Below are 72,012 nucleotides of genomic sequence, written 5' to 3'. Positions count from 1 at the left end.
GGCTCATTATCACCCCTAGATGGGACAATTAAGCTCTAGAAGGAGATTTCGTAACCAACACGACTCAGAAACCACATTGGCCACCCCCTATACTCCGGTTTGGCACTAGACCGAGATAGGGTAGTTTGTCGTTTTGACGACCATGATATCAAATTATCGCCCAAAAATACACAATTATCGATATGGAGCGTCGAGTATTAGGACAACCACCCCAATCTACGTCAGTATAGGAGATGAGGGTAGATGTGGACGATGGGTACAAATGGAGACCATGGGCAAGCGTACCTTTAACATAACGAATGATACGCTTGAGAGCATGCATATGTTCCTCCCTAGGATTATGCATAAAGAGACACACTTGTTGCACTGCCTAAGAGATATCACGTCTGGAGAAAGTGAGATATTGTAAGGCCCCAACAAGACTCCGATAATGAGATGGATCACTGCAAGGTTGCTCAGATGTGGCACTGAGCTTGGATTTAGTATCATAAACTGGAAGGTTTGGAAGTAGAGACATACAAGCTCGCTCAATAATTTCCTCCGTATACTTACGTTGAGATAAAAAAAATCCACCTGCATGACGGGTCACAGCAATACCCAAAAAATAATGATCCCAAGTCTTTCATAGAAAATTCGAAACCAAGGAGGGTCATAATGGACTTTCGAAGGGAAGTGGATGATGTAGTGAGAAGAAGATAAGCCACATCAGTACCACACTTGTAGATGAATAGAGAATTATCATATTGCTATTATGGAACCCAATCTTGGCAACATAGTCAGGAAACCGGCAATACCAGGCCCTTGGAGCTTGTTTGAGACCATATAAATACTTTTTCAGGAGACAGACATGATCAGGATAGCGAGAATCACGATAACCCATAGGCTGATGCATGTAAACACTATCATCTAAATCCCCATGCAAGAAAGCATTCTTCACATCCAATTGATGCAAAGGCCACCCCTTTGAAAGAGCCAAACTAAGCATTGTGCGTATCGTATTGGACTTAACCATTATCGGGCTATATGTTTCTCCACAATCAATGCCAACCTGTTGAGTTTTTCCATCACCGGCAAGAGGAGCTTTATACCTCTCAAATGAACCATTAGATTTTTCTTTATGAGCAAATATCCACCTAAAACGAATAATATTAGCATTAGGAGGACGAGGTTCTAATTCCCAAGTCTCATTTTTAATTAGAGCGTTAAATTCATCATCCATAGCAAATTTTCAATTTGGGTCACGGAGGGCTGACACGGGATTTTTGGGAAGACGGGAGCGGTCAACATGGGTAAGAAGGGAAAAAATTAGTTTGGGTTTTTCAATTCCATGTTGACTCCTAGTGACGGGCCAAGAACCAAAAGTGGAAGAAGGAGGAGGAGGAGGAGGAGGAGGAGGAGGAGGAGGAATAAATGTGGATGGCTGATGGGCTAGAGGAGGGGAGGATGGGCTGGGGATGTATGGTGGGCCAGAGGGCGTTGTGCCAGTGGGCTGGGCCAAACTAGGCAAGCCTGCAAAGGCGTCTGGGTGGGACGCATTGGACGAGGAAGAAATGGGCTGAGGGGAGGCCATGGGCCTGCGAACCGTATCTGAGTTAGTAGTGGGAGTAGTGCTGCGCAGGTTGTGATGGGTTTGTGTTTGGGCTCGAGTAATGGATGGCAAGTCAAAAACAGAAGAGGGGTGAAGAAAATCATAAGAAGTAGGATGAAGGGTATGAAGAGAAGAAAAGGAAAATTTGTTCTCATCAAATATGACATGTCTACTAATTAATAATGATTTTTCGGGAAGAAAGTTCATAACACTTGTACCCCCGTTGATTTTGCGGATAAGCCAAGAAAACACATGGTGTGGAGCGGGCTTGGAGTTTATGAATCGTAGTGGAAGAATAAAGGGGAAAACATAAACACCTATATACACGAAGATAAGAGTATGATGGCTCTTAATTGTACATAATTTGGAGAGGCGAATGATAGGCATACATCTTATGTGGTAGGATATTAAGGAGATAGGTGGCCATGTGAAGTGCATGATCCCAAAAGGTGTAGGGAAGAGAGGAATGAACAAGAAGAGTACGAACAACATTGTTAATCGTACGGATTTTTCGTTCTGCTTTACCATTTTGAGAAGATGTATAAGTACATGATAGGCGAAAAGATAAGCCATTCGTTTTACAAAATTCCCAAAAAAGTGCATTATCAAACTCCCTACCATTATCACATTGTATATTTTTAATGTTGCGTTCAAATTGTGTGCGGATATGAGCTCTAAATTTCAAAAAAAAATAGAGTAAACTTATGACTTTTGAGACATAGGAAAAGTCCATAAATAATTGGTATAATCATCCAACACAACAAGATAATAATGATGACCCATAACGGGAGATGTCCAAATATCACAATGTATATATCAAATGGCATCAAAGTACTAAAAGTAGAACTAGAAAACGGTAATTTCACATGTTTGTCAAGAGGACACACGAAGAACACATGTCTAAAGTGTCAAGTTTATTACATTGAATAAGATTTTTATGTCTAAGAGAAGCCAATATGGAAGACCCCGAATGACCTAACCGAGCATGCCATAAGGAGGGAGCAAGAGCGATAAAAGTTGAAGGAATAGTGGCATGGTGGTGAGGAGTGGTGATACGATAGAGGGTATGTAACAGCTGGTTCATGACGCAAAATTATTTTTGGTGATTAGATAATTTAGGTGATAAGTTGAAAATTTATTTTACTAAGTAAGAATGTGATGTGAATATTATGTGCTTATGTCTAGATGATTTCACTAATTAATAACAAATAAAAGCAACATTCCAACTAATTATAAGTAACCAACCAGATTTGGTAATTGAAAGTTAGAGTCCAAGGCGTTTAATTAAGGATTTGGAATTGTGGAAATTTTGGGAAAATGGAATATTGAAAAGTCATTATGGAATTCTAAAAATAAACACTAAAGTTTGGGATTCTTTTATATTCATGGGAATTTGAGTTAATTGATGGAAGATATGTTTTAAAGGTTAAGAGTGGAATAATTATTTTGTGGGGAATTCAGGCCACTAGCATGTAATATAATATAAAATTAAGGATTATGTTAGGACAAAAGAAGATCAGAAAATTTCTGTGTAGGATCAAGTGTGAAGGAAGACCCCATTCAACTTGTTGAGGGTAAATCACGTGAAATAAATACCTCCAAACCTTGTTCACATGTACCCAAAGTCATCATAAAAATTTCATCACAAAACTCCAAAGAAAAGTTGTTGTCCAGAAGTGATCTTCCGTCCCCTGTCTTCCTCACCAGACCTGCAATAATGCAGGGGTCTGGGTTTCTCTTCGTTTTCTTCAATTTTTCATTCTACAATCTTGCATGAAAAGCCTAATTCTTATTCCATATATATAGGTGCAAAATGGGAAGGAAAGAATTCAAATTTTAAGTGCCAAAAAGTTCACGAAGCAAGGTCATCTTCTTCAATCAAGGAAACAGTAAGTGTATTGAATGTTTTGGGTTAATTAAGGTACTTCCTTTAGGTAATTTCTTATGAAATTTTGTGTGAATGTCATCTTGTGTTTTAGGAGCAAAAAGAAGTAAGAATCACACCTTGAGGAGGAAGATAAGTCGAGTTACCACCTTTGAAAGTGAAGGTACACAAAAATCAATCTCTTTTGGAGCACTAGTTAAGTGTAAATCTTGGAAAAATCATTAAGAACGATTTTAAGGATGAATTTCTTTGGTTTAGCTTATCATTAGCTACTGTATATTGGTATCAAATAAGGATGTTCATTTCATGTTCATAAACCAAGTGAAATTTGTGTTCTTTTTCTATGCTAGAAACTAGTAACATGTTTACTCGATTCTATTCATAAGATTTTTGTGTGTTGGTATTTGAAGTATTTTGGAATGATGTTGGTTGATGGAGCAGTAGATTAATTGATGATTAAGAGGTTGTATGTATAGGTAATCCTGGTTAAAAAGAACTTCTTGTTTTGGTAATTGATTTTTACATTAAAAGGGTGACTAAACCACCTTGTTTTCATGTTTTTCTTATAACGATATGTTTATCAAATGATAAGTGGAAGTTTTGGAATTTATTACAAAGACTCGTATCATTAAGTTATTGTATTTGAGTATTAAACCTTGTTTGAATTGCTTCTTTATTCAATAACACACCGAAGGTGGAGGAAATACACTTAGAAATCAATTTTTAGAGACAAACTTTGTTTAAATTTTCTATGAAGATTCGAGGAATGGATTTCTTTACATTAGTTGGATATTTCAGTAGGTTAAGGATTTAAGAACTTATGTTATCAAAGGTTAGTTTCAGAGTAATGATTTATGCTAATTAAATCTTCGTTCGGAAGTCTAAAAATCTCCTTTTTTACTTATGATGCTTCAAGTTTCTTTACTAGTTGAATTGTATGGTCAAAATCTTGATTTTGATAAGTCATTATGCACCTCAATTGTCATTGAACTACTGTCCTAAGTTCCCCCAACCATTCCTATCAAAGTTTGAAAGAGTTTTTTTTTGTTAATAACGGGACATTTGTGAATTGTTTTAGAAATTGTGATAGATTGTTTTGAATTCTTTTTGCGGATAGAAGAGGAGTGTGTGTATAAAGTGTGAGGACATGTCCTATAAAAGTTTGCAAGCGAGTAAAGTAGTAGGAGCTTAGGCTCCGAATTGTGTGGAGGCCAGCACTTTGGTGCCCCTCAATGTGAAATCTCTTCTTCATGCACTCTATTAAAGATAACATGAGTTCATGATAAGAAATGTCTGTGAAGAGCTCATTTTCAAACTTTGTTTTATGTAACTAAGATAGTGATTTATTTCAAAACCAAAACTTGCTATTGAGAAACATTTGAGTGTTATTCTTTAACTCTAGTTTTCTAGCCATCAGTAATCATTTTGGGATTGATATGTGTACCAGCGTAAGCCGATTTTGTTCTGTGAACCTGTGCTGGTGGGGGCAAACTTTTGTGCAGGTGTTAGCAAATCAAGGTAGACAGCTGGGAAGCTGTAGATTATAATCTGGTCATCATCCATAGAGGCTAGAGCTTGAACATGATCATCCTTTACTTCTAAATGACTTTCGTAAAAGATACATGAATGTATTTTGGGTCCTAAGATTTATGTTGGTTCGTAATAACTAAACTATAACGCTGTGTTATGTATGGTTTTTATTTCTCGCACTTAGAGTTAGCTCAGGCATTTTAATGGGATGACTCCAGCAAGTATCAGCCTCCATATCGTTTTCTTCTATATTGCTTCCGCTAATGCTAGTATATGCAAAGTTAAAATAATATTTGTTGCATATATAAAGATGGAGGGTTGTTACATGTGGTATCCGAGCCAAGGTTTTAAGTTTTCCCTTTCTTTTGAAAAAAAATATATTTTTACTACTTATCCCCATATAGGTAGTATTACGTGTTAAAAGCAGGTATATTCTTGGGAAAAGTTTGATCGATCATGTTCAAGGGTATAGCTATGCGATGATTGTAGATATAGTATAACATTTATAAAGAATATGAATATGTGTAATTTGTATGTAATTTGAATAGATGTGTTATGTATGTGTAAATTAGATGTCTACGAGCAGTAATAGTAGTGGCAGTGGATCGAGAATCATCAGAAGAGGTAGCGTATATGGGGAAGTAAGTAGGGATGGTACCCGTAGGTACCAAGCGGAACCAGATATGCATAAAAATGAGGGACAAGACCCTCTTGAGTTTACAAGAACCAAAATGATCGAGATAGAGGAGTATAATCAGTTGTATGGAGTCGGAGATCATAACCCCTTCATACGTCTGGGAATCCAAGCGTATACTTTAATCAAGACGCTACCTCAGTATGAACCTTGGATAACCTTTCGTCTCACTTACTAAAAGTTGTTCGCACTATATGTAGCAACATCTTCCTTGCTGGACGATGATACCACAATGGAAACGATTGACAAGAACTTGATACGATGGGACGAGAAACCTGAAGACGTGCTGATGGAGATATAGAGAACTAAGAAAGCGGTCGGTACACGGGATATGAGTCGAGGGGCTGATTATTGGAATGACATGTTTAACCCAGTAGCTCTGTGTGAATACAACAAAACGACAGAAGGGAGAGGTTCCATCCATACTCCTCCTGGCTCTGCCTCTAGCATGGCTCCGTCCCGACCGCGGAGGTCGAATGATTCCGCTACTAGCATGGCTCCTCCTCGGTCAAGAGGGTCTAGGGGATCAAGCAGGGACTCCGTAGTACCAGGAATAGTGTTTCAAGGTAGTAATTCCCGAGCAAGCGATCCATATTATGCTCCACATACTCCCTCATCTAGTAGTGACGATAGTGGTTACGCTTACGATCCCTATAATGTACGCTAGGCTAGAATGGAAGGATGAGTTGATTAGTTAAGGAAGAAGTTGATCATTTGTTATTTCCTTTTAACAGACTCCCTCATCTAGTAGTGACGATGTATGGTTAGCTGATTTTATATGTTCTGTTAAAGGTCACAAGAGTTGTTGTATGAAGGATGTGTGTAGAACGTGTAAGAGGGAATTATTTCTTCAAAGTAGCTAATGATTAATGAAATGTGTGGGTTAAATTGCTTATGAACCATTCGTTTTCAATTAAGTCAGTACTATTTGATGGGAACTACTAAGAATTTACAAATGTTATCTTATAGGTTATGGCGCGTATCGAAGTGAGTAATGAGATTCAACAAGATGTGGAAGGCCCCGAACAAGATGGCTCGTCAAATAATTCCAGAGAGGAACAAATACGCCAGTTAAGGGAAATGAATACTCGGTTACTAACAATTTTAGAAAAGCAGGAGCAAAATAAAGATAACGAAGATGGGAAGTTTTACAAACGACTGGCGGGCCATAAACCGTGAGGGTATAATGGGGAGGGCGATCCAGTAAAATTTGAAGATTGGATAGCCTATATGGAAAAATTACTAGAAGTAGTAAACTGCCCAGATGATCTTAAGGTTAAGCTAGCGTCTTTCTATTTAGAAGGACCTGCAGATATGTAGAGGGGTACTATAAAGAAAACCTCAATTAGGATAACAACCCATGTTCATGATAAGAAATGTGTTCATGATAACAAATAATTGCGAAGAGCTCATTTTCATACTTTGTTTTATGTAACTAAGATATTGATGTATTTCAAAATCAAAACTTGCTATTGAGAAACATTTGAGTGCTATTCTTTAACTCTAGTTTTCTAGCCACCAGTAATCATTTTGGGATTGATCTGTGTACCAGCGTAAGCTGATTTTGTTCTGTGAACCTGTCCTGGTGGAGGCAGAATTTTGTGCAGGTGTTAGCAAATCAAGGTAGACAGCTAGGAAGTTGTAGATTATAATCTGGTCATCATCGTCCATAGAAGCTAGAGCTTGAACGTGATCATCCTTTACTTCTAAATAACTTTCGTAAAAGATACATGAATGTATTTTGGGTGTTAAGATTTATGTTGGTTTGTAATAACTAAACTATATTCTATGTTATGTATGGTTTTTATTTCTCGCTCGTAGAGTTAGCTCAGCCATATTAATGGGCTGACTCCAGCAGGTGACAACCTCCATATCGTTTTCTTCTAGATTACTTCCTGCTAATGCTAGTATATATGCAAACTTAAAATAATTTTTGTTGGATAGAGATGGAGGGATGTTATAGGGTACCCCAACTCTCACATCTCATGATTGGTCTCCCTGTCCGAAAATCCTTCACAGAAATCCAAATGGATCAAATTCAACAAAAACATAATAATCAGTAGTGAATTTGCGAACAAATATCAAATTTTTAATAAGTTTGAGGGCATGAAGGACATTTTTGAGAGCTAAAGGAGGGTGGGGGAGGATAAATACGAATCACCATAACCACAAATTGGAATACTTTGGCCATTTCCGACTACAATACCATTTAAAGTTCTCGAATTAAAATAAGACTTAAAGTTACCTTGGGAAGAAGTCATGTGAGAAGTGGCGCTGGTATCCATACACCAACTCGGATCTTGCGGATTGAGCCCAAGAGTATGCATGGCAGTTTCAATGTTCGTGGGAACCGGTTGAGCATCAGCGACATAAGCCTGAGGTCTGGGCCCAGACCCAAGTATGCCTGGAGGAGGCTACTGTCCACGGAAATTGGGCCTAGCCGAGGAAATAGTTGGGTAAGGACAAGGGGGATAGGCCCAGGGAGAGAATTGAGGCCACCCCCCCTACTGTGGCTACTGAGGCCACGACTACTGCTGCGATGGAGCGTGCGACGGACCACCAGAACGACCACCACCGCCAGAGTTCCGGCCACCACCGCTGGAGTGCTGCCAACCACCACCAGTCCCGCCACCTTTAGAAGGCTGCAAATTTTTTTTCTTATTATTTTGGTGGCCCTTTTTACCAACATGAGAGGCAGGATTTTGAGAGGTGGTATCGGTGTCATTGAGGGAGGCAATCATGGCAGTGGAGGACGATCCGAGAGCAGTTTTCTTTGCCAAACTCGCTTCCTCAAGAACGAGCATGGGCCGGGCTTGATAGAAAGGATGGAGAGGGTCACTTTGGCGAAGCAACGTCCCAATGCCATTTTACGCATCAATGAGACCCGCAACCATCTGTAAGACAAGACGGTTATTAGAAACCGGAGTACCAACATTTTTAGTTGGTCGGGCAACATCTTCAAACATTGACAATAAGCCGAGGCACTAGTAAAATCCTCCATAATAGTGTTGGAGAATTCTTGTTGAAGGGTGACGGCACGAGATGATTTATTATCTTGAAAAATATCCCGTAGCCTTTCCCACGCCGCTTGAGCCGTGGAATTTGGTTCTAAGATGGTATTAAGAAGGTCCTCAGAAATGGTGGTTTATATCCACTTTAATACCGTAGCATCAATGGTGGACCACTCTTCCTTTTCTTCATCTATAAAAGGGACTTTGGCGGTAGACGAGGGAGTAAAATGATGGATCACCCGACTTGAACGAGCATGGATTTTGAACAATTCCGCTCACATAGAATATTGAACATTTTCCATGTCTAAAATAATAGGCACGTTGTGTTTGATACTGGAACTAGTAAGAGGTGAAGGAGAAGAGAAAGAGGAAGAAGAAGAAGAGGAGGGAGGAGAAGAAGAGGAACCGGTCATGGTGGCCGGTTTAGAAAACAGCCGTGGACTTGGTGGTGACTAGGGAACGACGGAAGCAAGAGAGGAAAAGAACCCTAACAAAAATCTGATACCATGAAAGAGATTAATTCCTTGATTTGGCAAAGATTACACAACCTCAAGATATATACCAATTACAGAGCTAGAAATTAGGAACTAATTATGCACATTTCCTAAATAAGGATAATGAAAATATTCTGTATTTACATATATTCTATGGTTTTTTCACCAAGTACCCCCGAATTTTCAAAAAATCACCAGTTACCCTCCATGTTTTCAAAATTCACAAGGTACCCTCGAGTTTTGTATTAATACAGCAAAATGCCCTTAATGACTAACGGCGGTTAACTCTGTTAGTCATTAGTTCAATTAAATCCTAATTACCCTACCTAAACCCTAATTAACCTAACTAAAACCCTACTTCCTAACACTAATACCCTAACTCTAACCCCACCACCACCAAACCCCCACCACCTCCCCCACCCAGCAGCGCCACAACCCCACGCCCCTGGCAACCCTTTGGCAACGCCATCCATCCCCACCCCTGGAACCTAGATCCTCTCCCCCACACCCTCCATCTCTCACCCCCAATCCCTGCAAACTGGTAAGCGGCCCAGATCTGGAATCAAGGCAAGCGTCGACCACAATTGGAGATCGTCGACAAATGGTAGGGTGGTGAGGCTTTCCAATTCGAGGCAAGCAATTGGCGAGGAGGGTGTGTGGCGGGCCTGGTGGAGCGTGCATGGGGTCGAGGGATGTGGGGGGTTAGAGCTGCGAGGGTTAGAGGCGCTAGGGTGGCGGGGTTGGCGGAGGGTGCGTGGGGTCAAGGGATGTCGGGAGTTAGGGCTGCGAGGGTTAGAGGCGCTAGGCGGGGTCGAGTAATTTCTGCCAATCAACCACATGCACTAGGCCACCAAATGTGGTTGTGCCTAAATATTTCACAATTCATGACATGTGGCCGCAAACGGCACCTACACTAGGAGAAACAGAACCTATCTCCACATCGCTCAACAATTGTGATCCTAAGCCAACTTTGGATTGGACTATCATTTTTGCTCGTATGGCTAATCTAAGGCAGTATTGGCCTAGTCTTACCAACATGAATCAAAACCAAGACTACTTTTCTAGCTACATGAATGGAAAAAGCATGGCACTTGTGTCAAGCCCATGTTCACTCAAGAATACTACTTTCAACCCACAATTGAGCTCACTATAGGTATTGATGTCCTAGGTTCTACGTGCTATCATAGTATCATGATGTGATGTGGTAATAATTTAGAGTAGTTGGCATTACTTTAGATGGTAGGATTCATAGTTAGTATTGGAGTATGTTTGCATTGTAAAATTAGTTTTAGCTAGCAAAATTCTTAATAAGTAAAAATGTTTTTTATTACTTTTAAGAGAACGTATTGTGTCGGACTCGTCCGACACAACACTCTCGTCGGACAACAACATAACAAAAACTACGCGCGCAGTTAGACTAATTTATAACGGCCGAAAAAAAAACAAAAAGAAACAAAAACAACAGCTTCATCCGCCATTGTTCAACGAAAATTATCGTACACATCCGCTTTCTCCCTGCAAGTAAATCTCATTTCGACGTTCGACTTCTAAATCTAGTTAAAGCAAGAATGTCAACCGAAGATTCGAACTCACAAATCGAAAGTTCATTAAAAAATGAACTAACGAATGAAAAAGGTAACACAGATCTCACATTAATCAACAAGTTTCACACAGTAACTCAACTTATAAATTCATATCAAAAATTGTTTGATACAGATAGCAGATCAGGAAAAAAAAGAAAGAAATTAGAAGGAGAATCAGCTGGAAAAGACGACAAAGAAACAGGTGCAACAAAAATAATTTTCAATTGCATTTACTCATTTTCAGTTAGCATTTACATTGTCTCAGTTAGTATGTCTAAATTTTCATTTACAAAAGTCTATTTTTCAGTTAGTCTTCATATTAGCATTTACATTGTCTCAGTTACATCTTTTTTCCAGTTAACATTACTTCTCTTTTCAGTTAGACTTATTTATTTTTGAGTTAGCCATATTTATTTTTCAGTTAGACTTATTCTGTTTTCAGTTGGTCTTCATATGATTTGATTTAGTATAACCAATGAGACTAAAAATTTTCAGTTAGACTTCTATATTTGTCAGTTAGACTTATTTAGTTTTCAGTTAGACTTATTTATTATTCAGTTAGACTTATTTAGTTTTCGGTTCGTCTTCATATGATTTCATTTAGTACAACCAATGAGACTAAAAATTTTCAGTCAGACTTCTATATTTTTCAGTTAGACTTATTTATTATTCAGTTAGACTTATTTAGTTTTCAGTTCGTCTTCATATGATTTCATTTAGTACAACCAATGAGACTAAAAATTTTCAGTTAGACTTCTATATTTTTCAGTTAGATTTATTTAGTTTTCAGTTCGTCTTCATATGATTTCATTTAGTATAACCAATGATACTTTAAATTTTCAGTTAGACAACTATATTTTTCAGTTAGACTTATTTAGTTTTCAGTTCGTCTTCATATGATTTCATTTAGTATAACCAATGAGACTAAAAATTTTCAATTAGACTTCTTTATTTTTCAGTTGGTCTACTTACTATTTCATTTAGTCTGATGATTCTTTTACTTCATTCTATTCCAATTAGACTAAAAAGTTTCAGTTAGACTTCTTTATTTCTCAGTTAGACTTCTTCATTTTTCAGCTGATTTTCTTATTATTTCATTTAGTATAATGATTCTTTCATTTCATTCTATTCCAATAAGACTAAAAAATTTCAGTTAACATTTATATTGTTTCAGTTAGACTTCTATATTTTTCAGTTAGACTTCTTATTATTTCATTTAGTATAATGATTCTTTCATTTCATTGTATTCCAATTAGACTAAAAATGTTCAGTTAGAATTTACATTGTTTCAGTTACACTTCTTTATTTTTCAGTTACACATCTTTATTTTTTCAGTTGGTCTACTTATTATTTCATTTAGTATAATAATTCTTTCATTTCATTCTATTGCAATTAGACTAAAAATTATCAACTGAAAAAATACAACAATCAACTGAAAGAATACAAGAAATCAAAATAAAAATGTCAAAAAATCAAAGAATAACAAAATGAAAAATATGTAAATGAAAGGAATAAATGTCTAAATGAAAGGAAAACAACGTCAACTCAAAGAATACAACAATCAACTGAAAGAATACAAAGATCAACTGAAAACGACAAAAAAACAAAGAAAAAAAATCAAAAACACCAAATGAAAGGTAGAAATGTCTAAATGAAAGAAAAACAACATCAACTGAAAGAATACAAGAAGCAACTGAAAGTATACAAGAATCAACTGAAAGAATATAAATATCAACTGAAAACGTCAAAAATCATAGAATAACAAAATCAAAAAGACCAAATGAAAGAAATAAATGTCAATGAAAGAAAAACAACATCAACTGAAAACATATGTGAATAATACAAAACAACAATTAAAACACACCAAAAAAAGAACAAAATATGTAAATGAAACAAAAACAACATCAACTGAAACACAAACCCTAACAAAATGAAATAAATACAATAATCAACTGAAAATGTCCAAAAATAGAAAAAAAACAAAATCAAAAAACCAAATAAAAGGTAAAAATGTCTAAATGAAAGAAACACAACACCACCTGAAAACAATTACACTAAGAAATTGAAATATACCTTGGATCATAATCATCATCTTTCTCTTTCTTCTTCCCAGCAGTAGACACAACCAAATTTTTCCTAAAGATGCGACAGTCTTCACCTTCTTCGACTTAGGGCTACATTACAATTACAACAACAAAACACTAAGAATTTGAAAAAAAAATATTTGCAGCAAAAATCAAACCAAATTATACCTAGAATCATCATCTCTGATCCTCTTCACCATATTTGCGATGCAACAGTAATGAATTACGAACAAAAAAACAAGCTAAATTTCAACAGCAAAGAAGCAGAGAAGCAGAAAAATTCTAGAAATAATCAGTAATTAATATAGAAGAATCAGTTTTAAAACTAGCGATAATCAAGCACAAACTAAATAAAAAACAGTTTCAAAATCGTAAAAAGATATAACCTAATAACCGTTAAAATGTTTTTTTAAAAACAAACAAATATGAAAAAAAGCCCGCGCGCGTTTTGATGGGCTCAGCCCGTCCGACGGAAGGTATTGGGTCAGACGGTCTGACCCAATACTTTCACTACTTTTAATCAATGGAAAAAATTTATTGTGAGTCACAAATTACAATCATATTAATTACTAAAAGCACCTAAAATTTAGTATGACATCAGTTTTAATCAATCTAATGTAGTTTTACCACTATAAATTAGTTTCAATTGATAATTTTAAAATTAATACTAAAGATTAGTTTCAATCACAAAAACTAGGTATTGGTAAGTGAAAATCAACTCAACCTAGCTAAATATATTAAGGTGAAGAAAACTTGTCCTCGAACAGCAATATGTGGAAAGCTAAGCTTTGGAAGAAAGTCCAATTAACTTACTATATTAGCACATAACATGTCATAAATTTATATTATGGTTGTTTTTCAGGTATTACACCGGGAACTGCAGAAAAATTTGAAGCTAGTGATATAAGAGCCGCTTTTAGTGGATTTCAAGAGATAAAAGAACCATGTATTCATTGTGAAAAAACTAATCATGAAACTTTGCTAGTGGAGCTCTACTTCTGTCTAAGTCGTAACACCCAACTATTTATCAATTGTGAAATTATTTATAAAATTAATAATGATTGTAAAGAATCTTTCAGCTTTGTTTGATAAGCAAACGAAACGATTTTGATCTCCTTTAGGATTCATGTATCTATGTCATGGAGACTAGTCCTTTAAGATCTACAATTTAATTGTAACCTTTATTATATAAAGGGATATTTCATCAATCAAATAAAATATGATAACTGATCTATTTAATCTTCTATATTACATACTCCGTTCGTTCTTGTTATTAAGGCATCTTCGTGAAAATATATATATATATATATATAATACATTCTACAATACCATGCAATATTATATATAACTTTAAGATATCCCTATGCAATCACAGTGAAAAACGAAAACGGGTTTCATCTTATTAAGATTGAACTTTAAAAGTATTTGGGTTACCCCATTTGCAATAGCAACTCGGCAAGATCCCATTTGCATTACCGGCAGTCGGCAGCCAAAATTGGAATTTCGTAGAGCAAAACCCCAATATCACACTACCAAACAGGGAACCCAAATCCCAAAAAAACCCAAAATTTTGCAACCCAACCAGTTTTTATTCGAGCTATCCAAAGCCCAAGAGCAACATAAAGATGCACAAATTCAATTTATTCCGCATCACCCATGACCCATGACCCAGTTCCTCCTCTTCTTTTCGATTCCTCCATGATGCAAACATAATTTTTTTAGCAAGTTGTTAAACGGTGCATTCTAAAATCCTACAAAGTTCGATCATGGCATGTGAAAAAATCAAGAATGAGATCAAAACCCATGTGTATGTTAACAATCTGTGATCAAATGCATCATGCTTCCTAGAACATAAAAACAACATTTAGATTTTTAGGGTGATGACCTCATAAACCATATTCTCCTCTCAAGGCCCCCCTTAGCTACTGCCTCTACTGCCGTGACGGTTTTGGAGCCAAAGATGCTGCAAAAAATCTAGAATTTCAATACAAAGTTCTGGCAGACAACTCTCAGCACATATAACAGTAAAAATTTGACATAAATATCTACATCACGTAAACAGCGTCAAAGAATACTTTAACAAGCCTACCTATGACTTTTCTTATATGCACAACTATGTTCCCACTCTCTAGGCACCACAGTACTACTCAATATCAGCGTGTACATAATCAACAAAAACAAAGTTCTTCTGGAGCTCGTACAAAGCATAAGCAACAGCAGCACTAACAATCGCAAGTCCACTTAAAATTAGTCGTAAATGCAACGCTGAAGGGATACCAGCTGTTGTAGCAAAAATGACAGTGGCGGCTATCAGTATTTTCTGCCATAGTTTGAAGGCCTCGTAAGCTCCTTTACATGATGAACACTTCAGTGTATGCTGCTCAAACCTATCCAGCATCTACATAAATAGAAACAAGACATTAGAACATATGATGTATTAGCCTGATGAATTGCTTTAGACACGTAAAGAATATTGGGATCATTATTAATGGAAAATCTCCACAAGACAGCCAGAGACTACAGAAGTTCATTATAATCTACATCTCCTATGACTAAAATAATTGATAGAGTTTACTAAGTAGTGTTTTCATTTCAGTTATGGATTACAATGAACTCAGGGTGCATTCTCTTTACCTAATTTTGCTATAATTATATAACTGAACTCATCTGGTCTTATTGGAACTAATCTGAGCTCAAATTAACTTATTGAAACTAATATGGGTTTTACGGAACTCACTTTTCAAAGTATTAGAACTCATCTAAACTTACAGACTTGAAACTTGTTTTTTAAAGGTGAAATCCACACAACCTAAATCACATGTTCAACTCAAGTATCCTCATTTACTTGTGAAGGAGTAGTTCAATTGATAGGTTCACTCTTGGGTTTGGGAAATTGCCATTATGTAATTGCAGGACAATCATTTGAAGATCATGAACAACTGAAACTAGAGAATCCCCCTTTTCCACCCAAAAAAAGGAACAGAGCAAACATCAGCAAGAGCTTAAGTAGTTTCGGATGCTAGTGCAAGTGTGCAACTATGAGTCATCGTAAAGCATTTCAGTCCCCAACTTTGGTTAAAGCTAAATTTAAGACTACTTGGCTCAAGGAAAACTCGATGTTCTTTTCCATTTTAGTGTTCTTCATTGTATAGTTGGTTTCTTGTTCTCTCTATTTGCATGTACAGAGAATTTAGGGCGAAGGGAAGAGAAGTAAGTAAGCATCAAACAGTTTCTTTGATTACAATTCGGGAACGGAGATACAAGACATTACTATTTCTCACCTCACGTTTGGACAAAACTATTGACGGCAATGGCTGCTGGCTCACTACACCAAACCATTCAGGTTGCCCATTGCCATGTCGTCTCAGCCAGTTACGAAATGCTAGAACAAAACGATCTGACTGTGTTGGTGTGAAAGTAATTTTCGTGTATTGTTTATTAATATCTTCAGAATCCTCTGCCAACTTAGATTGAAAGAACTTTTCTTGACCCTGAAGCACAATCATATCTCCGTCATACACTTTGTTGGATGTCCAATGTTCATGCCATCTCGGAACAACCTAAACAATCAGAAGCATCAAATAAGTAAGTGGCTTGATAAATCACCATAAAAAAGTGTTCTTTCAACCCTAGTTATCTTTGCGATGCGTCAAACATAGAGTGTGATACGATTCACAATCACATAATCTTACTATCTATTTAACAGCAAATGCTACAATCAGTGGAAATTGTTTGATAAAAAAGCAAAAAAAGATTAATATTAAAAAGAGTGATCAAGTACTAATTAGTGGAACCTTGCCAGCAGTGCAAAAGCACATAAGCTTAAGTAGATTGAGCTACAGAGGCTGTTCTCTTTAGTTTTATAACAGCAAGTCCACAAGGGAGATCATAGTTCAAAATTGTGAACTTCAATTACTCACCTGCCACCAAGAAGGACCCGGCACCGTCAACTGGAAAAAGTTGCGAGCACTACAAACAATAGAACGTGTCTTGCCAGGTGCCATTGGTATGTTGAAGGAGCAAATCCATATTGTCCACTTCTGGTCACCAATTACAGGAAGCTTTGTGTCTATATCTATCCTGAACCACGACATAGAAAATTATATCATAAATAAAGCAAACTAGTTCTATGAAAGGATATGATAAATAATCATCTTAATGCCCATCAACTAAACTAATCACCCTGCAGAGAGAGAATTTAATGAAGCTCAGTGACTTTTTGATGCACGTCACCATTTTATCTCAATGGATCTAAAACTACGAATGCAAGTCATTGACCTAATAATTAAAAAAATAAAAGTCACCCTACCATTGAGAAAGAACCATCTTACTCGTCATAGATTATGATTATCATCAATACTATTTTTTAAGCAAAACCACGATCCATTTCTATCTTAACAGAAATATAAACAACCAAATTAGCAATGGAAAGAGCTTGCCCACCAACATCATTTATTAGACCATTAGTCGAGTCCCCTTTTTAGACAGGAAGACTGCCTCAACCTCCTGAAGAATTGCACTTGCTATTTTGCGATGTCCCAATAAAGCTGTCTGACTACAATTGTACAATTGACTTTCTTATGCAATTTTTTTCTTAGGTTGCTCTGGATGAACACCACTGTACAAAATGGCACATTTTATAAGACAGAAGTAGTTACATGCTATAAATATGCTAATTCAGCAGTGAGGAAAGCATAGATCCATAGACTATTTCTTAAAATCGTGATGAATTTAGGACATTCGATCATGGTTTAGTTCCAGGCTCTAGACATGGACATTAAATCTTGTTCTTTTCACCTTATTTTTGCTTACATGAGCTTCTGAACTTATCTAAACTTAACTGAACTTATTAGACCTTATTCAATCTTATCTCAACTAATTAGACCGTATTCCGTGAGTTTGTCAAACCTTATTTTTACTGAGCTAAACTAAACTGAGTTTATTAGACCTCATCTGAAATTACATTAACTTATTTTTATAAGGACTGAAAATAAGTTGAGTTGTAATTCTTCACTGATAGAGAATTATAAGTGTGAATGTGATGCCAAAATTGTCTCAGACGACATTCAAATTTCAAAGACTATAGATAAATAATATAAAAAAACCCCAGAGATATCAGTAGGCTTACTTATTCAAATAGTAACAAGGTGCAATAAATTCAGCACTAATTCTTGGGTTATCATCATTAGCTCCAGAAAAGCCCCAAGGACCACTAGACTCAACCTTGAATGGTAAAGGCTTAGCCCTGTCTCTCCTTCCAGTAACCTGATATAATTAATTGTTAATTAGTGACAATTTATATAGGAATGGAGTCACCAACAGCAAATAATTTTCAACTCCTGAGCACCATCTTTAACATGCAATTACTTGATTCACAAAAAAAGGTCATTTCCTATGTCCTCTATGAAAAACAGAAGTCCTTAATTGTCACCATTATGTTATGGACTCCCTGGTACCTGCCTTCTCACAACTACAACAAATGCAATAACAAGACTCAAGAGAAATTTCAGTCACAAACACCAACTTTCTATTACTCAGAACAATGGAAAATCACAGTATTCGAGTCACTGGATGAACTCCTTAGGACTACAAGGTAAAAGCTTAATTTTCTGGATAAAAAACTAGTGAGATTTCTCTCCTCCTATTTATAGAATCACTAGATCTTTCTACTGCCCAATAGTACCATTCTTCCTGCCCAAAAGTACTGCCACCTTTCCTGCCTGCTGCCCTTCTCAGGTGCCCTTAACAGAAAGATCCCTAGTCTCCAACGTTATTCTCCACGTCAGCCTTCTTCCCATTCTTTTCCATCTCATCATTCCCCTCTTCTTCTATTGGTGAAACCCCGGAATTACCCTTGTTCTTCAGATTCCTTCTGGAATAAGTATATAATATTGGTGGCCTAGGTGGATGTATGACATTGCCTGCCACCCAAGCATCCACCTTGTCCTCAAGGTGGAAGTCTTCGAATCTCTGTTGGATTGAAGAGAACTCTTCCCAAGTGGCCTCAAACTCAGAAAGGTCTTTCCATTTTATCAGCACCTCTATTCCGGACCCCCTCCCTGCTGCAGCAGTTCTTACCCCAATGACTTCCTCCGGGTTTGCCTCAAGTTCCAAATCTGGGTTGATTTTGGAAGGGAAGGTCTGCAGTAGGTGTATGATTACCCACAGCCTTCCTCAATTGTGATATATGAAAAACTGGGTGTATGCTACTGGTTGGAGGCAACTCAAGCTTGTATGCGACCGGTCCGATTTGCTGAATGACCTGGTAGGGACCATAGAACCTAGGAGCCAGTTTTTCACAGGGTCTTTTGGCCAAGGAACCTTGCCTGTAGGGCTGTAACTTCAGATAGACCATATCTCCGGTCTTTACTTGCACTTCTCTCCGTCTGACGTCTGCCTTTTGTTTCATCTTCTGTTGGGCGCGCATTAGATGGACTCTCAGCTCATCCAGTATGGCATCCCGCTCTTGCAAGTGTGCTTCCAGTGATCCCACTGTCGTTTGGCCGTGGCTGACCCTTACCAAGGGTGGTGGATCTCGCCCATAAACTGCTTTAAATGGAGTCATTCCCGTTGACATGTGTGGGGAGGTATTATAGGAGTATTCAGCCCATGCTAGCCAACGGGCCCAAGTGCGAGGTTGTCCAGTAATGAAACATCTCAGGTAAGTTTCCAGGGCCTTGTTCACGATTTCTGACTGGCCGTCGGTTTGGGGGTGATATGCCGTACTCCTTCTCAGTTGAGTTCCATGTAGCCTAAATAACTCGCGCCAAAAATTACTCATAAAAACTTTATCTCGATCTGAGATTATTGAGGCTGGGAACCCATGTAGCTTAACCACCTCTTTGAGAAATACTTCCGCCACTGTAAGAGCTGAAAAGGGATGAGTTAAGGCTAGGAAGTGAGCTGCTTTGGTGAAGCGGTCTACCACGACTAACACCGTGTCCACCCCTCTCGACCTTGGTAGACCCTCAATGAAATCCATGGTCAGGTCCTCCCAGACTTGACCTGGAATAGGCAGGGACTGTAAGAGTCCGGCGGGTGATTGGCTTAGAGATTTTTGTTGCTGGCAGGTTGTGCACGCCTGAACGTGAGCAGTGATCATCTTTCTCATGCGAGGCCAAAACCATTCCCCAGCCACTCGGAGATATGTTTTCAGCTCTCCGGAATGCCCTCCCACAGGGGAATCATGATAGAATTTTAGCAAGTGAGGAATAAGGGGAGATGTAGGGGAAAGAACCAAACGCCCTTTATAGAGAAGCCTCCCTTTCTCCACCGAATAACCCAGGTGTTCCTTCTTTTCTTGCGTGATCTCCGTGATGATCTGCTGGATAAACGGGTCCCGGTTCAACTGTTCCTGGACCATCTCCCAACTGGGTCCACTAACTGAAATTAGTGAGCAGAGCCCAACCTCACCTTCATTGGTGGACTTTCGGGATAGAGCATCCGCGACCCGATTCGAACTCCCTGTTTTGTAATGAATTTCAAACACGAAACCCATTAATTTGCTTACCCACCTCTGATATTCCGCACCTACTTCTCTTTGTTCCATGAGGTACTTCAAACTTTTTTGATCCGTCCTAATAATGAACTTCCTTCCCAACAAGTAATGGCGCCATTTTTGTACTGCCAACACGATCGCCATTAATTCCTTCTCATAAACTGATTTCAATCGATTCCTCGGGCCCAACACATGGCTGTAAAACGCAATTGGACGCTGCTCCTGCATGAGGACTGCCCCCAACCCTTGTCCCGATGCGTCGGCCTCAATCACAAATTCTTTGGTGAAGTCGGGAGTGGCCAGAACAGGTGCGGTCATCATAGCACGCTTGAGGTTTTGAAAAGCTTCGGTTGCTTCGATACTCCACCCGAAGTTATCTTTTTTGAGTTGCTCTGTCAAGGGCATGGCGATGTTAGCATAATTTGCTATGAATTTTCGATAATAACCGGTTAATCCAAGGAACCCCCTGAGTTCCCTGAGATTTCGGGGTTGTTCCCACTCCACCATGGCCCTTATCTTTTCCATATCAACAGCCACCCCAGATGCCGAAATCACATGTCCAAGGTTGGCAATTTGGTTTTTTCCAAATTCGCATTTCTTGAGGTTAGCATAGAGTTTGTGATGGGCTAAAACCTCTAGAACTTGCCTCACATGGTGCAGGTGAGTGTGCTCATCCTTGCTGTAAATTAAGATATCGTCAAAAAATACAAGGACAAATTTACGAAGGAAGGGTCGGAATACCTCATTCATTAATGACTGAAAGGTTGCCGGTGCGTTGGTCAACCCGAACGGCATGACTAGGAACTCATAATGCCCCTCATGAGTCCTAAAAGCCGTTTTTGGCACATCTTCGGTTTTGATTCTGATCTGGTGATACCCGGATTTGAGGTCGAGTTTGGAGAACACAGCTGCCCCATTTAACTCATCTAGCAGCTCATCAATAACCGGTATCGGGTATTTATCGGGAACCGTGGCTTTATTCAAAGCCCGATAGTCAACGCAAAACCTCCAAGATCCATCTTTCTTTTTCACCAATATAACCGGGCTAGAATATGGGCTGGTAGAAGCTTGTATGATACCGGCGGTCAACATTTCCTTCAACAACTTCTCAATCTCATTTTTCTGAATCTGGGGATACCGATAAGGTCTTATGCTTATCGGGTTGCTGCCCTCAAGCAGATTAATGGCGTGATCTCGGTCGCGTATGGGTGGTAATCCCATAGGCATGTGAAAAACCGACTGGTATTCCTCCACCACAGCTTGCAGTTCCGCCGGAATTTCGGGTAAACCCGAAGCGGTTTCTACCCAGGCCTCAAGTTGATTTAGTTCCACTAGTACCCCACCCCCTGCATTCCGTATTGTTCTATACATTGCTTTCAAGGAAATCTTACCTTTTTCCAGAGAAGGGTCTCCTTTAATGGTGACAGAGGACCCCCCGATGTTGAACTTCATTATATGCGACCTCCAATTAGTGGTAACTGCTCCCAACTTTTCCAACCACGACACCCCTAGGATAAGGTCGGAGTTACCCAGATTCAACACCAAGAATTCTTCTGTAATCCTTACCCCCTGGATATCCAACTGAACTCCTGCACATTTTCCGCTTCCTTGCACGGCGGTACCGGTACCCAAGGTGACCCCAAACTCCTCTCCGATTTCAATGGGTAGCCCAAGTTTGTTCGCGGTGTCCCCTGAGATGAAGTTGTGAGTAGCACCTGGATCAATCATCACAATCACCTCCTCATTCCCAATCTTTCCTACCACTTTCATGGTTTTTGGGTTAGATATCCCTACCACTGAGTTTAGGGATACCTCTACCGTGTTCACCTCCATTTCCGGTGGTGCTACCTCCTCTCCCGTGACTTCGGGTATCTCCTCCTCCTCGCCGGTATCCTCGGCGATTAGAACACTCAACTCGCGTTGTTGACAACGGTGGCCGGCGGACCATTTTCCGTCACACCGGAAGCAGAGACCGTTTTCACGGCGGTGTTGTAACTCTTTGTCGGAGAGTCGCCGGACTCCTCCTTGATTAGGGGGGTTGAAAGTGGGTCTGGGTTGGTAAGGGATAAGGTTTAGCGGTTTGTTTTGGTTGGAGGTGTTTAGTGTGGGTGAAGGGTATGAGTTGGGCGGATTTGGGCTGGGGTTGGTATATTTGGTGTTGTGGGTAGGGTAGTAAGTACTGGGTAAGGTTTTAGAGGAAGAAGGCCCACTTTTGTTATTCTGGCCCAACCTCAATTTATCTTCTGCCATTATGGCTAGCTCCATAGCGTGGTCCAAACTTCTTGGCCCAAGAAGTCTGACCTCAGCCCTCACCTGGGGTTTCAACCCATTTAGGAAATGGCCCAGCGCCAAGGCCTCCGGTACATTCTCTAATGGGGCGGCCATTTCAATGAAGCTCCTTTGATAGTCACTCACCGATCCTTTTTGCTCCACCGCCAACCATTGTTCATGGAGCGACCCGGCCAGTGCCGGTCGAAATCGCCGGAGAACTAAAGCCTTCATTTCTTCCCATCTCCGAATCGGCCTTCTCCTATCCTCCCACTGGTACCACAGTAACGCGTCTCCTTCGAGAGCTACCACCGCTGCCTCTGTCTTTTCCTCCTCCGTCAGCCCATAGAAGGAGAAATATCTTTCGGCTCGGAGCACCCATCCATCCGGGTGATTTCCATCAAAAAGCGGCATGTCGAGCTTCCGATACCTCCAATTCCTTCCTCCACCATCACGTCGTATGCCCTCCGGTGCCATTCGGTTTTCCCTGATATTGAATCCCTCAAATCCCGGTGGCACTGGTGGGTCTCCCCGAGGTCTCTCCGGTGGCGTATTCCTTTGTTCGCCCGTGAGGAGTCCACGTATTTCTTCCTGTGACCTATTCTGCTCCTCCATCATCTGGAGTGTTAGTGCTGCCAGTTCTTCCCTCAACAACCTCATCGAAGCCTCCGTTCCCACCCTTACTTGTTCTATCACGTCTTCCCTCAAGTTTTGGCGCATGTCCTCCAGTTCACGATGGAGTGTCTCCTTCAAACCGGTAATTTCTTGCTCGCACACATCCACTCTCTGGGTTACGTTGGTGGGAGCCATGGTTTCTCAGGTCGTCGGCTCTGATACCAAGTTGTTATGGACTCCCTGGTACCTGCCTTCTCACAACTACAACAAATGCAATAACAAGACTCAAGAGAAATTTCAGTCACAAACACCAACTTTCTATTACTCAGAACAATGGAAAATCACAGTATTCGAGTCACTGGATGAACTCCTTAGGACTACAAGGTAAAAGCTTAATTTTCTGGATAAAAAACTAGTGAGATTTCTCTCCTCCTATTTATAGAATCACTAGATCTTTCTACTGCCCAATAGTACCATTCTTCCTGCCCAAAAGTACTGCCACCTTTCCTGCCCTGCTGCCCTTCTCAGGTGCCCTTAACAGAAAGATCCCCTAGTCTCCAACGTTATTCTCCACGTCAGCCTTCTTCCCATTCTTTTCCATCTCATCATTCCCCTCTTCTTCTATTGGTGAAACCCCGGAATTACCCTTGTTCTTCAGATTCCTTCTGGAATAAGTATATAATATTGGTGGCCTAGGTGGATGTATGACACATTAATCACTGTGGAAATGGATGATCTGATGCCATGCCATTTCACTGTCTGAGAGTTCAGTGATAGAGTTAGGGAAGATATATTGACAATTGGCAGAAGCAGTTTCAGATATATATTATGTCCAACCAATGAAAGCACCTATAAAGCTACAATTCACAGCAGGTACACAATAAGCTATGACATTAGTTACATAAGATGTGAAAAAAGTAGTCGCCCAATTGGCATGTCAACATCCATAAGGTCAACAGGTAAAAGTACTAATTTACGAAATCACACTATGCCCTCAATCAAGCTTTTAAATTTCGAGATATGGGTTGACTTATAATTACTTATAACCCAATTGATTAGTGGTAATAAATGGTGATAGGAAATTTTATATAAACATCCATGATAATGCTACTTTATCCCAAAATATCCACTTTCTTCCTTAAATTTCATTATCACCATCCACTACTACTTGAAATGGTGCTATTCGATATTTATGAAGGAAAAGACACATTATAAGATGAAGTTTCACTAACATGAATATTGACATGAAAGTTCTTTTACAAATTTACACTAAAATGCATTATCATTTTTACCTATTATGACCAATAACCAAACAAACTATTAGGATATGCCTTTTGTTCTAGTATGTGATAATGTCTGCAAGCGTTATGAGTGAAAAGTAAAGTCTAGTGACACACCTTCTATTGTCACTTTGGGAATTAGAAGCTAAAGCTTAACTAAAATATTTTATGCATTTCAAAGATCTAACATCAACTTCAAACTTGAGGGACATGTAGTTTTCATGTACGCCTTCTATTCGAAGATGAAAAAAAAAAGAGGTGATAGCACTTCAGTTGGAAACCAAGAAAATCATAAAGAAGAAGCTTAGTGGAACACTGCTTTGACCAAATCGTAATCCAGCCCACGGACATGTTGAGGCCCAAACCTCGTTCTAACTACATGACACAAATATTAAGGTCATGGACAGACATAAGGATCCCAGGTCCAAGTATACCTTATGATGTGCAAAGTCAATGTGTGAAGGATCAGAGACATTCTCCATCAAAGTATCATAACCGTAATATAAATCACGTTGGATTGATACGGTAGCAAATTCAGGCTTATCGAAGTCATCTGGCAACCTAACATATAAAAAATGCAACTCCACATCAGCAATATCCTTTAAACAATCAAAATGACACAAACATTAGATACCAACGGAGAACTAATATACAATTACATACATCAACCACATCACATCTTCAAGAATATAATAATCAAGCATCAAATTACTAATCAACTGTTGGTTAATATAATATACATGAGAACCAAATCAAAGCATACATATATCATAATCATAAGCCTAATATATATACTTTCCCAAGAGTTTAGGAATAGGTACCTAGGTGGTTGAGTAACACTAGCTCTCTCCCACCCATTCTCATCAGGCCAAACAAAGAGCAACCCTTGAGACACCATAGTTGGGAACTTTGTGGCACAAGCTCTAGCAGACTTCACGGCTCGAGCTTCCGGTCCTTCCGATTTCGCCTGAGGGATCCGGGTACACGACCCACACCCATCAAAAGACCACCCATGATACGAACATTGCAGATCACCATTCTCATCTATCCTTCCTTCCTACCCAACACATAAAATGGCAAAAACATCAAAACCCACATCATGAACAGCCCAAAATCAGGTTCAAAAACGGAATTAATCACTCTAAAATTGACCAAAAATGGAAATTTCAAATACCCACTTCAATAAATGAAATAATAAATAGAATTATGTCAAGAAATTGTCAAATTCTTACAGATAAAGGAGCTAGACGATGTGGGCATTTGTCATCAAAAGCAACCCATTGATTAGCAGATTTGTTGAACCACAAAACGATGTCACGTCCAAGAAGCTGAAAAGGGGTTGGGACACGAGAATCGAGGTCTTCGAGGAGAGAGACTGGATACCAATGATCTCGCCATGTAAATTTCGATGATTCCTCTGTTTCTTCAGAATCAGGGGAAACGACGTCGTTTAAGAAAGTGGGTACTTCTTCTTCAGAAGAAGAAGAGGTAATTGTGTTTGATGGAGCAGTGACTCGTAGTAAACGAAGGTTCGAGAGTTTTCTGGAGGAAGAAATCTGGGTTTTGCGGAGATGAGGAGAGAGAAAGGGGAGAGGAGAGAAGGGTTTTGTCAAAGTTTGTGGTGTTGTGGAAGAGAGAGAAAATGCCATTACTACTGTGAGAATTATACTAGTTGTGTTGAAAGGTGAAGTTTTTGTAAGATTTTCATGGATGGAAATGGAGGATTTAGTTAAGAGTTAGAGAGAGGAGTTTGCGTGCAAGTATTGGCAAAAGAGGATAGTCGTTGTGAATTGTGATGTTTCAAAGGTGGTGGCAAATGGGGAAGACGACAATGGAAGATCACCACCACATGTTTTTCGTTTCTAGAACTAGGCAACTAGCTCTACTCGATTTTTCCACCTGTTGTGGGATATGGGATCTTTCTCTTTTGAGGATTGGTCGATTGGAGTAGAGCCGGCAAAAGTTGATCCTACACGATGTTAGTATGACTACTCGTAATGAGTCAAATTACTATTTATTATTTAATTAAGCGGGTCGATATTTTTTTTATATAAAGGAAAGAAACAACTAGGGTGTATTTCAAGAATTGGGCCACCCTAAAGCATCCTTGCGAATGATTATAATAAAAGGGAAAACACGAACATCAAACCAATAAGTAATGTTAGTTGTAGTATGATCGCGATGAGCCATCCAATCCGCTGCAGCATTAGCCTCCCGAAACACATGACGAATTTGGACATCTTCAAAGTGCTTCAATTCTTCACCTGCATCAAAAATAATAGCATTGATAGTCCAAGGAATCTTCCAAATATTTCTAATAGAGTTGATAACAACCAGATTGTCACCCTCAATAATAAGTTTTCTAATTCCTAAAGAAATAGCCCCTCTAATACCTTCTCTTAAACCCCTAACTTCAGCAACAAGAATAGAGGACGGCGAATCTAAAGCACCAGCACCACATAATAAAACTTTCCCTTCTGAATCACGAATAACAAACCCAAAAGAGGTTTGACCATTTGAGAGTTTAGAACCATCAAAATTAACTTTATAATAATTAGAAGGAGGAGGTCACCAACTAACTTGATCCCGAATCTTAGACTTGCTAGAAGAAACACCACTCTTCTGAATAGATTGTAGCAAGAAATGAGTATGAATTTCATCAACTGTGGCTTCATACATCCTAACCTTAAGCACATAAGCTCTAATCATCGCACTAACTTTAACTGGAGAACGATTTTCCTAACGAAAGATCACCCCATTGCGGTTATACCAAATAAATCACTAAGTTATAGCAAAGATCTCAATTTGATCTATCGAGAAACAAGATTTCAAATTTAACAAATGATCTACAAAGGGAAGGTGTCATTCATAATAACAGGAGGAGCATTCCAGTTCATATGACTATTAAATCCTCAAACACATCTATAACAAAAGGACAACTAACAAAGAGATGAGAGGAATCCTCTGAGTGATAATTACAAAAGACACACTCCATAGGAAGAAAAACATGGCTTAGTTCCAACCTTTTCTTTGTAGGAAGACCGTTTTGACAAATTTTTCAAATAAAAAATTTAATTTTTGGTGGAACTTTTAATTTCCAAATCCATTGAAAAATTGTAGGCTCAGATGACTGAGAGTTTAGACCTTGAATAAGGTCAACACATGACTTAACATAATAATTTCCATCATGGGAGAGGCCTCAAAACATTTTGTCAGATAGTTGGTTACTAGGAATAAATAAATTAGATACTACATTAGATATATCTAGAGGGATAAACTGCATAAGAAGAGATTTATCCCATTGACAATCCTGATTGATGAAGTAACTAACTTTTATACTTTCAGATTCACTAACAACAGGGCATATATCGGCAATGGGATAGCTAAAGACCCACCTATCATGCCAAAAGGAAATGTTCTCACCATTTTCAACATTCCATCTTAACCCCTTCTTAAAAGAACTTCTTAACCCCATCAGTTTTCTCCATTGCCAAGAAATATTAGCTTTGACTCTATAAGAAAACAAATCGTCATTCTTTAAATACTTTTTCTTAACTAAATCAACCATAAATTGCCAGGAGAATCCAAAATCTTCCAAAGAAGCTTGAACTTAAGGGCAATATTATTAGTCTTAGCTTTCCTAAGTCCCAATCCTCCAAATTTTTTAGGTTTACAGATCTTATCCCACCCAATCAAATTCGATGATTTAGTATCTGATGCTTTATTCCAAAAGAAATTTCTGTAACATTTATTAAGGGAAGAAAGAATTGTAGGGGGCAAAGAAAAACTTTGCATTTGGTAATTGGCTTTCGTTGCTAAATTAGATTGAATAAGAATGGTCCTGCCTGCTTGAGATAAGGAGTTAGCTTTCAATTTGGTCAACTGAGAATACACTTTTTCTTGAATTTCAACAAACGTAGCTATCAATGATTGGACAACCAAGATATTGACCTAACGAGAATGATTTCTCCATTTGGAGGATATTAGCAATTAGTAGAAACCAACTCTGAAACATTTTACGTACATTGAAATGCAGACTTGTGAAAATTAACAAGTTGGCCTGACATAGAACAATACTTATCTAAAATATTTTTGATAGTATAACCGCTATCCTCTGTAGCTTTAGCACACCATAGTATCATCTGCCAAAGTTAGGAAAGGAATTTTAACCCTTGAATGTCCTAATGTAATACCTATAGATTTAGAGCCAATAGACTAGCTCTATGCAATTGACGAGCTAAAATTTCTGCACATAAAATAAAGATATAAGGAGATAAAGGTTCTCCTTGACGAATTCCTCTTGACGGGTGATGCGGATCCAAAGGCATCAAGTCAAGTAGAGCCAATTTCACTTCTTATGGAACACATGGGATTCAATTTGAAGAACAACAATGCATTTGTATCATGTGTCACTTGGCTCGAAGAAGAAGATTAGTTAGCATTTTAACTTAGTGTCATTATTAGTTAAAATGTTAGTTAAAGTAGTTGAGTTGTTAAATCTTCAATAAGTCCGAAAATACTAGTAGAATTTCGGATCCCTTAGTCTTAATGTCATGGTTGTATTTTAGGAAAGAGATGCCTTAGCATAGAAGGATGTTAGGCGTGTGGAATAGGCGTGTGAATCATGTAATTAAGGAAAGATTTGCTATCTTTCCTTAAAGCTTTTGTTTCCTTAAGTTCTAGCTAGATTCTATGCTAGAATCAAGGGAGAAATCTTTCCTAAAATACTCTATGTTGGCCGAATGGCTAGGTTGATTGGAGGGCAAGTTGATTCTTGTCATTATAAATAAACATGTCATGCTACCTTACAAGAGCATGAATGATTTAGAAAAAACCCTTGTTATTGATTTTAATTGTGCCTTTACAATTATTTTCGTCCACTAATTAATTCTCAAGAGTGTTAATTAACTAGTGTTTAATCTACTTAATTCTAGGAGTGGTTTGAGTGAGATTAAGAGTTAACTAAAATATTCAGGAGTGTTTATTTTAGTTTTCATATCCAAAATTCTTTGTGTTGTTCGAAACTTTTGAGTGTTCAACTATCCTAGTTGTGCATTCATATCAACGGGACAAAAGTTTCACCAGGAATACCATTAACTAAAACTGAAAAAGAGACGGTAGTAATATATTGTTTTAACCACTCTATCCAACGAGAGCAGAAACCCAATTTCTCAAGAGTAATAAAGATGAAATCCCACTCTAGACGATCATACGATTTTTCCATATCCAATTTCAAGGCAATCCAACCTCCCAACCCTTTTTTATTTTTAAAAGAATGAAAAACTTCATGAGCCAGGAGAACATTATCTTGAATTAATCTTTCGGGGACAAAAGCTCCTTGTAAAGGATGAATAATTTTACCCATAACAACTTTTAATCTATTAGCCATGATTTTAGAAATAATCTTATAGATTGTAGAACAAAGACTAATAGGTCGGAAGTGGTTAGGATTAGACAGATTATCTATTTTTGGTATTAAGATAATGAATGTGTGGTTGATCTCCTTTAAAATATTTCCTGAATAGAAAAAAAGTTTTAATAGCTCTGAAGACCGATCTTCCAACTAAAGTCTAGTATTTTTGGAAGAAGAAAGGTGGACAACCATCTGGACCAGGCGCTTTATCAGGCGCCAAGTCAAATGTCGCAGTTTTAACTTCTTCAAAAGTAACATCCATGCATAGATATAAGTTATCTTCCTCCGAAATAATTGCATCTAGTAAGTCAAAATCATTATTGACATCAAATGAGCATAACAGATTAGTCAGGAAGCGGTTTTTAAAAACAGTGGTAATACATTCTTCAATACGACTAGGATGAGTAACTACATTATTTTGAAGATCTTGAATTGAATTAATTAAATTACGATTTCTTATAATAGAGGTACAAGAGTGATAAAATAAGATCTTGAATTGAATTAATATGATTTGATTTTGCTTTAACTTTCCAATGCAAATCCTGGAAATGTTATAATTTAACTTGTTTGCCAAAAATTTATTTTGCGAAGCTATTAGATGTGGGCAATTCTCATTATAAACTAAGTCACTTTTGATAGACTTTAGCTTTTCTTTCACAATCCTAAGTTGTCTAAAAATATTTCCAAACCGAGTTGTTGACCATATTTTCGCTTTCTCTTTAAGGAGTTTACACTTTCTAGTGAAACAAAACATACGAGAACCTTGGAATTGAGTACTCCAAGTTTCTTTAATCAAACAATCAAAGTCTTTTCGGGTTGTCCATAGTTTGTTAAATTTAAAAGGAGGAGCTTTCCTACACTTACTTAAATTCAAAGAATTTGAAATTTGACAGTAATCAGATGAAGTGAAATTATGGTGAAATACTTTAGAATTTGGGAAAAGACTCCACCAATCAAGACTAACAAGTCCTTTATCTAAACGTTCAAGAATGTTATTAGGACCATGGGAACTTTTCCACCAAGTATAGGAATTACCTTCAAAAGGCAATTCAATACACTCACTTGAATCAAATAACAAATTCATATAAGCTAATCAAGAAAATCTAAATTTCGATCCTCCCAACTTATCAAGATGAGAACTAAGCTCATTAAAGTCACCCAATGTAATAAAAGGGCTACTTAACGACTTAAGATATGAAATCAGATCTTCCCAAAAAATTTGTTTAAGAGAACGACTAGGAGGAGCATAGATAAAGATAACAACAAAACTACAATTCATAGAGAATATACTTATATTACATGCCATAAATCTATCAGATTTATGAATGACCGACAAATTATAAGGATTACTAGCATTATCTTTCCATATTAACCAAATCCCACCAGCCATACCAATGGATGGGAGGAAGTCAAAATGATGAAATCCACAATGCCTAATACTCCCCTCAACGGGAGGGGATTGCAACTTAGTTTCACACAACATAATTATATAAATACTATTATGATTACTAAAATCTTTGACCTCCTCCATAGCAAGAGGACTTCTACACCCTCTGATATTCCAAAAGCTAATATTCATAACATATATGCAGAAGGAAAGCAAGACTGAGCTAAGTCTTACCCCTCAACATACCCGAACTCGGTGGATGATAAACCCTCCCATCTTTTGAATAAATATTCCTTAAAGGGAAGCACACTAATAACAAACATTATAATGAGGAAACGGACCAGGAACATATGGAGTTTACTAAAAACCTTGCTACTCACAAGATATGCGAAGGATTGAACATCCTTTACCTTGTTCTTAAAGACCAAAAGGCAGATATAATAATAATATGATGATGCCTAATATGCAGCAGAGATTTGTAAGAACTCATTAAGCAGAATCTTTATAGAAATCTCAATCAAATAGAGATTAACGCCTTCTATAGGCAGAAAATGAATAACACAAAAATCTCCATTCCAATAGCTTCTGGGGCCTAGAATGGAGATAAATAAAAAATTATGGGAAACCACTTCTGGCATTTTGATTAAATAACCTCCAATCCAATAGCTTCTGTAGCCTAAATCGGAGTTTTTATAAAATAGACAATATTTGAAAAATAACCAACAACATCCAATCCAAAAACTTCTTTTGTCTATCTTGGATTTCGCTAGATTGGGCAAAAAGCGAATAACCACCCCAAAATATGAGTTCTCGAGCTTATCATGATAATAATTGAGAACTAAGAGAAACATAAATATATACCAGACACTCAGTCGACTCGAAAGAAGGGGACTCACAAAAAGAATATCTAACCAAGAGTAATCAATTTTTATATCAATTTGAAGGGACCGAAACTCCATCCTATCTTCCAAGATAATGATAGCATGTAACAAGCCACGAGAACAGCTTACAAAAGTAGACAAAACCCATACATATTTACCATCAAACAAAAAGCAGCTGAATCACAACGTGACTAAGAGTAGTACTGCAGTAATGCCATTTGAAATTACTTTACTTCTTTTATTTAGATCACAAACCTGATGGAGGTGACCATGAAAGAATCTACAGCTTAATTTTGATAGCGGTGATAGCACACCTACTACAATATTGTCTTTAAAGAGCAGCGACAAACCACGGGATGAAGAAACCTTGCCGGACAACCAAAGCCTACTCGCATTATATGTGGAATTCTGAAGGAGAGGACCATAACAACAACTCACGCTTGAATTAACAATCTTGATTGGTAGAGTCACTAATGGGCAGCATTGAAACGCTGACCCTAAATCTAACCACCACAAATAAAACATGCATGGCTTCCCTAAAGAGGAAGGGAGCCATCGGAAACCCACAACCATCAAAGAGAAAACCTAAACTTAACAGCACACCACCCTCAATAACTCCAGCATCCCATAAAAGGGAAGAGAAGAAACCATAGCACATAAAGCCCAAATTACACACATTAGCGAGAAAGCAACCCAAAAAGGGCAAGCATCGAATTCACACACGATATGAGTTTATCTGTTTCATGAAGGAGTCATGTAAGTGTAGTTATTTTCACACAAAACATACACATTTTTATCCACATATTCTAAATAACTTTTTTTCTAAGTATATTATATACTTCATCCTTTTAGAAAGATTTTCCCACTTTTCTTTACTATCTATATTATAATTTAAAGCAAAATGAAAAATCTTAAGTGTCAAGCTCACATTCACCGAGCAATTTTAAAGCATGAGGAATGTAAAACTCTCATCTAGGGTGTCCACGTAGGATTTGCCTTGGTGGAATCCGAAAATTAAAAGATTTTTGAAATTTAAATGCCTTAATTAGAGGTGATTTGAGGTAATTATTGATGATTAGCGGAAATTGTGGAATAAAAAAGGCAAGGTCGATTTTCATAATCTCCTATTATGTTTATATTTGGTCGAAAATTTTAGAGATTCACTCCACATGGACACAAGCAATTACAATCTTCAATCATGTGCAAGTTGATCACATAAATCAAAATGATTCCTAATTTGGATGACGTAATTTTAGGGATTGATACAATCAAGCTTTAATATGGAAATTCGTGATTTAATGATATTTTATTATTATTATTTTTAAAAAAACGAGTATAGAAACAACCTTTAATTTGCACTATAAATACCTTAATCATATTTGCATTGCACTACAACATCAAAATTAGTAAACCCTAAACACGTTTTCATACATCATTTGAGAAAAAAATTATGTCAAGCATCATTCACGGTTTGCAACAACATCCAATTTTCTGTAGAAGGTGAATTCATCGCAACATCAAATGGGAAGATCAATTCGTTATTCATGACTTGCGTGAATGAAATAGTGTATCATATATCACGTGATTGCTTAACATTTTTGCATGGGATTGCATTAGAGGTTTTTGTAGCAATGTTTAACATTATTTGTCATCTTTATTTTTGTCGTGATTGTAACACAATTTGTCATTAGTTTCATTAGTTTCCTCTATATCATTATCTTATATATATATATATATAATATATCATGGTCATAGTTTTTTTTTTGGAAAGATATTATGGTCATGGTTAATTTGTATGAAATAGTGTAAACGGCATACTAGGAAGCTAAGGAATATAATTTACAGTTTGTTATTATTATTACATGCCTAAAATTGTTTTAAAAAAGAAGAGAGTATATTGTTGGTTCATTATCCCTCGTTGAAGCAAGTAGTAGGTGAACTAGAAGAAAGAATTACTAAAAAAAAGTAATATTGGGATAGATTTAACGTCAAATATAATTAGGTTTTTGTGCCAAAAAGAAAATTTCATTCTAAGATAAAATGTGCAACAATATACCCTCAACACCTTGAGCAAACTTTTGTGCATTCGGCAATGTAATCAAAGAGCTCTCACAAGTTTGTTTGAAATGTCTAATCAAAATCATGATTTAATCAATAATCCTAGATTACGATTTTCGAAGTGTGATTCTATGCAAAAAGAGAAAATAACTTGAACTAGAGTTTGACAATAGAATTTGCTAATCTTACTTGTCGCTTTGTTAAAATTTTGTACAGATTTGTAATGAATAATAATTTTAGTTGCTTTTAAAAACTTCCTATTCTTATTATGATATTATAATAGAATAGTAGCTTATTGTATTGAGTTGGTAGAATACAATACATAGCTTGATTAATTGAGAAAAATTATATATTAAACTCGCGAAGCTTCAATTTGTAGTAGTAGACTTACGAAGGAAATATATTAAACCCTTTGAAACTTTGAGCAATAAATTGAATGGCGTACGTGTCTGAGCCTATGATTATCTCATTAATCATCTATATCTATATTATTATTTAAAGCAAAATCCTAAACCCTATGTGGCAAGCTCATGTCCAACGAGCAATTCTAGAGCATTGCCAATGTAAAACTATCATATAGGGTGTCCATGTAGGATTGGCCTTGGATGAATCCGAAATTTACAAGATTTCGGAAATTATATGCCTTAATTATGGTGATTTGAGGTAATTATGGATGATTAGCGTAAATTGTGGAATAAATAAGGCAAGGTCGTTTTTTTAATCTCCAATTTCATTTAAATTTGGCTGAAAATCATTCACTCCCATATTGTTATACTTTTGATTTTCCTTTGTAATTCATATATGGTAGTGAAATTAAAATATCAATCATGCATGATTTATGTCAATTAGAAAATTAAAAAACTAGGTGGTTATTATTGATTATTTTCAGTAGAATTTTGCGGCAAGTTGTATTAGAGTCTTGAGGTACTGAAATATGAGTGTAGATGGCCGCAAGTAGTAGAGTTTTGGGGGAAGTTTAAGTTTCCTAATTGACAGACTTGATGGATTAAATTTGGGTTTTAAAAATAAAATAAAAGATAAAATCAATATCATATATCATATCATATAATATCTATATTTATATCTATACTACTATCAAGGATAGGAGTTAGTTCAAGTGGGTAGAGCGCTCCCCTTGGCCCTTGAGGTCAGGGGTTCGATCCTTACCCCCAGCATTATGTTGGGGTATTTTCTTAGCATGCTATGCATGCCTTACTACATTGAATTACGTGATTTTAGGGAGTGATTCAATCAAGCTTTAATATGGAAATTATGAATTAATGATATCTGTTTATTATTATGTAATCAATCTAAGACAATAATCACGTGATTGATATCATATAAATATCAAACTTTGCATAAGTTATGGAAGTAATTCAAGCAAGTTTTCAATTTCAACAAAAGGAACGGTGACTATTAAGTATAAATACACGTTTTGTGTGGTATTATCCTCCACCAAATTCATCATTTTTTTCCTCCATACATTCGTTTCATCAGATAAAGAAATTATCATGGCCAAACCCAAACTAATTGCATACTCTTCCTTGAACGTAGCCTACTACTACTCTTATGTAACTATCTTTACTTAGTCTTCTAATATATTCTATCCTATATATAATTGTAGATTCCTACTTTATCTTTTGTAATTATCTCTATCATTTGTAACTATCCTAGATAGTGGTAGGTTGTACTATATTTTATCCTAGATAGCAGTAGGTTGTATTATACTACTATATACTATGTCAATATAAATGTAATATATCATTCTACAATTATCATTTACAGAAAATTAACCAATCATTTCTAATGATATAGTTCATCGTTTTTTTTTACAAGAATTATACAGTTCATGATTATCTTATGGAAAAAAAAACAAAGTCGTTTTTATTAGTATTGTAATTTTGGTAATTTCATGTGTTGACAAATAAACATGGATCTCTTAATGAAATAGTATAGACTTGTGCTGTGTATCAATGACACCAATGATTAAGTTTGAGTAACATATCTTCCGTCACATTCTAAAGCGTTGTAAGAAATAGTCTAGACTTGTGTTTGCTTCCTAACTCTTTTTTGTGCATGTGATGGTAAAGTATTTATGGTAATATATTTGAAGTATTCACGGTGATGAGGATTGGATTTAACATTGATTGAATGGTTGAGTACAATAACACTACCCAACTATATCTTTTCCCTAAAATGAAACATTAGATTAAGGTGATACCATAAACTACTACATAATACATCCTCAATAAATAAAATCAGTTTACCATAATCTTTTAAGTGTGTTTTTTTCACCTTAAAAATAATAAGATTGAGTTCTAATGAGTTAAGATAAGTTAAATAAGTTCGGTTACTCATCCATAAAAGAGTTTAAACTCTTTATAAAAAAATTATAATGAGTATAAAGTTCAATTAAGTTCAAGATAATTTAAGTGAGTATAATGCACCTTACAATTCAAAGCATTGCCATTATTATATGTCATATGGTATACTCCCTCCGGTCTTTATTAGTTTACTCGTTTTTTTTGCACAAAGTTTTAAAACAAACAATGTTGTAGGACATAGAAAGAAAAAGAAACTATTATTTTATGTTAAAGTTGAATGTATGTGTGATGGAAAGTAAGTGGTTCCATTTCAAAAATAGAAACAAAAAAATGGGTAAACTAATACAGGACGTCCCAAAAAGAAATACGGGTAAACTAATAAAGATCGGAGATAGTATATTATCAATCAAAAAAATCATGAAAAAAATCATGAAAGATGTCCATATAATTTTCACTTCAAGAGTTGATATTTGGAGAGAGAAAATACTTTGTTAGTATATCTATCTAATATTATAAAACAAAACCGCTTAGCTACTTGCAAATTTGTTAAGTATTTTCAAATATGTTCACTACATGACGAACTCAAGGTATTACAAATCTAATGTTTCGAATGATAAGTGAACGTTCAAATTTGTGAAGCATTTTCATTATTTGTCTTTGACAATATGATTTCAAGGATATGCTGAGAGAAATTACGACTATATACGATAACATTTAGTTTAGTATAGTGTATTCTCAAAAAATCTGCGAACTATAGTCATTACTCGCAAATTTCAGTCGGATTTCAGTAAACCTTAATTTTGTCAAGTATATTATAAAATTACAATTACTATTGGGTGCATCTGATGTATAATAAATTATTATTAGTAGAAAAATTCACTTTAAGTCAAAATGGGTCACTTTTAAGTCAATATAGGTCATTTTTAGGTTAATATTGGTATTTTGAAGTCAAATAAGTAATTTTCAGACAAGTATTGTATCCGGTGAATTGATGACTATTGAAACATATTGGACAAGCTATAAAATTATAGGTAAATGCTATAAAGCATTGTATGATTAAAATTATTTATTTCAAAACTATCTTTAAGTCTTTTAAAAACATGGGGTGAATATTAAATGTTGAACAAAACGTGATGGTTTATTTAGTTTAACTGAAACTTATGGATCTTATCTACATTGCACAATTGGTTATCAAAGTGAGAGAATTCAACTTGTCACATAAAGATGATCATATATTTTGTTTGGTAGAAGTTATAACTAGGACAAACGAAGCAAATGGAAAAAAAATTCAATATATGGTTCATTATCTTATAGTTTATCAACTTTTGACGAAATCACGAAATATGAAAAGCTGATCATTTTTTTTTATGAGAAAGAGAGTAGTAAAGAAGATGATAATCACCATTAATTCCAAACTATCCTAGTATGTTATAGACTTTTATCCCATGTCAAACACAATCTCATTTATTTTTTATGTTTTAGGGTCAAGAAAAGTTAGTTAGTTTTGTGAATCAACAAGGTATATGTAATACCCCGGATTTTTAACTAATTTTATTATTTACTAACTATATTTATTAGCTTAATTTTGTCCTAAATATTTTCTGAAATGATCATGGTAAGATTATTTTCTAAAATATATTTCATTTAATTTAACTATTATAAAAGTTATGTTATGATGGTAATGATTTATTTATAGTGTAGTGTATAGTTTTCATATCTTTTGACTTTGGAAAATCACCATGACCACACAACTCATCTTCTTCCTCAAGCTCCATGACCTTGCTCCCCAAGGCTTCTAGAACTCCTTGCTCCCCAAGTATTCTTCACCATTAAGTCTTCATTAGTTTAATGGAGTTTTTCTTCCTAAAACCACTATAAATAGTGGGTTAATTTCACCATTTCTCACCCACTTAAAACTTACAAATTACTCCCTCCGTTTCCTAAAGATCTTCCCTCTTTCCGTTTAAGGGTGTTTCCAAAAGATCTTCCCTCTTTTGCTTTATTCCTTATTTGGCAAAACAAATTTCCCTATTTACCCTCTCATGTCACTATCATATGGTCCACCATTACATTATTAATTCAATTTTACTTCCTTTCTCTCTCCTACTTTAACCCATTTTTATTTGTTTATTTATCTTAACCCCTTTCTCTCTCCTACTTTACTCATACCATGCCCCGCACAACTTGATTTTCCTTGGTATCTGTAGGAACAGTAAGTGGGAAGATCTTTAGGAAACGGAGGGAGTATAACCATAGCCTCCATTTATACTATCAAATAAAAATCTGAATTTTCATTGATGTGTCTTATTCTTTTTGAGTACCCATGAATGGCCCTAAATTCCCACTCTCTTCCTCCTTTGATTTTAGGTTGTCGTACTGTTTTTCCCCAATATCTTCTTCTTCCAGTTAGAATTTGCATATACTTTCTTCATGAAAGTTGTATATCACGAAAAGTTATTGAATTTAGACCCAAAAATGATCTGATTCCGAGTTTGGAGTAAAGAATTAGACCCTCTGGAAGTTTTCCGTTATTGCTACCAAATATTATACGTTCCTCCTGTTCCTTTATTTAAATTCTGATTCATGGAACCCGAAAGTCTATTTGTTTGGTTAAGAATGCTATGATTTTATGGAGGATGATTCTTGGAGATGACGACACTTAATGAGTAAAGGAAATGAATTAGTGTATAAGGGAACCTTTATGTCTAGCACCCTATATGATTGCTCGTATAAATCATGTTTAATAATTTATGTCCATAGAATATGTTTATGATTGTGTGCATATAAATGTATGACTATATGTCTATATATATATGATACTAATCATGTGACGATATGCTATAAATTGTGATGTATATGATATCATGAATGTTATATGTAAATTATGATGTGTACCATATATATATGGTGTTGTTCGGGAATATTGATATATGAAAATTTTGTAAAATGTGAATGGTTCTGCTGGCTTGGAGTTATGAGATGAACTGGTAAATGGGCAAGTTATAGGTGGAGGAATTATGTTTACGATGTAAAGGACCAAGAGTGGTCGAATGTTAATGTTCATGTTATGTCCAAAACCTGTACTTGCCAATGAACTAAGATCACGTAAATGATCCTTGCCGGTAGACTATTCCATGTTATGTTTTCTGACAATATTTTCGAACAATTACCATGTTTTTACGGGCTAGAGTAAAGTTACTGAGTTTTTCACTCATTTTAGGTTATTTTCTGTGTTTTCTCTTTTCCCTATTTTATGAAATCGTTCAGGTATTATGAAGATAGCTCTGGATCAGTTATGTCAAGGATGCTCCGAAAAGGTTGAGTTGAAGCGACTCTACATATATTTGGGATATTTAGAATACTATGTATCATGAGTAATCATTATTACTCTAGTTGAGAGTTTGTATATTTTTAGAGACCATTTTAAGGCTATTATTTTATTTATGGGCCCATAACCCACAGCTTAAGTTCCGTTTCCGCTGTCAATCATGAGTAATTAAGGTTACGGATTCTCGAGGCGTTACAGTATAATGAAAGAGTTTGGGAAGTTACATATTGTCATTGATAGCCACAACTTATATAGTACATCAGTAAGAGTCGTATACAACAAAGGATATAGTTTCCTATTAAAAAAACAAAGGATATAATTTACAGAAGGATAAAAGTCAACTATGAGAAGATAAACTAAGAAGATATCTATGCTGAGATATCTAACTAATCTACTGAACAAGATTAGTACAACTATTATTAAGCTACAAATAACAATATGATAAGGTTTGACAGTTAGCTAAGACGTTGGGCTTTACTCATGTGGTGTTGTAAGGAGATGCACTTAATGTCTGCAACTTTATTTGTAAGGAGTTGGATGGTGTTTCCCCTATTTTCCTAATTTTGTGATAATAATTAGATCTGTTATGTTAATCTTGTATCTCTCTAGACCAGTTTTCATTGAGGGTGAGTTCTTTGTAGTCGTTTCTATAGTAACAAATAGATGTGGCCTCATCATTCTAGAACATATAATATCACGATTAATGTCGTATTAAGGAAGTATTCCAAAACTTATGATTTAGTTTTACTATCTGTAAAAATCGAAAATATATGGGTATTGGTTAATTAGTGTAATCTTTTATGTAAAAACTTATCGAAAATATAAAAATAAAAATTGTCAAATAAATTATAGAATTTTTTTCCTATTTGCAATCTTCTTATGTATATGGGTGAGTTATGTATGTATTTTAAGATAAATATATTACTTACTAAATCTAGGCCTAAATAACTTAATAGATTTTTAAATTTTAAAGTCATTTAAGCCCATGTTCATTCTTTTAAAAAAAATGAAATTGTCAATTAAGTTATAGGAAGCTTTTCGAATTCGTAATCTTTTTATATAGATGTGTTTAAAGGATATCTATTTCAAGATAATTGTTCTAAATTTTATATGAATTTGAAGATTTAAAAAATCTATTACTAATTATATCGTTTTTCAATAACTTAATAAATCTTTATAAGGGAAAGTTGTTTAAGTCTATATGTTCAAAAGTTCTTTTAACAGTTAATTGATCATTTAGACAAAACTCATACTTGGTTTAAAGTGGTTTGAAGTCATTGATAAATGATAATACCACAATGAACTTAGCTCACAACTAATCTAATAAGTAAGAGATCAAAGTCTGCTTTATACCTTCATTAGCACCAAGATAGCTGAAATAAAAAATTAGTGGAATAAGAAATTTAAAGCATGCTAAATAACAACAACATGCAACACAAAATAGCAGCTAAAGAATTCACTGTTAACACAACCAAACACGACGGATGGGGGAGGAGCAGTGGGGGGAGCAAACCACCAGCAACCATAACGTGAAATTTTTCTTAACTTCTATTTACTTTTTAAAAGTTTTTTATAGCTCACATAAATTGTTCTTGATTTTTTTTTCTTGATATTCTAAAAAGAAAATGATGAATTTTCATATTATTCCTATTCTCATATCAATTTTTTCATCTATTTACTTATAGTAAATATATTCGAAATGTGTCATGTTTGAAAATGTCATGTGTTCACGTAGATAATAATGTCATTATAAGTTGATTATATAAAAAGTAATCATCAGATAAATATTTGTTTCATATATAGATTTGTAAAATAGATGTAGTTAGTTTTGCCTCCGTAGATTTACAAAGTTATAATACAACAAGAATCACAAAAGGTATTAGTGTTAGAGTTCAATAACAATTAATTGTCACGAATATCTTCTACTTAGATAATACGCGTGATGTTCAGTCAATGAAGTTTACACCAACACCATATGGAATAATTAAGTTGCTACATCACAAAGGAGAGGGGTTGAGTGAGACTATAGAATTCGGGAGCAGAAATAGTTGCATGAAGGAGTGACAGTAATAATGCATAATATCATTTTATTTGAAACATCTAAATGAAGCAATGTGTTAAGTGAATACTTTTTCATTGGATAGGTTGAACCTAACTATAGTGTTAGAGGCTTTACATAGTATGTTTCGTTGTATATCTTGCTTATGTACAAAATTTTTGGTTATGGTAAATATGTAAAAGAAATCAATTGATTTGTATAGATTTTGAAATATTTACTTTCTACATTGGTTTTTTTTAGGTTCTAAATTACCTAAACTATGTACTATGCTTTACCTTACCAGGGTTAAAACCTTATAGAAATTTTTGTTGTTCAATCTTATAAGGTGTTGATGTAATTACACTTACACCCCATATACTCCCAGCTTCTTTCAAGGATTTAGTTAAGCAAAAAACTTGAATAAATTTAAACTGGGAAATTGCTTTCATACCGTAAAAAACGACCTACAAGCAAAGGAGCTTTGAGCATTATGAGAATCACATCAAGTGATATTAGTGAAGACATTTTAATTAGTAAGCTGCAATAAGTATTGATTTACTTATTGTTCTTAGGCTGGTGTTCATAGATTGATATTTTTTTGGGCCCAGATTCTAAACTTGATGTGTTGAATTTTCTTAGATATAATTACATTTATAAAGTTATAATACAACAAGGATTGCAAAAACTATAAGTGTTAGTTCAACGACAATTAATTGTCAAGAGTATCTTTTATTTTAGATAAGTCGCGCGGTCTTCAGTCAATTAAGTGTACACCAACATCAGATGAGTTAATTGATACTATATCATAAAAGAGAGGGGTTGAGCCATAATAAGAAATTCAGGAGCAACAATAGTTGCATGAAGGAGTGCCAGTAGTAGTGAAAATTGTCATTTTATCTGAACCTTTTAATGAAGCAATGGGTTAAGCGAATGTTTTTTCATTAGACATATAGGTTGAATTATAGTGTTAGAGAATCTAATAAATGGTTCTACAAAATTAAATAAAAGAACAACCAAAGTAGTACACTATACGATAGGGTACCATTCTGTTTTTTTTATGTATTCCTTATTAAAAACAAAAAAAAAATCAATAAATTCATTTATATTCATATAAGTTCACATAAAATCTAATAAAAATTAATAAGCTCGGGTGAGTTCAGACAAAGTAAGTTCAGCAAAAATAAAAAGAAAATAAATTTGACATACTCATAAAATAAGGTCTAATAAATTCATATTTATTCAAATAAATTCGGTTAAGGTTTAATAATGATTAATAAGTTCAAAAGGTTTGGTTTATTTCCAAATGTAAGAAAACATATTGATTATATTATTGAGACATTTACGCAATCCTATTAATCATACTGTATAAGTTAAAACATTCATAAATCCAAACTTGATGTGTTGAATTTCTTTAAATATAATATTTAGATTTACAAAGTTATAAAACAACAAGGATTGCAAAAGCTATAACTGTTAGATCAACAACAATTAATTGTAAATAATATTTTTTATGTTAGATAACACGCGCGGTGTTCAGTCAATGAAGTGTACACCAACATCAGATGGGTCCATTGATACTATATATACCACAAAATAGAGGGGTTGAGCGAGACAACGGAATTCGGGAGCGGTAATAGTTGCATGAAAGACTGATAGTAATAGTGAAAATTGTCATTTTATAAGAACCTCTTAATGAAGCAATGGGTTAAGCGAATACTTTTTCTTTAGATAGGTTGAACTATAGTGTTAGAGAATCTAATAAATGGATCTACAAACTTAAATAAAAGAACAACCAAAGTGGTGTACTATACGATACAATACCATTTTGTTTTTTCAGTCCTTATTAAAAACAAAAAAAGTTTATTAAATTCAGTCAAATTCATATAACTTCACATAAAATTTAATTAGAATTAATATGTCCGGATAAGTTCAAACAAAGTTAGTTCAGCAAAAAGAAGAAAAAATAAAGTTTAACGTACTCATAAAATACGTTATTATAAATTCATATTTGTTCAAATAAATTTGGTTAAGATCTTATAATGACTAATAAGTTCAAAAGAGAGGGGTTATTTTGAATTATAATAAAATCGATTGATTATATTATTGAGACATTTACGCAATATAATCCTATTAATTATGCTATATAAGTTTAAATAGTCATAAGGGCAAACATGACATGCTGAATTTCCTTAAACATAATATTTAGATAGCAACAGTAGTAATACTCCCTCCATTTCTTTTTGTTCTACACACTTTCTTTTTTGATATATTTCTTTTGAATCTAACATTTTTTGCATTTTCTATTCTTGATAACATGTTCCACCTACTTTCTCCTCTTTTTCCAGCCATGTCATCTACTTTTAAACCATTTATAGTTTCTCTTTCTCTCTCACTTTTCAGGATCTCTCGACACCTTTCCAATTTGAGTTTTTCAGTTTCTCACTTTATTTGTTTATATCCATATATTAAAATTCAAATTTCTATATAAATAGGTATATTATGACAAATTTGCTCAGCAAAAGGTGAAGTCGATACATAAGCACGATATGGTTTTTGTTATGATTCACTTATGAATGTTAAATATATGTTACTTGATAATGTCAAATGCACTTCATAGAATGATTCACTTATGAATGTTAAATATATGTTACTATCTAGACAAGTATATTACTACTTGGCAAAATCCTGGCGCTCAATACATCTATATACCTTTTTATAGTTTTTGTTATATGCACAATATTATATAATATTCAAAAAATAGGTTGATATTGATGTTGATAGTTTTAGATGATATGATGCATTGCAATAATAAAGTAATTTTTTACTCTTATTTTAAGATGGGGGTGGGGTGGGGACTGCAAGGGTAGGGTAGGGTAGGGTTGGAGTTATGGTGGGATCGTAGTGGGGGTTGTAAGTGTGGGGTGAAGGTGTTGGTGGGGTAGTGATAGTGGTGGCTAGGTGGTAGGGGTTATGGAGGAAGATAGAAGAACTACAGGAGGGACTAGGGAGAAAAAAATACGATATAAATATGGGCAACAAATAGCATGTAGGTTTATATTATAAGGAATTGGTTAATCGTCAAAAAAAACATTTGATTAAAAAAAAATAGATGCAATAATGAACAACTGACAAAAAAATAGTAAGAAAAAGAAAAAAGAATTTAGTAAAACGAAGTATATATTTGAAATTTTTTATAAAGGGAGAAGTACTAACTTGGGTGACACTGAATATAGGGCAATATGAATCGAATCCTATAAATCCTTGGTGATGTAAATGAATAATTGACAAGCAAGAAATATTTTCAAACTTGGTCTCAATTGTTTTCTTCCTTCTCTTGAATCACCTTCAGTCCATCGCCAGCTTAAATACCAAATAAACTAAAGAAAAGCGATGTAAGTTGGGGGATTGCACATCGAAATTCACTAACATCTAATAGGATAGTGAAGGTTGTTTGTTTTGCCTAAATTGTCGAAAATTGATATTTTTCTATTAAATTCAAGGAAGAAAGACTAGGACCAAGAAGGCAATCTTGGAGTACATGAAATCAATGTATCTTTAAATCTATAACTTAATCCTTTTTATTTAACGTAAAACCATGGGGTTAAACGTTATGGTTCAGAACCGTTTGCTCTGATAGCACCCTGTAACGCCCCGACCAATAATTCACTATTTCAGACTACCTAATTAGCAGCGGAAAACCTACTTAGTCGAGGCATTACTTCCGCACCTTCGGTTAAAAAGGTGCAAGGCTACAATCATAAAACATGTTTAAACATGGTGGGACATAGTAGCAATAATTTACACATCTTATATTATAGGAAAATTTCCTCAGGTACCGCTGAGGTTTGACGTAATTTCCAACTTATCCCTGACATTTGGGGAATTCCTCATATACCCCCGAGGTTTGTGTTTGGGTCTAAAATACCCTTACTCTTGACGGAACCCTAATACCGTTAACTTTTTTTTCTCTCTTTCTTCAGTTTTCTCACCTTCCTCCAAGCTTTCCTTGTGAGCTGTTCTTCGTCTAAATTCCCAAATAAAATGGTCCATATTTTAGGCTTTCCTTGTTCAAGTTTCACTCTCTCTCCTCCTATATCAATTTCACGCCTCTCCTCCATCCCCTCATCTTCTCTCTCTTCATCTCATCAGTGCCTCTCCTCCCTCATCTCCTCTCTCTCTTCCTCTTTCTTTTCCCTCCTCGTTTTCGCCTATATTCCGCCGGAAAAACCGCCCAGATTTCGCCGGAAAAAGCCCAATTTTCCACTTAAACGCAGCGTCTCGAGTTCTTCGTGGGCTTTTCTTCGTCGACAAATCTGAAGACTTGATCTGAAAACAGATCTAAAACTCGTTGTTATTCGTCGCTGTTCTTCGTCGACTGTTTTGTCGGTCTTCTTCGTCACGTTTTGTCGTTGTTCGTCGACTGTTCTTCGTTGGCTTATCGAGTTCTTTGTCGAAGATCGAAGACTCGAAGATAGAGTCTTGAAGATTGAAGACTCAAAGATCGACTCCTTTCAAAAAAAAAATTGGGAAATTTCTGTTCTTTTTCTCATTTGTTTGTTTTTAAGATTTATTTTTTCATTTTTCAATTGTTACATGTTTGTTTAGTTTTTCGTTTTCTTTATTATTTCAAATCAGTTTGGAGGATGGTGGGGGATGATGGGAGGAGAGAGAAAGCTTGGAGGTTCCTCCATGGAGGAGGGTGGGAGGAAGGAGAGAAAAAAAGGTAATTGACGTTAGGGTTCCGTCAAGAGTAAGGGTATTTTAGACCCAAACACAAACCTCGGGGGTATCTGAGGAATTCCCCAAATGCGAGGGGTAATTTGGGAATTACGTCAAACCTCAGGGGGTACCTGAGGAAATTTCCCTATATCATATTAAAGCAGAGAACGTTGACGTTACTTGACATAACAACGATAATTTATATTTAAGTATATGGTCTTACATTCCAGTTAAGTTAACCTTACAACTTACTGTTACTAGATGATTTAATAAGGTGGTAATCCTTGCCACTACAAGGTACCATCGTCCTCAGCAGTACCTAAAACATTAATACAAAACGTTATGAGCAGAGGCTCAGTAACAAACTACTCTAGCAACGTAAATTCATTTTGTTTCGTTTTATTTGCAAACAGAGGGAAAGAATACTTCAAACATTTATAAAAACAATATATATATATTTAATATCTCCTCTATCAATCACCGATACTTTTTACACATTTTTACTCTGGTTGCTGCAAAATCTGTCAGCTCTGGGACGTCTTCCAACCATGTGTATGCACCACTGTGCAAGGGCTTGTGCCCATGGCGTTACCCTACACTGATAAAGGGCCAGTGTCCTGGTAATAAATGGTGGGCCAGTGCCGTAATAAACAGCTCCGTTCGTGCACGGCCGCCAATCAGCTCAGCAAACCAGTTCTTTCAATTTACTTTATCATGTTCCGTAACTTTTAATATTCATAGATGATAATCATCAATCATTCATCTCATCTCTACCTCAATAATTAAGGTAGCAAAACTATTCCATATCATATTATATTTTCATAAACAATAGCTCATGATAGTCCATCCAGTTCATAAAACTCATAAGGTGTACATACAAATAAGTCATAGTAATCATCCCGTAACTCAAGAATAATCATTTTGATAAACTCACTAGTAGAAAAAAGCTCAAATGCTCCGGTTAAAAAGCCCACAAATGCTCCGTATTTCACGCGTAGCAGACGTCATGCGAGCATTTGAGCATTTTACAAATGCTCCGGTTGAAACCGGAGCATTTGGTGCCTCAAATGCTCCGGTTGTTTTTGGAAACCGGAGCATTTGACTATCAAATGCTCCGGTTATTAAAGGAAAACCGGAGCATTTGTAGTGCAAATGCTCCGGTTTTTCTTAAACAACCGGAGCATTTGCCAATTTTTTTTTTTTTTAAAAAAGTAGAGCTTACTACTGATGCTGTACAGCAACAGCAACAAGCAAGCGTCAAGCTATAAAACTATACAGCAGCCATCAGAATACATTAATAACAAGATACAACAGCATAATACATTAATAAAGAAAACGTTATCTTTTATATTAAACAACAACAACACTAGTAAGAACTAATCAAAGTATAATCCGCAATATCATGTATCAAATCTAGTTCCTAATCATGTAACTTGAGTATTTTTTTAAAGAGTTCTCAATAGGATGAATACAAAACCATCCTTCATAATAGAATTACCCATACCTATTAGAAGTTAAAGAAATTAATGAATAATAAAGCCAAAAAAAATATTATTTCCCACCATCCAGTGAGGAAATATCAGTGATTCTACTTATTGTTAACACTTACATCACCCACTGTAGCTCCCTTGGCATTATTGAGTAAAGAAATAAGGCATTGTCAGTAGAATGTGAAATAACAGCATAGAAAACACCACCATATATCCACCAGCAAAGCTCACTCCGAGCTGCATAGGCTTGCTGCACTCAAACCTGGGGAATAGGAAGAACAATATAAGTTTAGCACCCATTTTATCCAACATATTTTTTTAATTATTGAAAAAAACAAACAGATCATTCAATGATGATAAGAGCAGAAACATGATGAAAAAATAAGATGGATCAACTTTCCAAAAGGTGGCACAACAGAAATTTGTTTAAAACAAAGAAGTGATGATGCTTATAAGCGGGATATTATGGGTAAAATATTGTGATAGAAACAACCACTCTCAGAACTAAGATATATAAGCACATCACTATTTTCCACTACTGATACAAGAATCGGGTTGATACAACTCTTATTGTATTAGTTATCATCTGAATGAGTCAGACCGTTTGATACAAGAATCGGGTTGATGCTATTTTTCATTTATTTTCACCACAAGATTTCTGAAGCTGAAAGGCAGTAGAGTAATGAAAGATACAAACAGAGTAGTCAAACATTTTCTTTCAGCCCCTACACACCCTTATAGAAAAGAGGGAAAGAGAGTGGTGAACATATAAGAATTTCAATGATGAGAAATTGAGCATTACAACTTCAGTAAGCACCCTTGCATTAGACACTTCCCGTGTGTCCAAGCAATTCCCTCTACGACAAAATTATATCTAACTTCAAGGTAGATCGACAATACTTAATATATTACATTAACAGTGATAACAGAAACCATGTACAACTACTGTAAAGGTATACTAAACTGCTAAAGTATACAAGTGTACTGTAAACATATAATTTGCGTCACTGGTAGCAGAAGATTACACAATATTCGTATAAGTTACCCAAATGTCAAGTTAAACATAGTCATCCTTGATACAAGTATACAGCCCTCATATCCAACTCAAGAGTCAAGCTTTTAATGGAAGTAAGATAAAAGACAAGTACAACTTAGCACCGGCTATTGATAGATGCCAAACAAGATTTAAACTTCTGTCATGTGAATTTTCAGAGCTTAACCACCTCTTATCCTAAAGAAACACACAACGTTCTTAGATGAAACCATGTAGTCAGCCCCTCACAGCTTCACAAGGCACAATCATGTATACACAAGCAAGGTTGCGCTCCTAAACCAAACATACTCAAACAACTAAGGTGTTGTTTGGTTGGAAGCTATTTCCCTTGGAAATAGAAATTCCTAGGAAATACATTATGGGTGTTGTGTTTGGTTGGAGGGAAATGGGAGAAGCATAGGAAATACAAATTCCAAAGGAAATAGAATTTCCCATGAAACATGGGAAATCACTCACCAAGCCCCCCCTTGGTGAGTAATTTCCTAGGAAATGCAATTTCCTATGGTGTCAACCAAACAATTTTGTCTAATTCCTAGGAAATTAACAAGGGAAATAATTTCCCATGAAATGTAAATTCCCATGGGAAATTACTTCCCATGTGAACCAAACGAGGCCTAAATTTGCAGGTAATAATCAGAAATTCTTCATAAGTTTGTCTCAAGCGCATCAAAATTTAAGTTATTCTATTGTCACTTAAGTATTCTATTCTCACTTGATACCTAAAAAACCAAATGTACTCCTTTGAGACCAAGAAAAGAAACGTAACTTTAACATGCAAGCAAAGCTCATATTTTTGGAAAAGGAGAAAAAAGATAGGGAGACAGGATTTAAAAGAATGTAGGAAAGATGATTGTTGAGATACCAATAGATGAAATCTCAACTGCCCATCTTCTCCAATTAATATTGCAGGGAATTTTTTCAGCATAGAGAATATGATCACTACGTAATACTGATAAGTGACAACACAGTCCCTGCTATCTTCAACCCCTCCAAAAGAGGAATCGTCAAAACATACCAGCAGAAAACGACCCCAAAATATCAATATGATGGGTTTCTGTTTGGGGGGTGTTGATTTATAATATCATCAAATGTTATGAAGCAGACGTTCCACACTTCGTAAACCCATTACTTGTCTACTATTTAAAAATAAAGGTAATGGAAAGATAATTAAAATGATAAGAAATTATCAGAGTGACGGTTGCGCAAAAACCAAAAAAAGGAATGAAACACCAACCGTCCATCTGTCATAACTGATGCAGGAACTCTTTCAGCATAGAGCGCATTTAAAACTTACAACACAACATAAATCACAGTATCAATCAAAGAATACTTGCTATTCTCAACCTTTTTAGGGGAGAAAATATCATACTTACAATTTTAAGTGGTAGCGCTTGCTCCTAACATAATATACTAGTACAACATCATCATATAGTGAGAGCCACGATCTTTTAGAAAATGGATTCTTGTTATAAAGTGCATAATATATCTCCATATAGGCCCATAAGCTGCGAGAAATATGAACGGAGAGTGTTCGTTTAAGAAACTTTTTCTTTGGAAGTCACAGATGTTCAACCTCCCCACATAACATAAATGCCATACTCTTTAGAGATGTTAGCTTATAAGCACACCAACACCCAAAAGGATAGTCATAAGAAGTGAACATGTGCATTCATGCTTGTTTACTTACATAGAGAAATGCTTTGAGCAGTTTTAAACCACACGCAGTAATAAAACAATTCAGAAACACAACTTTATGAAGTGATGATCATCTGGCTACATGACTTTATTCCAAACCCAAAAAAACAAAGAAAAAGCTACACAACATAGCGTTCTTCCGAAACAATAGAGCCAAAGCATCACATGTCAAATTCTGCAAATACATAACAGGAGTAGCACATGAAATCCTGAACATATAAAATTAAATGATGATCCTGAACAAAGAGTTAACACCTAGATTAGTTTCCATATGTGGACAGAAGCAAATTAAGCATCACCCACCCAATTTAATCTCCCCCATTGAACAATATCAAATCACATTCAGTCATGAAAAATAACCAGAACATGAAATAGGAAAAGCTCTATTTAACTAAACATCAAGCAAAACAAATTATAGGAAAATAGAAAAAAAAGTTATTATTTAAAAGAGATGTAAAAACTATTACCTAGACTCTCAAACTCCACTTAATATGGCTTCTTTATTGTCTAAAACGGCATTGCTCTATGTTGTTTCCAGCCTGAAAAGTCTTTACTCAGAGGAATTGAAGCCGAAATCGGCATTGGCGACAATGCAGCCGTCACAGCACCACCAGGGCCATACTTCCTAGGGCCTACCTCTCTTCTTCTTCATATCAGAAGGGGGTACTCCTGTCATATGAACTGGTGGAGCAGCAACTACCATAGTCCATCAAGAAACAAGTAAACCATCGAAAAATCAAAATTCGCTCAAAGTAAGCATGGCAAACTGATATTCGCTCAAAGTGATATCATCATCAGAATCAAAAATCAGTCAAAGTCCCACAAACTCAAGTAAACCATCGAAAAATCAACCATCTTCGAAATCAAACATCAAAATCCCTAATCCTTCATAAATTAGATTGATAACTTCACGACCAAAAATCATACAACTTTATAAAAATCAAGTCACGAAACCTAAAACAGACGCACTAATAGAAAGTCAAATATGGCAAACTGATATTCGCGAATTAAATAAAATAAATGAAGAATCAATTCGCAAAACCTAAAAAAATGCACTAACATAAAGTCAATGTTACCTTCAGATCTGAGAACAAGGAGAGAAAAAGCAAGAATTAGGGTTACCTTCAGATCTAACGACATCAACGAAGAGTTTGCCGACGATACCAACTCGTGGTGGGGCGGTGGTTAGGTCACCCACTCGTTGTTCTGTGCTTGGTTTGTTTGATCCGTGGGAGGTGATGATAGAGGAAGAGATGCCACTGGAGCGAGTCGAGTCGGGGAAGGATTTGAGGGCGAGGATGTATGCGAGGTTGAGTAAGGAGAACTCGCTTGTGAGTGATCGAGTTGACTCAGTGAGTTCTGGGCCTGATTTTGGGTAGGTTTCTGAATTGGTTCAGTGATTGATGAAGATTTTTTTCGGAGGGTGAATTAACTTTTTACTGAATTGTTATTTTCTGAATCTATATATATATATAAAGCTAGAAAAATTTGCCTATGTGTCAAGCTATTACTCATTTCGCCACATGTCATCACTATACTTATTCTCATTTTTTTAGTGCCACGTGTAAAATGGATCAATTACAATCTTATAAATTTGGTAAGTTTCACTCAGCAAATGGAAGTACTTTACAATCATATTATTTCGTGTATAATTTCGGCACAGTTGCTAACTAATAATAAACAATGTTAATATTGATATAACTTACCATTTTACATTACCATTTATGTAACTTACCCGTAGTCGTAGATTTTGATTTATAATGTAGACAATTTATTTTGGAATTGCGGGATTGATAATTTTCACAACTTTTTATATTGCTTAATTATTACTCCAGTAGAATACATTATTATTAGATATTATTGTAGTATACAATAATTATCTTTACGTGTCATTTGTCTATATTAATAATGTAGGGTAGCAATAAGTTCGAGTTGGATTTATTTCAAGTTCACCTGATTTCTATTTCGGGTTACTTACCCCTAATCCAAACTTGACTTGATTCTGATTTCAGGTCGAAAATTAGAATTTGAACCCGACCTTTTCGATTTCAGGTTGACCCGAAACCAACCCAAAATGACATGATTTTAAATTTAATCACTGCAATAATTCAACATATTGAGTGAGTCTTGAATTCAAATGCCAACTTAATCAAATTTAGAATATTCAAGAAACGAGTTTGGTCTAATACAAGTTAGATAAACATAGGTTGGCCTGCCTTGAATTTGACCCCATTTCAAAGTCAGACTATTCGGATTGTTTTGAGGTTCAAAAATTCAACCTGAACCTAACCCATTATTTTTTCTGGTCGGGTTGGGCTGACCCATCTTTTTTTTAGGTTGAAAATTTTAACCCAAATTCGAAATTTTCAGGTTAGATTCGAGATAGGTTATCATATTGGATCAGCTTTAATTTTGACAGCCCTAATGAAAAGATTATATCATGAAATATACATTTACAATTTATAATCTTTCAATTTTAAATATAGTCATTCCAATAATTTTGGAATTTAAAAAAACTATTTGAGAACTAAAAAAATCCATGTGCATTATGCATGGGCCCAGATAATCTTAATATAAATTATTTCTCAAATAGTCAAGATGTAAATTATTTCGCAAGTCAATAGTAACAAATTTTAAAAGTCATCTAATCCTTTATTTCTCATTTATATCTTTCTTAAATTATTTCAATATTTAGTTGTGTATGATCACTTCATGATTCTAATGTAAATATCACAAAATATTCAATTTCTAAATTGAAATATTTTGGGTTTTCATATTTTTTCTTAGATATATGTTATTAATATTAATTATCAGCACATATTTTGCTGACCCGCAAATGAACACCATGCTATCTAGGGGGAATAGATAATTATTTTTTTAATATGTAACAATATTGATATAAACAATTAGATTCATTGTAAGAAAATTTATGTGAGCTTAAAGCGAGTTTGAACAAGTTTGACCACTAAATGTTACTCAAAGTTAATTAAATTATAACCTAAGCAATGTATGTGCTATTAACTTAGTACCATTTAATCATTTATATGGATAATAATAATAATAATAATGATTATTATAGATAATTTATATTTCAGTATAGTGCATCGCACGGGTTGTAAGCCAATTTTAGACTATTCTTAATACAATATTATATCATTTTAGATAACAAGCCCATTTAGTTATTTTGTTTAAGGTTAAACCCATTTTAATTTATACGATTCTCATTACAAGATCATAATATCGTGTAGGATATTTCTATATTCATTTCTTAGGTATATATTAGAAGAAAAATTTATACATTACAATAAATATTTCATTTATATATTACAATATACATGAAATTTTTTGTATAATAATACTTATGATTAAATGGGTTAAACGGGTAATTCGTTTATCAAATAGGTCGGGTTAGGGTTGAGTATTTCAACCTGTTTATTAAATGTTTAGTAAACCTGAACGCTAATCCAACCAAACCTGAACTGATTGCCAGCCCAACTTGGTTGCCTACTCTACTTTTATGTTTATACTATTTCATTACATATTTATATAAATATATATACCATGATTTCAAGGGACGTATTATATAATTTTAAATATATATTGTCATATCAAGAGTTATTAGCAAAAAGGGTTTGATGAACATTAATAACTGATATTTCTATATTCGTTTCTTAGGTATATATTAGAAGAAAAATTTAAACATTACAATATATATTTCATTTATATATTACAATATATATGAAATTTATTGTCTATTTGATAAGATGAGTTACATGTTATTTTTTTAATAAACTAAATTGAAAAATGTATTCTCTCTTTAATTTTTTTGTCAATTTACATTTACTATACAGTGTAGATTATAATGTCACTACTTTATGTAGGGTTTGCAAAAGCTAACTCAATACGAAATATGTCCCGAACCTAACCCAAAATAAGCAGGTTAGGGTTGGAACTTTGACCGATTTTCTAACCCATTGATTAAACAGGTAGGTTGAGGTTGACATTTTGACTCGAAATTGACATGCTTTGACTTTATTAACTTACATATATGTAGAAAATTCTCGAAAAATATATTGATAAAACTAAAATTTGGTCAAAAAAGTAAATATTGCTAAGATTGGTCACAATTATTATAAGAAATATTAAACATGCATACTTTCAAGTTTCAACAGTGAACTCTCTCATATATACTTTTAAGAAAATAATTAATTTTGTATAATACTAATTATAATTAAATGGGTTCAACGGGTAATTCGCTTATCAAATAGGTCGGGTCAGGGTTGAGTATTTCAACCTGTTTATTAAATGTGTAGTAAACCCAAAAGCAAATCCAACCAAACTTGAACTGGTTGCCAGCCCAACTTGCTGGTTGCCTGCTCTACTTTTATGTTTATACTATTTTATTACATATTTATATAAATATAGATACACCATGATTTCAAGGGACGTATTATATAATTTTAAATATATATTTTCATATCAAGAGTTATTAGCAAAAAGGGTTTGAAAAACATTAATAGCTGATAAAGAACGTGAAAATTCAAATGTTACCACAAATGTATAGTACAAAGACGTGGTTCAAAATGTTTTTAAAATGCTCTTATTATTATTGTCATTTAATAATTCATTTGTGATGTTCATTCACTTCGTTGAGATAAAAGGGTTTTTTCGTGTTTCCTCTTCAATAAATGCTACATGCAAACCTGCAGTGTTTTATTACCATGTATAACATAATATATACACATTCTTATTTGATATAAAAAATTAAATCAAAAAAAAAACTTCCCGTGCATTTTTGCACGGGTGGAAAACTAGTGTGAATATGAAGACGAATTTCAACTTTTCATTTCGGTGTAAATATTTTCTGAAAACAAAAAAAATGGAGGAAAAAGAAGAGGTGAAATGAAATGTCTCCTATTTTGTGGGCTGCTTTTTCGGGAGAGATGGCTTGAAAATATGGTTCTGCAGCGGCGGCAGGATGCAGCGGTTACTTCGAAGAAACATATCGAGAGTGAGTGAAGAGGGGAGGAGAGAGAAAGAGAAGCAGATCGAGAGAAGTGGAGAGGGAAAGAGAGAGAACAGAGATGAGAGGGGGAATAGTTTTTAGACTTTGCATTCCAACTTCCAAGTATTAAATTCCTTTCCAAAAAAAAAAGTATTAAATTAGTTAAATGCTTGGGTTGTTTTTAAAAACCCGAGCATTTGTGAATTTTTCTTTTTAATTTTCCAAAAACTTGTCAAATGCTCGGGTTGTTAAAACAACCCAAGCATATGTAAAGTAGCAAAAGAGGTTTTTTCTACTAGTGACTTTTACTAATCACATTGTTCTCATATTTCATAAAGATATTTAAAGGAAATTGCGGGTACTAGCAGTAGTTGTTACCTTGATTGTAGAATAGTAATAATCTTCTCATTATGTCCTTGATATCGTCCTTATTGAGCTCCGAGGAACGAGTTCTTTTAATTTTAGTACGAGTATTTTATAAGTTAGTAATTAAATAGAAAACACTAGTGTTAGTGCTCTTTAAGAATGATTCTTATTTTTTAAGTTATGTAGTCGTAACTTATTTAACGTTGTCGTGTCTAATTGGTTATATATATATACTTGACATAATAGTTCATAGGAATCTTTTATATACTTGTTCATAAAAATAATTTGAAATCAAATTAGAAGTATTATTTATCCTTTAGTCATATTACTATATTATAAGCTTATAGATTAATAGTTGCATTCATATAAGTAAGTTACTTATTAAAATTATAAGTGACTATTTCAGGAAAGTACCTACTACAAACATTCCTTGCCTAATTATTACCCATAAATTATTATCATTAATCTAATGACCATTAATATATTATAATACTTATGAACTAAAATATAAAGTCATTTTTACAAACTAAAGTGTTCCAAGTATTCAATTATAAAATTCAGATTATAAGAACTAGAAGGTAATTTGTTTAACATAATATTCTTAACTAATCCTCAACATAATTAGTAATCCAACTAGTTATAAGTTTAAGCTAAATCAAGCGATTTAATTAAATCTAACAAAAAGTCCACTTAAGCCAATATATCAAAACAACAAGATTAACTTTGTTGACTTAACTAAGTAAACCAGATTATAAACCCAAAATTATGTTTAACTTAATAAATTATACTAACATAGTCTACCAAAGTACTAAATCAGCTTCAATTTAACAACATTTGCCCAACATTTATTAAATAACTTAACTATCACTATAAAAAGTCAGATTTGAGCCCAATTAATAAACATGCAACCATTGAATTAAGTTGGTTTGACTAATGTAAATAAGTTTTTAGGCCCAACTTAGACTAATTATCAACAGGTAACAAGTGGGCTTGTATAATAGAACTTGAAATCAGTTTTAGAAGGAAAATTAAAGAGGTGGTATACCTCTGCTCACTTGGAGCAGGGACGAAATGAACAGAGCATAAGCCTCGGCAGCTCCAGCAAGCAGTGTAGGCGACGGAACAGGAGGTCGGCGGCCGAAGAAGACCTGCGTCTGCGTCGATCTTCGGGGCTCCGGCAGCGGCGGAAGGCAGGAGCAGCAGCCGCGAATCGAGGGAAGGCAGAGCACGAAGGACGGGAAGCGAAGGGAAGAGAGTGACGGCGCCGCAGCTCCGGTGAAGGATGACGTGATTTCGTCGGTCAGAGAGTGGTGGCGCACACAACGTAGTGCACGCAATGGTGGTGGCTCGGTGGTGCCAAGAAGAAGAGGAGTGAGAGGAGAAGAAATTTTGTGATATTTTGGTGGTTTGAATTTCTGATTTTAAAGCTTGGTTCCTTTGTGTACTTATAGGCAGATTTCTGGAGTCAAGAAATGAAGGTGGTAGATGATGAATGGTGGTTCACCATAGGGAGGTTAGAGTAGGGAACAAAGAGAGGAGTAGGGGAGGTGGTGGTCGGTTGACCGTGGGTTTTCTTAGGGGAGGTTTCTTCCTATTTTCTTTCGTATTTTCTTTGGAGCTTTCAAGGCTCAAATTCTGATTTGAGTTTCTTTTACTTGTTTGGGCTCATAGAATGGGGCATTCGGCCATCAGAATTGTGTTATTAACATTTAGTCTTACACTCAAATTTCTTGCAAGGTTGACTACAAGACTTTAGTAATTTACTTTATACACTTCATTAACCATAAATTATTAAGCAAAATACTTAACATTATCTTAGTGATTTTTAATTACTATATCTGGATTACTTTTAGTTTAATAATTTAGATTAGCTATTAATTAAATAATATTAAAACTTGAGGATATTACGTATTATCTCTTGCATTAAAGGCATACCGATTCCTTTTCATCCATTTCTTGATGAGCCTATATGGGATCCCAACTCCTCAAATGAGTTTAAGATAAAACCAACAACTTGGCTAGCCTATAACCTGCCCTCAAATCAACCGAAGTGGCAATACCATTATGGAACATAGATATTCCACTAAAATTGAAAATTTATTTGTGGCAAATCTGCCACAACACTCTTGGGGTTCGTCCTACTCTTGAGAAAAGAAATATTATTCCCTTCAACCAATGTGCTCTATGTAACCATCTAGATGAGAGCTTGGATTATCTTTTTGGGTTTTGTGACTGTCTCACTTTCTTATGGCAGTTGTTAGAACTAAGAAATTGCAATCCTCTTACTCTACATAAATACCATCTCTTAGTGTATATATAAAAAATAAGATAAGAAAACCACCATGGTCAAATATATTTTTATCATATGGAGTATCTGGAAAGAAAGAAATGACATAATCTTCCGTAATGTTTCTCTTAAAATCTATAGGCAGAGCATTCATGAAACCAATTTTTATTTTTAAGATGGATACTAAGGAATGCGGTGGACCAGTGCATTCCTTAGGGATTTCCATTTCATCACTCTACTCTTCCGCCTTCAAACCCTGCGTACCCCTCCTCCATCCTTGTATCTTGGGAGCCACCTGCCAACCCCTTCTTCAAACTTAGCTTTCAACGGTTCTGTTAGTGGAAACTCAGCAATAAAATGTGTTATTCCTAATTCCTCATTTCGAGGCCTATGCACTCCATCAAAGAATTCGTCTCACAATTCAAGATAACATTCATCACCTTTACATTGAAGGAGATAACCCTTTAGTCATAAATGCAGTTAAAGGGATCTGGTCTCCTCCTTGGTAGATTGCTCATATTATAAAAGATATTCAAGCTCTATTACTTTCTTTCACTTTTTGGAATATTTGTCACGTCCGAGAAGCAAATGAAGTAGCAGATTGGATAGCCAATGTGGGCCATTTAGTTGTTTCTCAGTTTAATGTATAAAGTAGTACTAATTCAACTCTTTAAACTTTTCTTGTAAATGATAAGGTTGGATCTCCCCTCGTGCTTAGGGTCTCCTAACCTTCTTTTCTCTTATCTTTTTTTAAAAGATATACATATATGTACTTCATTTATTATTTTTCTTTTTTTCTTTGCGGAAGGATAGATAATAATAAAAAGTTAAAAACAATATAGGAACAACCTAAAGTTATCCCTTCCTTGCTTTTACTGCAAGCAAGTGAGTTTTTTACTTTATTACTTCTACCTTTAAGATTCTTATTGAGTCATAGCATAAAATAGATCATTTTTAATAATAATCAGGATCAAACATAACGCGCTCTGTAGTTCTGGAACACCTTTGATCAGTTGGCTCGAGTCGAACCAAAAATAACACTTTTTTTATTTGAAGATGATGGATTTCTCTAATATTCTACAAGAGAGCATAGGCTTCCGCTTGTGTGGACGAACGTGCATCAAATTTATTACTTCCTATCATTCTCTCAGAATTATTTTCAATTAACACCCAACCATAAGTTGCAATTGGCGGCCCATTATCTGCTACCTTATCATTTTTCCATGCTCCGTCGATTATAAGGTGATGTTTTCCTGTGTGAGCTCCAAATTTTACTCCAACCAAACTTTTTTTGATTTTGCCTTTCATTCATTGTGTTATTCTTTGTAATTTCCTCCAGGAACCCATCCTTCCTTTCTTGCCATCTTGCTCGCTACTTATGGTAGAAAATGAAGGCTTCGCTTGACATTGTACGTTCTTCGGTGTAAATCAAATTTGTTCCTTAAAAGCCATATGCTCCATAATGTGGCTCTAAAGTCAGACACACCTTGACCCTCGTCTTCTATTCCATTCATAAATGCTACAAACATAATGCTACAAACATATTTTGGGGGATTGCAGACACAATCCCATATTTGAGCTTTTCCATATTCTCATTGAGATTTCACAATTTTTGAACAAATGAGCATCAAATTACTTGGGAAACCCACATAGTGAGCAAGGACTCTTTCTTAGGACTTTCCTTTTCCTAATGTTTACGTTGGTGGTTAGCACACCATTAATTAGCTTCCAATAGAAGAATTTCCATTTTGGCCAGAATTTTTGAATCCAGATATTCTTCCAAAATATGGATGTATCAAAATTTTGGTTACCTCTTGGACTGATGAACTAACAATTAGATTTTTTTCGGATAATTTTGCCATCGTCGATTGGTACTCACGTAAACTCATCTTCTTCATCTTGGCAAGGAATATGGATTGCTTTAATGCTCTTAGTCGTGATGTTGTCAAAACAAGCTTGAAGTTTTTCATAATCTGACTCTTGTTCATAAATAATCAGCTCCACAACTTACACGGGTTTCTCATTTTGGGTAGATGACATGCTTTTCTTGGAGGTAATTCGGCCCTTACCAATCCAAGAACCTTAATAAGAGTATTTTTACTATTTACGATCCTTTTACCCTGACCATCTGCCAAAGCCTGCACACTTTTCATTATGCTTCAGCAGCTCTAAGAGTAACTCTGAGAGATTTTACTTTTCATGCTTTTTAAAAACTAGTTATTCAAGTATTTTTCTATGAAGATTTGACTAATCAATAAAAACTAGTTATTCAAGTATTTTTCTATGAAGATTTGACTAATCAATAGACACCGGTCTTTTGGAATTCTCCAAGCTTTCTTGAAGAGAGTGGCCTTGGTTAGATCTTCAAGATTTTTGAACCCCAAAACCTCCTTGATTCTTATGTGGTTTCTTTTTACCGTTAGAGCTCCACCAAAATTTGATACGAGAAAAGGTTACATTTTTAGTATTGTAACACCCCTAGTTTTCTAAGAGCCTACTAGTAGATATTGTCCTCTATAGGCCCTAGCCCGTAAAGATTTGCTTTGCTGCAAGACTGTAATCCTAGCCAAACGGCTTTTACTAGGTTGAGGTGTCCACTCCTATATAAAAGGTAAGGGAATAGTGGGTCCCCTTGCCTATATCCCGCTCTTGGTATACATTATGTTACTTGCTGATTCCCCATTGATGATAATCGAGTATAATACCGTGGTAATACATTGCATGATTAGGTGAACCTAGAGCTCTGGCATCCCAATTAATTTGAGAACTTCTTCAATGAGATGCCATCTTACCTTATCATATGCTTTGTTGAGATCAAGATTCAGAATGAGCGAGAAGTTACCCCTTTCTGATTTCTCTTTATGTAGCTCAACATTTCATTAGCAATGATACAATTGTTATTTGTTGATCTACCTTATACAAACGCACTTTGGTTTTTGTTATGTTCCATATTTTGAGTTTTGAATGATGACAAACCACATTGAACTATTATATTGCATGTATGTTTCTGTTTACATGTGTAGGTGCTAAAGTACAAGTTCAATGGATAAGAAAGACGAAGCTAGTGAAGCCAAGTCTTGAAGAATTGCATGAAGACCAAGATCAAGTTGTAGCTTTTAGGTCTTAAATGCAATGTAAGTGGTATAAAGGTTTTAATGCACTATAAAGGTTTGAAACTTGAGAGATGAGGTAGTTGTGGATAACAAGAAACATCGGATACTTGTCATACACAACTACAAGTAAAACTTGGTTGATTGGAACAATCTGGGAACAGATCTGAACCAGTCCTCTAAGATTTACTTCATGCATTCGTATTTTAGGAAAGTTTCTTTCCGCATAAAATTGATTTTCAAAATACACGGATGCATGGTTTGTTATGCGAGCAAGATTTCTTAAGTATGGTAAGTGTGTTATATGATATTATACTGAGTATATTTTCCTTGGAATAATTTCCATACTTCCGAGGAAAGTATACTCTCATAATATCATGTAACACTAACTTACCAAAGGCTTATTTAAGAAGTTCGGCTAGCATTCAAACCTTAAGCTTTTGCACGATAATTTTTGAGTATTCTCTCAGCAAAAGTATTCTCTCTCAAGGATTCAAACCTAGCATAAACCTTAATACCACATCGATCAGAAACTACTCTCTTTCTAAGCATATTAGGCTGTTTTGTCCGTGAGAGAAAAACTTGTTATATTTGAGCATCCTGTGAGTTCAGGTTGCTGGGGAAGTTGATCAGGGATCAAATTCATTTGAACCATCATAGTTGGTGGTTGAGTCGAACTTCCATAGGTGAAAGTTGGGGAATCATCTTGTGCATAGGTGCATAAGTGATTGAGTGTAATTCTTTTGTTTTCTGAGTTGATTAATAAAAGAGTGAGTGAGTGGAGGACGTAGACTTATTTGAAGTCGAACCTCGTTAAATCCTTGTGTTGTTTATTCATTGCTTTTATTTCCGCTGCTAAAGAACTGTTTCTTTACTGTTCTTACATTAATCGAAAAAGTTGACAACATTCGGACAAACACTCAATTCCCCCCCTCTTGAGTGTCTCTTGCACTTACAATTGGTATCAGAGCCTAACTTCTTGAAAGGGTAACACCTAGAGAAGGAGGACATAATGACTACTCAAGAAATGACTAGTGGACCCGGAGGATCAAGGCTACCAAAGTTCAATGGAACTAACTATCCTTGGTGGAAGAATTGCATGAGAAATCTGATCATTGGCACAGACTATGAGTGCTGGATGATCATCAGAATGGACCAAAGAAGGTGGCTAAAATTTGATGGAACAAGAGAAGAAGGAGAGTGAGTACACTACTACAGATCTGAAGACCTTCGAGAAGAATGCAAAGGCCATGCTCTTCTTCAACAAGGTATTGCTGATAATGAGGTAAGCGTATATTAGCATGCTCTACTGCTAAGGAAATATGGGAAACCTTAGAATTAGCCTATGAAGGCACTAGTGAAGTCAGGAGATCTAAAGTTGATATGCTTATGTCTAAATATGAAACTTTTGATATGAACCGAGATGAAAATATAAGAGATATGTTTACTCGTTTCATGACAATTATCAATGAACTTAAATCTCTTGGAAAAGACTTTACTAATGAAGATTTGGTGAGAAAGATCTTGAGAAGTTTGACAGGTAAATGGCTGCCCAAGGTGACTGCTATTCAGGAGGCTAAGGATCTAACAACCTTGTCCATAGAACAACTTATTGGGTCATTAATGACACATGAGATGTTGGTGGAGTCAAAGAGGAAAACACAACAAAAGTCGTGGGCTAGCTTTGAAGGGTGAGGAAAATGATGAGGATCTGGATGATATTGGTCTCATGGCTAAGAGGTTTGAGAGGAGTCTCAGAACGCAGTTCAAGGGGAAGTCTTGGAAGAACAAGGGCAACTTGAAAAAGACCAGTTCCAGCACTGGTTGCTTCAAATGTGGAGAAACTGGACACATGATCAAGGATTGTCCAGCATGGAAGAATGACAAAGGAGGACAGAGAGAAAAGAAAATGTCTAAGAGGGCTATGCTAGCCGCCTGGGGTGATTCTGATTCAGGTGGTGAAAGCGAGGAAGATGAAGCCCTAATGTGTGTGACTGCTTGATTGGAGACATAGACCAGAAGCAGACCAGTTGGAAAGAAAGGACACATGTGTCTCATGGCAGGAAGCAGCCTCCGACGAAGAACAGGTAACTATTTCTAATATCAAGAACAAATGAGATATTGTGATAGAGATGAGTTACTGGATTTTATTGATTCTGCTATGAACAAAATGTTAAAGGTAATGCTGCTTATAAAGCTAACAAAAAGAAGTTGAGAGAAGTAACTCGAAACTTAGACCTAAGTGAAAGCCGTCTGCTGAACTTGAACTTATTTGTACAGAACTGAAAGAAAAAATTTCAGAGCTTGAAATAAGTTTGGATCAGAAGAATATTGAGCTTGAGATGCTAAGACCTCAATCAGATTTTTCAAAAACTGATTTTTATCAAAACATTGATAGAGGATTTAGTAAACTCAAGGAGGCTGAAGTTGAAGGTATAAATTCGAGTTACTCAAACAGAAAAGCTCTACTTTAGAACATTCTGATTTAATTTGGCTCATAATTATCTGATTGATGATGTGGAAGAATTTTCAATGAGTATGTGGATTTGAAAGCTTCTTCTGCTAGCAAAGTGGTCCTATGTTAATGTCGAAGACTTATGTTTGGAATATGAGGGTAAGATTGTGATCTTCAATCCGAATTATACGAACTAAGAAAAGGCAAGAACATTGCGACCACTTCTGAACAGATCCTGAACTGGTTTCAAACTTAAGGATGAGCTCATAGGCAAAGTTGGATCTTGCCATTGCTGCAGAATTTAATGAAGCTCAACTTAAGAAACTTGAAACCAAGGAACAGGATTTGAGTGATTGCTTGAGACAAATGAACAGGCTGCTCGATGCTCAGAGTACTTAAACATTCTGACCTCACAACCTGGTAATCCTCAGAGGTTTGGATTAGGGTATCTGGAACCATCCCAACAGCCACCAAAGTTGGGAAGAGATGAGACTTGGATTTCTGAATTCAAGAGAGGTAAGTACGTGTTTGCAAAGGATATGCACTGTGTACCTACTGCGTAAGAATGGTCATGTTATTAATACTTGTTGGACTAAGCAAAAACATGAAAAAGAAACCAGTCTCATGTTCACAAGGTTCAATATCAGAAGGATCACACACACAAGTGGTCTAACAATGGAAAACATGATAAAACTAAGAAGACCAATGTAAAACAAATCTGGGTTAGAAAGGACAGAGTCAAACCAGTTGTCCAAGGACAAGGAACCCAAGAAAGTCTGGGTTCCTAAAACTAAACCTTGATTTGTTTTGCAGGTTAGAGTGAGAGCAAAACCATACTGGTATTTGGACAGTGGTTGCTCAAGACACATGTCAGGAGATAAAAGTCAATTTCTCTCACTCGTAGCCTATGAAGGAGGAAGTGTCACCTTTGGAGACAATAGCAAAGGTTTGATTAAAGGTATAGGTAAAGTTGGTAAGACACTTTCTCAAGCGATTAATGATTTACTATGTAGAAGGTTTGAAACATAACCTCTTGAGCATTTCTCAACTATGTGACAAAGGAAACCATGTTGAATTTGAAACCAATCTTTGTCATATAGTCAACACTGAAACAAGGGAACTGGTCTGCAAGGGATTTCGACATAACAATGTTTACATAACATTTTTAAGTCAGATTCCAAAGACCAGTGCCACTTGTCTTAGTGTTATAAAGGATGATCATTGGCTGTGGCATAAGAGACTTGGACATGTGAGTTTTTCTTTATTAAATAAACTGAGATCTCAAGACTTGGTGACAGGTTTACCAACATCAAGTTTTGCAGATCATATTTGTCATGAATGTGCTAAATGTAAACATGTCAAGTCCTCTTTTCAGCCAAAGAAGTTTGTAAGCACAACTAGACCTTTCGAACTTGTACACATGGACTTGTGTGGCCCATGCGTGTGCAAAGTCGAAATGGTCATAGTTATGTGTTTGTGTTAGTTGATGATTATTCTCGTTTCACTTGGACAATCTTTTTGAAGTTTAAAAATGAAACTTTTGAAGAATTTGAAATTCTGGTAAAACAAGTCCAAAACAAGATTAGTCATCAACTGGTCTCTATCCGGTCTGATCATGGTTCTGAATTTGACAATGTCAGCTTCGTAACCTACTGTAATGATCATGGTGTATCTCACAATTTTTCAGCTCCTAGAACTCCACAACAAAATGGAGTGGTTGAAAGGAAAATCGCACTCTAGAAGAAATGGCAAGAACAATGCTTCTAGAGAGTGGTCTTCCTCAAAACTTCTGGGCTGAGGCTGTGAGTACTGCGTGTTATATTTTGAATAGGGTAATGTTGAGACCTTACTTAAGAAAACACCTTATGAGCTCCTTAGGGAGAAGAAACCAAACATTGCACATTTACTATTTTTGGGTGCAAATGTTTTGTACACAACAATGGTAAATCAAGTTTGGACAAGTTTGACCCTAGGAGTGATGAGGCTGTTTTCGTTGGATACTCTTCACAGCAAGGCATACAAAGTTTTCAATAAAAGAACCTTGTGTGTTGAAGAAAGTATCCATGTCTTGTTTGATGAGACTAACATGTTCAGCAAGCATGTGCAGGTTGAAGATGTGATGAGTTCGAATTGGTATGCTGAATTTACAGGGCTAAGGATGAAGAGGTGCTAACCAGGCTCACCACACAACTCTCATAGAGAGGAAGAGTCTGGTCCAGCACAGAATCAGGTAGCTCAAGAGGTAAGGGAAGGAGATAGTGACTCAGATGCTCATCCACATGAAGATGATGCAAATGAGACCACTATGGAAACTGGTTCACCTGCTCAAAAACAAATGAGACAGGGGGAACCAGTACAGGAACAGGTTCAACATTAGAAGGCACAAATGAAAACATTGATATAACAAATCTTTTAAGTACAAGTCCTCTCACCCACTGATCTAATCATTAGTGACATTAACAAGGGGGTGCAGACAAGGAATTCTACTTTGCAAAACTTTTGTGCATTCTATTCCTTCTTATCAAGTGTTGAACCTACTGACTATAAGGTTGCTTTAACGATCCAGATTGGGTTTAGCCATGCAAGATGAACTCAATCAGTTTGAGAGAAATCAAGTATGGCATCTTGAACCCAGGACGGAGAAATGTCTGTTATTGGAACTAAATGGGTGTTCAGGAACAAATTGGACGATTCAGGAATTATAGTCAGAAACAAAGCTAGGCTAGTGGTTCAAGGGTTTAATCAACAGGAAGGAATTGATTATGATGAAACCTTTGCTCCAGTAGCCAGGCTTGAAGCTATCAGGATATTAATTGCTTTTGCTGCTCAAATGAATTTTAAACTCTTTCAAATGGACGTTAAGACAGCCTTTCTTAATGGCTATTTGAAAGAAGATGTTTATGTAAAGCAGCCCCTGGATTCAAGATAGTGATTTGCCAAATCATGTTTTTAAACTCGATAAAGCTCTCTATGGTCTCAAACAAGCTCCCAGAGCTTGGTATGAGAGACTTTCCAGTTTTCTTTTAGAAAATGGTTATAAGAGAGGATCAGTTGACAAGACACTATTCTTGAAAGAAAGGGGGTCAGATCTGTTAGTGGTCCAAATATATGTTGATGATATTTTGTTTGGAGCTACTAATCCTGATTTGTGTAAAGAGTTTGCAGATTTGATGAAGAGCGAATTTGAGATGAGTATGATGGGAGAGCTTGGATTCTTCCTTGGTCTTCAAATCAAGCAAGCCAAAGATGGAATCATGATCCATCAACAGAAATACCTCAAGGAGCTGCTGAAGAGGTATGGTCTGCAAGATAGCAAGTCCTATGAAACACCTATTCCAACTTCTACAAAATTGAGCCTTGATGAGAAGGGAAAGGATGTTGAGGGCACGCTATACAGAGGTATGATTGGCTCATTGCTTTACTTAACAGCCAGTAGGTCTTGACTTCGTACCTTGTTGGGTATGATTAAGATTAGACAATGAGCTCTTAGGTCTTGACTTCTCCCTTTGACTTGTCAAATGATGTCATTTGTGTATATATTTTTGCTGTACATTTTTTTTGCTTTTAGGGCTTACAAAGTTCTTATGCGATGCTGAACTGATCATCTTAGTACTTGGGTACTTAAGCATAAGTCTTAAAAGGGTAAGTTGGCACAGACCAGTTGCAGACCACTTGGGAACCAGATTCTTGAGGCGGTTACTCTCTGAATACTTGGTTTATTTTTCAAATTTCAAATTAGGAAAATAAATGAAGTGACGGTTGTAATTAAGGCAACTGCAGTTTGCGATGAACGGATATATCCGTTTGATTTTTTTTTCTTTCTTACCTTCTTATATATATTCTTGCATGTGATCATACTTTCCTTATTTCTCTCTCATTATCTTTGATCACAGATTTTCTTGATTTTGTTTTCTTTAGTTGCGTTCTTTCTTTCGATCAAACCCTACTTTCTCTACTCTTTTCTTTCTCGAATCTTGAAACACAAATTGTTTAAGTTTTCTTTTCTTGTTCTCAAGTGCTCACAACAGAGTAAATTCAGTCTCATCATGTCAAAAAGGAGTTCAAGGTTGGTCGAAAAGGAGGTTGAAGAATCTCCTGAAATTGAAATAAAGCAAGCAACGGAAGTGGTTGATCTGATTGTAGAAGAGGAGATTGAAGAAGAAGAAGAAGAACCTCTGATACGGAGGTCTTCAAAGAAGCCAGGCACTGCAAAATCCATCACTACAAAATCAACCACACCAAAAACCACCACAAAAGCAGTTACTTCCACATCAACCGCCAAACCCACCAAACCTGCTACCACCAAAATTACAAAAACCACCACTCCCAAAAAGCTTGTCACACCAAAATCAAAAGCTCTCTCCAAAACCGGTTGAGGAGATTAAGCCAGAGGAGTCGGAGAAGATAGAGGAGTCAGAATCTGAAAAGGAGTCAGAGCCAGTGGGTGAGTCAGAACCGGAAAATCAGGAGTTGGAGGAAGAATAAGTTGAGAAGGAGGCTGTTGTAGTTGAAAAGGCAAAGAAGGTTGCTGCCAAGAAACCGCTATCAAAAGCGGTTAAGTCTGTTGAGAAGACGGTTACCAAATCCATTCCCTCCAAACCACCAGTCAAAACAACCAAGTCCAAAATCTCTACCCCTACAATTTCACCCAAACCAGTGGAGAAATTAGAAAGGAAGGCCGATGCTGATGTTGAGGGGGAAGTTTCTAAGAAGGCAAGAGTTAAGGCTGGTGCTAGCAAGGGCCCTAAGATCAAGACGGTTGCCAAGAAGAGTGCTGAATCTTCTAAAGGCAAAGAGATCATGGAGCAGGAACCAGAACCAGACCGGTTCCCTGCTGACAAAAAGAGGAAGGTGTCTGCTACTGCTGTTGCTGAGGGTTCTAAACCCAAGAAAAGTAAGTCTATTACCCCTGCGCCTTTATATGATTTGAGGGATAGGTCTATAATGGTTGGGTTTGCTGTTGCAAAGAGTTAGGTTAATCAAAAATTCTTGCATGAGGTTAAGGAAGCCCTAGATTTTCAGAAATGGTCTGTGTTATTTGCCAAAGAACTTGATGTGTTTATGCCTTTGGTTGAGGAATTTTATGAACGCCTGCATACTAAGGACGATGGGTCCTACTTTGCTTTTGTTAAGGGCACTCCCATTAATTTGTCTGAGAAGAGTTTGGATGACATTCTCAAAGTTCCCCACAAGGGACTGGATGAGTACTCAAGGGAGAACTGGCCCACAGTTAAAGGCCTCACAACAGAACAGATCCAGAGGAGCCCATCATGAGGATCTTTCATACTATAGCCTCAAAGATTGTGTTTCCCAGAGCCTAGGGGCGCATGAGTGTTAGGTTGATGGACAGTGTTCTTATTTACTGTCTCATGGAACATATCCCCATCAATCTCCCTGCTATGATCTTGGGTCACATGATCTGCTGTGTGGAAAAGGCCAAGCATGCACTGCCCTATGGAGGGTGGCTGACCTTAGTGTTCTTCATTGGAAAATCGATGGTGGGAGACTATGGACCATGTCTCACCTTACAAATCAGATTATAGGTCAGAAGGGCATGTCATATGCAGGTGGTGTTCTAAAACTGAAAAGTGCAGCAAAGGGTGAGGCTATTGGTACAAGGACCAGTATGGAATCAGTTCAGGCTACTTATGCCTTGGTGAAGCAGTTGAGTGACCCAAATCAGATGATGCAGAATATGCTGAATAGTGTCACTCAGCTTTGCACTGCTCTTCAGGAATCCTATAAGAGAGTTGAGGTTCGCCTTGACAGGGCTGGTATTCAGGGTCGAGAGGATTATGAGGAAAAGGATGAGTCATCCCATGCTGCTGGTGATGAAGAGGAGGAGGCAGAAGAGGAGGAGGCAGAGCAAGAAGAAGAGGAGGAAGAAGAACAAGAAGAAGATGCTTCAGAGAACCTTTAGGAGGAAGAAGATGATGGGACTGAAAATGACTCTGGAGCTGATTGATTTATTTTCTTTTCTTCTTACTATCTTTTGCTGCTAACCCCTCTTTCTTAAACTTTCTATCTGGTTACCCCCTTTCCCAAATTACAAAAACATTTGATCTTCTGTAATTTAATCTCCTACTGGTATGTAATAACTCTTAATTAGGACAAGTAGCTTTTGGTACTCTACAGGAACACTGGTAGCATCAGCATCCCTAGAATGCTATCTGAGCTGCTTATTTGGCTTGACTTAGTAGTTATCTACTGCTTCTTTTATGTTCCTTTGATTGTACCCTTGATTTATTTTGATGATGCCAAAAGGGGGAAGCAGGTGGAAGTTCTGTGATCTTTTCCACCTAATCTTAGGGGAAGTAGATCTGGTGCTATAACATGTGTGTGTTGCAGCAACTAGAACAAGGCTGAGTGCCTTGTTTGTGGTGACAGATCAGAAGTGGTTTGGATTTGAGTGTATTCAAAGCACTTTACTTCTTTTCACCCTAATGACTTAGAAATAAGTCTGAACACTACTGATGTTCTTCTTGCGGATGCATGTTTAAGTCTAAGAGCTCTGAGTCTAATCAGTATTTGCCTATGGTACTTAGAAAACTCTTTCTTAAACTGCTGTCAGTTAGTTGTGAACTGGTGTACTTGTAAATGATGCTTAATCTGCAGGAACAGTACGAGACCAGTGCTTTGAGTTCTTATCTTAAGAATTCAATTTGTTTGAAAAAGTTCCCAAAACTAATGATATTATTTGCAGAGGGAACTTCAGGGTTTGTCATCATCAAAAGGGGGAATTTGTTATGTTCCCTATTTTGAGTTTTGAATGATGACAAACCACATTGAACTATTATATTGCATGTATGTTTCTGTTTACATGTGTAGGTGCCAAAGTACGAGTTAATGGATAGAAAGACGAAGCTAGTGAAGCCAACTTGAAGAATTGCATGAAGACCAAGATCAAGTTGTAGCTTTTAGGTCTTAGATGCAATGTAAGTGGTATAAAGGTTTTAATGCACTATAAAGGTTTGAAACTGAGAGATGAGGTAGTTGTGGATGACAAGAAACATCGGATACTTGTCATACACAACTACAAGTAAAACTTGGTTGATTGGAACAATCTGGGAACAGATCTGAACCAGTCCTCTAAGATTTACTTCATGCATTCGTATTTTAGGAAAGTTTCTTTCCGCGTAAAATTGATTTTCAAAATACACGGATGCATGGTTTGTTATGCGAGCAAGATTTCTTAAGTATGGTAAGTGTATTATATGATATTATACTGAGTATATTTTCCTTGGAATAATTTCCATACTTCCGAGGAAAGTATACTCTCATAATATCATGTAACACGAACTTACCAAAGGCTTATTTAAGAAGTTCGCTAGCATTCAAACCTTAAGCTTTTGCACGATAATTTTTGAGTATTCTCTCAGCAAAAGTATTCTCTCTCAAGGATTCAAACCTAGCATAAACCTTAATACCACATCGATCAGAAACTACTCTCATTCTAAGCATATTAGGCTATTTTGTCCGTGAGAGAAAAACTTGTTATATTTGAGCATCCTGTGAGTTCAGGTTGCTGGGGAAGTTGATTAGGGATCAACTTCATTTGAACCATCATAGTTGGTGGTTGAGTCGAACTTCCATAGGTGGAAGTTGGGGAATCATCTTGTGCATAGGTGCATAAGTGATTGAGTGTAATTCTTTTGTTTTTCTGTGTTGATTAATAAAAGAGTGAGTGAGTGGAGGACGTAGACTTATTTAAAGTCGAACCTCGTTAAATCCTTGTGTTGTTTATTCATTGCTTTTATTTCCGCTGCTAAAGAACTGTTTCTTTACTATTCTTACATTAATCGAAAAAGTTGCAACATTCGGACAAACACTCAATTCACCCCCCCTCTTGAGTGTCTCTTGCACTTACAGTTT

General features: G+C 35.8%; 1 protein-coding gene, 1 long non-coding RNA gene and 1 other non-coding gene across 3 annotated transcripts; all 3 read right to left on the bottom strand.

Moving 5' to 3' along the window:
• Positions 1-14,886: 14,886 nt before the first annotated feature.
• Positions 14,887-26,458, bottom strand: LOC104902984 (pheophorbide a oxygenase, chloroplastic). Its single transcript, XM_010690946.4, has 7 exons — positions 25,763-26,458; positions 25,352-25,587; positions 24,965-25,091; positions 17,998-18,134; positions 16,790-16,949; positions 16,151-16,429; positions 14,887-15,267 (listed from the first exon to the last, which is right to left on the bottom strand). The coding sequence occupies exons 1-7, from the start codon at positions 26,177-26,179 to the stop codon at positions 15,013-15,015; spliced, it is 1,611 nt and encodes a 536-aa protein (XP_010689248.1). The 5' UTR covers positions 26,180-26,458; the 3' UTR covers positions 14,887-15,012.
• Positions 26,459-47,997: 21,539 nt separating this feature from the next.
• LOC125493311 (uncharacterized) lies at positions 47,998-53,407 on the bottom strand. The gene is made up of 3 exons (XR_007269825.2): positions 52,040-53,407; positions 51,385-51,613; positions 47,998-48,430 (listed from the first exon to the last, which is right to left on the bottom strand). It is a non-coding gene; the product is annotated as an uncharacterized LOC125493311 (long non-coding RNA).
• On the bottom strand, positions 50,056-50,200 carry LOC125493922 (small nucleolar RNA snoR135). The gene has a single exon (XR_007270247.1). It is a non-coding gene; the product is annotated as a small nucleolar RNA snoR135 (small nucleolar RNA).
• Positions 53,408-72,012: the final 18,605 nt, after the last annotated feature.

Source organism: Beta vulgaris, chromosome 9, assembly GCF_026745355.1.
Source record: "Beta vulgaris subsp. vulgaris cultivar EL10 chromosome 9, EL10.2, whole genome shotgun sequence".
Lineage (NCBI taxonomy): Eukaryota > Viridiplantae > Streptophyta > Magnoliopsida > Caryophyllales > Amaranthaceae > Beta > Beta vulgaris.
This window is presented reverse-complemented; position numbering and strand designations above follow the sequence as displayed.

Coding starts and splice junctions, on each gene's coding strand:
- LOC104902984 (XM_010690946.4), bottom strand. CDS start 26,179: ATGGCATTTTCTCTCTCTTCCACAACACCACAAACTTTGACAAAACCC. Junction 18,135..24,964: donor TTGACTTTGCACATCATAAG/GTATACTTGGAC, acceptor TAATTATATCAG/GTTACTGGAAGGAGAGACAG. Junction 15,268..16,150: donor TAGTTTTGTCCAAACGTGAG/GTGAGAAATAGT, acceptor CTATTTATGTAG/ATGCTGGATAGGTTTGAGCA.